The 72,089-nt window shown below is 40.0% G+C and overlaps 1 long non-coding RNA gene across 1 annotated transcript; it reads left to right on the top strand.

Moving 5' to 3' along the window:
* Positions 1 to 33,012: 33,012 nt before the first annotated feature.
* LOC121063472 lies at positions 33,013 to 50,200 on the top strand. Its single transcript, XR_005816019.1, has 3 exons — positions 33,013 to 33,023; positions 43,495 to 43,504; positions 50,021 to 50,200. It is a non-coding gene; the product is annotated as an uncharacterized LOC121063472 (long non-coding RNA).
* The last annotated feature ends 21,889 nt before the right edge of the window (positions 50,201 to 72,089 follow it).

Raw genomic sequence — 72,089 nt, 5'->3', positions numbered from 1 at the left:
GTTTGATTATTCATTAAAAAATAAAACACTGTGTTTTTTTTTATTTTTTTGTTTGTTTGTTTGTTTTTGTTTTTTTCAGGAATTTAAGAGCTCAATTAAAGCAAATGTATTTTGGGTGCAACTGAATCATATTTTAAACAGTGAGAGATTGTTAGCTTCCCAGACTACAACCTAATCTCCCTGCATCAAAACTGCGTAGAACTTTTTAGCTGCACAGCAATCTCTGTGCTACTGACTTGAAAAAAAAAAAAAAAAAACTTCCTGATTTTTTCCCCCTTGTTTATACATACTTGATTTCATAACTAAAAGATGAAATGCTTGATTGATAGGTGAAATCATCATGAAATTGACAGCTGGCAGAACATGAGCCAGTGGTATGCACAGGTACACAAGAAGACCAATAGTGTCCTGGCTTGTATCAGAAACAGTGTGGCCAGCAGGACTAGGGAAATGATTATGCCTCTGTACTCGACACTGGTGAGAAAGCACTTTGAGTATTGTGCTCGGTTTTGAGCCCATCACTACAAGAAATGCTGAGTCATTGGAATGCATTCAGAAAACAGCAAGAAAACTGGTGCAAGGACTAGAAAACATGATATATGAGAAGGGTCTGAGGGAACTGGGGTTGTTTAGTCTGAAGGAGGCTGGGGGGAGACCTCATCACTCTCTACAAATACCTGAAACAAAGCTGTAGCAGGAAAGGTGTTGGTCTCAGGTGACAAATGATAGAACATGAGGAAACAGTCTCAAGTTGTTCCAGAGGAGATTTAGATTCAATATTAGGAAAAATTTCTTCTCAGAAAGGGAGAATAAGCATTACAACAGCCTATAACAGGTAATGGTGGAGTCACCATCCTTGAAGGTACTTAAGAAACACATTGATGTGTTGATTAGGGACATGGTTTACTGGTGGACTTGGTACTGTTATGTGATGGTTGGACTTGATGGTTTTATTGGTCTTTTCCAACCTAAATGATTCTATGATTCTAAATAAAGAATTTCATTTTAAGATTTAGAATGAATCATAGAAGTATCCAGTGGGTTGGAAGGGATCTTAAAGATCATCTAATTCAACCTCCCCCATCATGGGCCCAGACATCTTCCACTAGACCAAAGTTCTCAAAGCCTCATCCAACCTGGCCTTAAACACTTCCAGGGATGGGGCATCTACAGCTTCTCTGGGCAATCTGTTCCAGTGCTTCACCACCCTCTGAGTAAAGAATTTCTCCTGAATATCTAACATAAATATCTAATATAATATCTAATGTAAAACTAAAAGTTTAAAACCATTACTCCTTGTCCTATCACTACACTCCCTGACAAAGAATCCCTCTCCTGCTTTCTTGTAGGCCCCCTTTAAGTACTGAAAGGCAACTATGTGAGAAACAATCTGCAGCCAATAACACAGGCTCAGGTGAGGATCTTACTGAAGTAGTATTTTTATTCGCAATTGCAATGGCAGGCGTCCTGCAAGCAGGAGCGCACAGTAAAAGTATATCATAACCTTATATTCCCTATTATCTAACGCTTGATTCCTCCCCTGTTTCCTCATTGGCTGAGCACTACAGGTTCACGAACTACTCGACACTTATTACTATACTATATACGTACAATTTTATTTGACCAACCATTAATTTCTCCTTTTCCTTTTTTTCTCCTTCTACTCTCATGACTTGAGGGCCCATGTTTGTTTTTTTTTTTTTTGTTTTGTTTTGTTTTGTTTTTACCGATTACATGCTGCTCATCTTGTTTTTCTTAGCTATCCTCCGCTATCCTCCTTATTTTGGGACAGTGGGACCTTCCCCTTATGTGCTTAACATACTCCCCACTGTTACGCCACTGTTATGCCTGCAGAATCACTTTTGAATATGCAAGGTTAGTGCAATTTTCCACTGCAAAAACACAACTTTATTTCTAACAACTATAGGGTCTTCCTAGAGCTTTCTCTTCTCCAGGCTGAACAACCCCATCTCCCTAGCCCTGTCTTCATATGAGAGGTGTTCCAGCCCTCTGATCATCCTCTTGGCCCTACTGTGGACTCTTTCTAATAGGTCCACGTCTTCCTTATTCTGGGTGTCCCAGAAATGAACACAGTACTCCAGGTGGGGTCTCGCAAGAGAGCAGAGGGAGAGAAACACCTCCCTCGACCTGCTGGCCACACTTCTTTTGTGCAGCCCAGGATACGGTTGGCTTTCTGGGCTGCAAGCACACATTAACGGCTCATGTCAAGCTTCTCGTCAACCAACACCTTCATGTTTTTCTTGTCAGGGCACCTTTCAAATTGTTCTCCACCCAGCCTGCATTTGTACCTGGGATTGCCCTGATCCAGATGCAGGACCTTGCACTTGGCCTTGTTGAACTTCATGGTGTTCACACAGGCCCACCTCTCAAGACTGTCAAGGTTCTTCCTCTAGCATGTCAATCACACCACACAGCTTTGTGTCATCAGCAAACTTGCTGAGAGTGCACTGTCCACGTCACTGACAAAGATGTGAAACAGCACCAGTCCCAATACCGAGTCCTGAGGAACACCACTTGACACTGGTCTCCACTTGGACATTGATCCACTGACAGCAACTTCCTGAATGCAACCAATTCCTTACACACCGAGGGTGCCATCCATCAAATCCGTGTCTCTCCAATTTAGAGACATGGATATCATGGGGGACAGCATTAAATATTTTACACAAGTCCTGGTAGATTATGTCAGTTGCTCTTCCCCTATCCACCAATGTTGTAACCCCATTGTAGAAGGTCACCAGATTCATCAGGCACAATTTGCCCTTAGTGAAGCCATGGTGCCTGTCATCAATCACCACCTTATTTTCCATACCGTATGATGTCAGAGTCAACAACAGAACTGGGAGAGGTTGGGGGGGGGGGGAGGGGGCAGTGGATACGTACTCCCCCTGACCCACTTAACCTGACCTTTCTCCCTAAACTCTGCTGGGGCAATAGCCATCAGTGCCACCCACGTTGGCTGCGTCTGGTTATGACAGCTGAACCTGGCTAAAGATGGTTGTGATAGCTGAACCTGTCTCATGTTGGATTAGGAGGAGGTAGATTCAAGGACTTGGATCAAGGATCATGCACCACACAAGAATGTCTATTATGCAAATATGACTAGTAGTCAATCATCTTACCCCATAAATAGGGGAAAGCCCAGAGCCTTTTGAGCTCTCCTGTACTGCACCAGGCTTACTCCTCAAGGCTGAGATATTCCTTACTTGTGATGCTTGGTAAGTGACTAATAGCTAGCTTGTTGAAACTTTGCAAGTAATTTGCTAAGCATGCTGAAACTTTGCTATCTTACATAAGTGATATAAAGGATTGATTGTGCATATAATCCTTTAGGCATTGTCATGGATGGAAAAAAAAAAAAAAAAGAATGATAATAATATGAAATTCACTTAGAAGACAGAAGCAGCAATATGATTTATTGATAATAAAGTTATTGCTACTTAACAAAGTTTTGATGATGCCAAGGTACACCTGTTTACAATTGGAAGATATTGATTGCACACTGTATAAAAAGACACTTTATACTACTCTAAGACATGAAACGAAAGACGTTATATATATTACATAAACACTACATAAGGAATTGGGTAAGGCAGCATTACATTGAGGAAACCCTTTCATTGACTCACAAGATTCCGAGTGGACCCCTTTGCTTTCTAAACTCCTTGCACTGAAGAGGTAAGGAGCCTAGGTGCAGCTGAATACAGTCCTAGTCACAGACTTGGTCAGCAGTTTATGTCTAAAGGATCATATGCATTATGTGAATCCTGTATGCTGCTTAGCTTAGATTATGAAGTGTGATCACAAAGCATCATTATAGCGTGTTAGCAGGCTGTTACTTTCCCAATCTGCTTACTGACTCTCCGTAGCAATAAGGGTCCTCTCAATCTGCAGAAGTAACTTTGGGAGGTGTCCCTGCCCAAGGGAAGGTCTCAATGTGCAGCCGGCTGTCATGCCAGGAGAGCTCAAAGGGCTCTTGAGCTGCTCAGAATTTATGGGGTAAGATGATTGACTTATGGTCACACTTGCACACAGATGATAATTTTCATCCACATTTGACTTGAGTTGGACTTTCTTTCAAACTTGTCCAGCACTGGGATAGGAGGTGTACATTGGTCAGACTATCCCTTGGCTATTTGTCTTCTGTCTCCCCCAAATATAGAGGATACAGCCATTGTTACTGGACACATCCATCATGACTGCCATTGATGGTTATCTGGTTAGGCTGGATGCTCTGCTTAAGCAGGAAGGTTGGGGTGGGGAGTACTCCATGACAGGCATAAACTGTTAAGTCTGGGATTAGGATAAAATCCAGTCCTATCAAGACTCCTTGGAGTTTGGATGGCAAAGAGGACTCAATTTTGAAATTTGTGACTCAATATGAGGGTCTCCCTGATGCCTTTAGTCTGACCCTGTCCTCTTTGCAGTTAATAATCAAGTGACCTTTCTATCACGAATCTTGTTAATGTCATATTTACCATTAAAAGTGTGTTAAATCACTGTCTTAGTCATGATTCAGCTTTGCTAAATCACTGGTTTCATCAATACATATATTATTGATTCTCTCTTACAAGTGAAATGGATAATTCCTTTTGTGACAGGAACTGTCTGGACGTTGGTCATCAGTCAGCTGGAGGTGACCAATTGTGTTGTACATCACTCTTTTTATTATTGTTATTATTATTTTAATCCCTTTTAGTTTGTTTTTCATCTCTTATTAAGCTGTCTGTATCTCAACTCACAAGTTCTTGTACTTTTACTTTTTTGATTCTCTCCCCCCCCCCCCCCCCCCCCACCGGGGCAGAGTGAGCAAATGGCTGTGTGATGCTTAGCTGCCTGCCAGGTTAAACCACAAGATTTTTTTCAGTAAGACCTAAGAATGCTTCCTACTTTATGTATAATTGTCTTAAATGATGGCTAGCTACACTCCACCACACCACTCTCTCACTCCCTCTCCTCAAAAAAACAGAGGGAGACAATATGGTGAAAAAAAAACATGGGTTGATCAGGGAGATCACTCACTAATTACTATCATGGGCAAAACAGACTCAGCATAAGGGAGGTTAATATAATTTATTGCCTATTGCAAATAACAGACTGCAGATGTGAGAAATTAAAAGGAAACTAAAAACAACTTCCCCCCAACTTCCTTCTTCTACTTCCTACCCTTGAGCTGTGCAGAGGAATGGTGGGTTGCAGTCAATCCATAACACTTCATCTCTGGTGATCCTTCATCTTCACTCTTTTCCCCTGCTACAGCCTGGAGTTCCTCCTATAGGATGCTGTCCTTCCTGAACTGATCCAACATGAAGTTTCTACAGACTGCAGTTCTTCAACAACTGTTCTGATATGGTGACCAAACTGATGTGTGATTCTCAGACACCTACTTTACAAACATCCTGTGCATTTAAAATATTTCTTTGCCATTTCTTTATTAGCCAATCTTGTAATCTCATCAATGAGAAAAAAACAGATGTTTTCTTTCTTTTCCCCTCTAAAGCTCAGTTGATTGTTAGCAGTTACATTCCTATTATTTAACTCTATCAGATGAATCAACGGGTTTCAGCTGAGAAACTGAAATAGTTTGCACGCTTTCACAGTCCTCCCTCATTAAGCAAAACACAATCATTTGGGTGCTGTGCTTACCATAACTGTTGTAATTCTATTCATATGATCCTTTGTAAAACTATCTGGAAAATTCCACTTCCTATTCCTTGTTTTCTTTTCTTTTCTATTTTCTTTCTTTCCTTTTTTTTTTTTTTTCTTCTTTCTAAGCTACTTCAGCTGCCTCATGCCTTTCAGAAAACTACTTTTTGTTATGTGTCACAAGAGGTTAAAGTGAAAAAAAAAAACACAGGCAGGTTGCTGTAGGGGTTGGCAGCTCCTTGCAGGCCACTAACAGTGGGGGGTGCCCATGGGGCAGCAGGACAGGGACTGTCAGCCATCCAGAAACAGGGCAGCTAGGGTGCAGCTCCAGCCCCGGACAACAGATACCTCCCAGGGGATGGGGATCAGCTGAGGCTGTGCTAGGATGTGATTTTGTGGGTGGCAGTCATTATCAGGCCTGGCGAGGGGAATCAGACACAGATGCAGACTCAGAATTTCTTAGCAGGGCTGTGGATATTGGAGCAGGGCCAGGTCAAGGCGCTAGAATGCAGGGGATGCTTTAGGTCCAGATGAATGAGACCACGACCAGGCACAGAAGGGCACTGGGGGCGAGAGCCCTGGCCAAAAGGAAGCTCCAGAGTCAAAAGGGAGAGCTCCTTGAAAGGCTTTTTCCAGCCCTCTGTCCATCAGCTCTTCACAGCAGTTTCAAGGCCAGATGGCTGCTTATCAGCCTGCTTACCAAGGAACTACTGTGTTTAAAGAACATGAATTCAAAACTGTACTGTAACTTGCTGAAAGAATTTACAAAACTTTTGGATAGGTTACCCTAAATATGATTTATTTCTATATTTAAATAGTTTTCTTGGACTTACTTGTCAGTAGTGTTATTTGATCAAGGTAATCATTTACTTTAAGGGTAGTTATCATGAATCTAGCTTTCCATCAACTGCTTTTGCTTTAGGCAACACAAAAACCTCTTTATTTATTATTGTTACTAATTTTACTGCTCTTGAAACACTGCTGAAATAAAGAGTACCTTCTAGCATTATTTTCTTAGCTCTGTGTCAAAATGCTGAATGGTACTTGCAAACCAATTTGTATTTCAATTATGCAACCTGAAAGTGACCTTGGAAGGTTGGGTTCTTGCCAGTATTTTAAAAGATTCAGGTAAATGTATTCCCTACATGATGCTAGATAAAATTAGATTGTCAATAACAAGGCTTCCTGTATATATAGAAAGTCAAATTAACCTTTGAAGTGTCTCAGTCAAACAGAATAGCACTTTCAGAGAATTATTTAATTTATTGTGTATCTATCTATATATAAAGTGCCATGGAACAGATAACACCTCTTGTTTTTGCCTTATAAATCTGAAAATTAAAAAAAAAAAAAAAAAAAAAAAAAAGAAAAGAAAAGAGAGAATCTGTTCTATCTCATGAAAGTTTCACTTGAGCCTATTTGAAAGATTGTGAATGTTTTACATGTGTTCTCTGCAGTATTCTATCTCCTTTAAGACTAACTGTTTAATGTGAACTTTCTGAAGGAGAGGAGACTGCTTTTTCCCTGGTGACTTACTGAACCTGCTGAGTAAAAGTAAGCTCCATTGCAGGATATGGTAGTAGCAATGAAGAGTCCCAGAAATGAGCTGTAAAACTGTAGCTCAAAAGTTTTTTTTTATAAGACCAGGAAAGAGAAAGTATCAGAAGAAACAGAAAGAATCCTCCTAGAAATAAGAATTGTATAGTTTGTTCCAAATTAGTCAATAAATTGACAAAAAACACCTCTGAAGTTAGAGACCTGGATACTAAAATATACTAAGAAGGGCAATAGATCTTTTTGATTTTTTTTTCCTGTTTTCTTCCTTAGTTACCTCAAGTTTTATCATTTAAAATACAACTGTCCTGTGACATATTTTGTAATTTCCTTTAGGTTTATGAGTTCTGAAGAGATCACTAGGAGGAAATATCTAGGCTGGTCCACCTTAAAGCTCTGGCTGTTACATCATCTATGATTAAAGTGCCTCTCCTCATTGTTCATCTAATTCCTTCAAAATACTGCTTTGAAGGCCCTGAATCATGTCCTTTCAATCACTACAGGTAGCAGATTGTTATTCATATTCTCAAAATTGTACTGACTACTTGGATTCGTTTTGAATCTTTCTACCCTATATCCCTGTTGTCCCTCAGAAATTGTTTTTATTGATCTTCTTCTCATCATGCTCTGGCCTGAAACTGAATAGACAATTTAGATCTGTTAGAGGTGCTGTACAGAAATCTGAAACTTTACAAGGAGATTTCATTAGAATAAGAACATCCATTAAGACATTATATTACCTTGGAAGAACCTCATAAAATTCAGATTTTGCATTCTCAAAATGTATTTGTGGCTACAAAATTATAAATCCTAGATATTAACTATGGGTGTGAATGGATTCAGCAATGATATGTTATTGTTTTTGGGAAATAAGCTGACAAACAAGCCCCAGATGTGAAAACAGTGGGATATAGTTGACCTTCCTGCAGTCATCTGAGGATTGTCTGAATTAGGTATGTTTGCTCCCTCTGTAGGTATGTGAGAAACAGGTGCTCCTTGTACCATTTACACAGGTGATTAATCTTGTGTGGTTTATTAAAGATAAATGTATGCTAGTTACAGATACAATTAATAAATATACTAGTACCATTTTTAATAGATGAGGGATAGGTTGCTTTAATTTTTAATAGCATTACCTGTCCAGATTTTCATATTTTATGTGGTAAAACTTCCAGTGAATTAAGACATTATGTGAATATTGTTGTATCAGATGTCAAACCTTTTTTTTTTTTTTTTTTTTAAGAGGAAAATAATATATTTTTAATGATTTATGTTGAAAATTCTAAATGTATATTTATTTATATAGTAATATAACGTAAGTATAGTTGAAATATAGTCTTTTATTGCATTACAAGATGTTCAAATTACCATCTAAATAATATTTTACTGGAAGTAAGCGTGCATAATAGGTGCTTGAAAAGTAAGGATGAAACGTTGTTTCCAAATTACCATATTGATGAATAACTGTTGTAAAAAAAAGTCTCTCAAACCAAATAAAATGAAAAGGAGGGAGGAAATATCTTTGTGGCACTTAAAGGGAGATAGTCAAAGGGCTATAAGAGAAATGCCCACTCTGTTCTCCTTCTGAGCAGCTACCAGATATGAGAAAGTACAAATGTGTACAATTATGAAAGAAATAGCATTTCCTCACTTTAGGTCCTCCTGATACCCAGGTCAAGAAGCTCATGCTTGCAGAGATCAGGAATGATAAAATATTGATATCTTACCCTAGAAGCCAAAACATCTTGGTGGACCTCCTACTTCCAGGAAATCACACAGATCATAAAATACAAAAATGTTAACATATGAGATCAAACTGTACAGACTATTTTAGTCTGAGATAGGTTTTTACCTATGTCTAAAATGCCATGGCATCTACATTAGTTCTTAACACCTTGAAAATGTGTATCAGATGTCACATCAATAAAGATTGTGATCTACTTCAGATGGTCCTGCTTAGGTACAAGATACTCTGTCAGTTTATGTAGTGATTTTCCGCTGAACTTTGGAAGCATACTATTGGTCAGACTAGATAAAACATATTAAAACAAATCCTTAGGCTGAATAACAATGTGATGGAAAACCATCAAAGATGCAAGTAGCAAACATTTCTTGTTTCAGTGTTCTAAAACCATTATTTATGGTAAACAACAAGACTGTATCTTTATGAGAACATTTGTAACAAAACCTAGCATTATCTGCTACACCATACACAAGTGTATAACTACCCTTATTTAAAATGATGGTTTCCTCAAAAGTGCTTGGTGTAACATTATATTTAACACATACATTTGCAACCAGGACACACTTTTCAATACCGAATAAAATTAGATTTATTCTGCCTATTTTGTAAGTTCTCAAGGCAATTTAGAGGAAAATGTTCCTTTTCTTGTTTCTGAATAAAACTATGTTTTATCTTCATTACAAAATTTTGGCACAACCAGCTTAGGAATTTCCCGCACATAATAATATTTCAGGTGAATTCTTATTTAGCTTCATTTTCATGTGTTTTACAAAAACAAAGCCCAAATCTTTACATTTAAATTATACTATAGTCGCATCTAGAGATAACTACCCAGTTAAACCTGTTATTTCATCAGTGTTATCTTCACAAGTTTTTTTCCCATTATATGGGACAAAAGCCACAAGACTTTCACATTTAGAGAAAATTGGGTTGGGGCAGTCCTAGATATGAGCACAAACTGGGTGAAGAACTCAATGAAAGTAGCCCTGCAGAGAAGGACTTGGGGGTTCTGGCAGTTGAAAAGCTTTACATGAGTCAGCAGTGCATGCTTACTGCCCAGAAAGGCCAACTTTATCAACAGAGGAGCAGCCAGCAGGTCGAGGGAGGTGATTGTCTCCCTTTATTCTGCCCTTATGAGGCCCCACTTACAGTACTGAATCCAAGTCTGGGGCTCCCAGCACAAGAAGGATGTGGAAATGTTAGAGCACATCCAGAGGAGGGCTACGAAGCTGATCAGAAGGCTACAGTACCTTTCCTATGAAGACAAGCTGAGAGAGCTGGGGATAGTCAGCCTGAAGAAGAGAAGGTTCTGGGGGGACCTCATTGCAGGTTTTCAGTACTTAAAGGGATCTTATAAAAAAAGGTGGAGAGCAGGCTGATAATGATAGGACAAGGGGGAATGGTCTTAAAGTAAAAGAGGGGAGATTTAGATGAGATGTTAGGGGAAAATTCTTCACTGTGAGGTGTGGTGAGGCACTGACACAGGCTGCCCAGAGAAGCTGTGGATGCCCCATCCCTGGAGGTGTTCAAGACCAGGTTGGACAAGGCCGTGGGCAGCCTTATCTTGTGGGTGTCATACCTGTCCATGGCAGGGCGGTTGGAACTAGATGACCTTTAAGATCCCTTCCAACCCAAGTCATTCTATGATTCTATGAAATTAACCTCTCTAGATAAGAGTGCTCTAGCACAGACATCAATCACATAAATATTTTCCTTTTGTTTAAGAAAAAATAAAAAAAAAAAAAAGTTTTCTTCTCCATTCTCTTATTCTCATTTTTAAAAGTCTTAATTTCTATGTGGAAGCAATTTCCTATGACTTATTAGAGGCATTATCGAATCCACCAAAGTATCTCTCCTTTTTCTTTCTTTGAATAGTTTTTACAGTCTTATCCATCACACCTTCTTGCCTTTTGCACTTTTCCAGATACTGTTCTCTATTCTGTGTTAATACTGAATATATATATGTATAATATGTATATAATAAAAAAATGCCCATGAGTCACACTTTTTTTTTTTTCAACAAAATTAGTTTTTCTTCCTAGTTGCTGGTTTTGCAGACCTCTTTCTGGGCTGCTTTGGGGAATATAGAACTGGTTATTTGGAGGTTTTTGTATGATCTATGCTTTAACTAAAATCTGTTTCATTTTGATGGACCATGGCACTTTTACTATAAAAGGTAAGTTTTATCAAGAGATACGTATAGGGCTCCTAACTTCTATTACTACATTGCAACCCTAACACTAATACTCAACTTCTGTTGAAGTCTTCCTGCACACTTGTTAAACCAGCAGTTTTAAGTGTTGAGGCAGGGCAGTAAGAACCCAAACTATTTAGTTCATATGGCATACATTAATTTTAAGTTTACATAAGTTACAGTTTAACTAAAGCAGTAACAGAGCAATACACACAAGATGATTTTGTAACCTTGCTGTTGAATCTTTCTCTTTCAAACCAGTGTTCAACAGCTCAACATCCAGGTTGAGAGCAGGGATGAATGGAGTCCCTCAGGGATCCATACTAGGACTGGTACTGCTGAATATCTTCATTGATGACATGATTCAGTGAACCCTCAACCAGTTTGCAGATGACACCAAACTGAGTGGAGCTCACTTCAGAGGGAAGGGATGCCATCCAGAGGAACCCAGACAGGCTGGAGAAGTGAACCTTTTAAACCCCATGAAGTTCAACAAAGCCAAGTGCAAGGTCATGCAACTGGGTCAGGACATCAGTACAGGCTGGATGATGAATGAATTGAGAGAAGCCCTGCAGAGAAGGACTTGGGGGTATTGGTGAATGAAAAACTGAACATGAGCTGTCAGAGTGCATTTGCAGCCCAGAAAGCAAACTGTATCCTGCACTGCATCAAAAGCAGTGTGTCTAGCAGGCCATGGGAGGTGATTCTCCACTTCTACTCTGCTCTTGTGAGAATCACACCTGGAGTACAGCATTCTGCTCTGGGGCCCCCAGCACAAGGGAGACATGGACATATTACAACAAGTCCAGAGGAGGACCATGAAGAAGGCTTGAGTATTTCTCCTTATAAAGGAAAGAAGAGAGAGCTGTAGTTCATTCTAGAGAATGGAAGACACTGGTGGGACCTTATGGTGGCCACAGCTTGTCTCTTGCTCTGTTTTTCTGCCATGTACGTCATAGAAAAGATGCAAAAGAGTTATTTGTTGGGTGTGTAGGTATTGGAAATGCAGGTATAATTTAAAAATGGGAAGTGTCACTTAAATTTCTTCCTTTCCATTGCTCTCAGGCAATGGTTGTTACCTTCTGCCCTTCACTACTTAGAAGCTGCTGCAGTTTTGTGATGCTCTTTGTACATAATTTGTGAAGTGCTTTGGCACAGAAGTGCCATATAAATGTAGGGTATTATTACAGTGTACTTTTCTTCACTGGAGAAGCTGCATCAGAAGGACTGTTTTACTGGGTTATCTCCTAGGTAACTGTGATTCACTGTAATGATAGTGACTTGCACTCTTAAAATGGAATAGTATTGGCACAACTACAATCTAATGGAGATAAAATTAGATAGTGCTAAATTAGGTAATGGTGATTAACCATGTACTAAATTGATATAAAATTATAAGCTCTGACTTCTTAATGCACATACACTTTCAATTCAATATTAAAGGTCATATTTTCCAAGATTCTCATGAGGTTTTTGTAACAACAAGAAGTTACTGTGCTATGATATTTAAGCCTCTACATTTCGATTTCATTTTAAAATGTCTAAGTCATTGTGACACGTCTAAGCTAAATGTCATAGGAAAAGCTTTTATATATATATTTTATATGTATAGCTATAGTAATTGCATAGTAATTAAGTCTGATTCAGGAAAGCAAATAACTTCTCGTACTATTTCTGGAGGACAATTTACACATTTCATATTAGTATTTACATATTATGACAAGAGGCCTTGGAATAATCAGATGCTATATTTCTCCTCCCATACTCCCACACATTTGCCATATTCTTCCCTGAACTGCCACACCAGCACAAACCTCTGCTTTCTTTCACTTGTGAACAATACCACTTGCTCATCATGGCAGTCACAAGTCCTTTTAAATGGCTTTAGCTGTGCAGTACTTCCCTCTGCTGAGAGAGCAGCTACATTTAATAATTAGGAAAGAGGTCACTGAACACAAGCAACAACAGATTGTGCCTTGCATTCTCTGCGATACTGGACCACAGCAAAAGAACTTTTGCCTGACTACTGTCATCCTCCTTTATCAGCACTGGGAAACACAGGTCTCTTACTACCTTCCAAACTACAGCAACAGGGCCATGTTTTGGTAACTGGTTGATTTTTTGCTATTGTTGGAAAAACATATCTAGACAACAAATGTAATTATATAACTGACACAATAAAGAAAGATTCCTGAATGATAGTTAGGAAACTGTGAAATGTGTCAGTAAAATGTAGGCTTTTACCAAAAATGCAGTCATACTGCAGGATATGTTTGCTGATGAAAGAAATAATAATATATTCAAAGAGATTTCAAAGAGATTTTCTAGGATGTGAGAGCATCCTGGAAAGTTTCTTATCCAGTGCAAGACTGTCATGATCCTCCTTAGCGTCGCAAGTGTTCTACAGAACTTGAAAAATGCATTCCATGTGCTCTCCTGGATTGTCCCTTCATTTTCATTATTTCTGATCCTAAATAAATAAATAAATAAATAAATAAATAAGGTTTAATTAAAAAAAAATATACCCTATATTTGGAACAAACGTTAAATCCTGAATTGGTGCTAGAGTAGTTTATATAATTGAAGCAATTAGGAGCATTTATTTATCTCCCAGTATTTAACCTGGATTACCAGAATTTGATATATTAATACATATGAAGTGGAAGACAAGGTGGCTTGCAAAAACAAAGTTACAGTAGGATTCAACAGTTTAAATTTAAAATTTTAAACGTGTACATCTAAGCCTTAGCTAGTGAATGTCCATACAGTAAATGGAGAGAAATAGGCATTTCCAAGGACAAGAATTTCATCCTAAAATAGTCAAAGGGGAATTAAATATCTATATTAAGTAAGAGAAATACACCATTAACTTCCTAGTATTATTCTAACTGTTCAGAGGAGCCAAATCCAACATTTAATAAATAGGTGAGAATACAAACAGTAATGGAAAATCTGACTGTATTACTCAAACATGAATGTTTTGCGTATACATCCTTACAGAGAACATCTTACAATATGTAGTAAATATATAGTAGTTGTTCTGGGAAAATAACATGATTATATGAAGAATTACATAAATATATGTATCCGTCTATGATTAGTAATGATACAGAATGCATATATTTACAGGTTTTACGAAAACAAACTCTCAGATCTGGGGATTTGTGTATATGATAAGTTGTAATAAGCAGACTGTGAATGTCTCCAGCACCTGTCACAACTGATGAAACATATATTTGAACTTTTTTTGGTAGTATAATTAGTTTGACTGGAGTGGCATTAATTTTCTTCATAATAGCTCACATGGTGATGTGTTTAGGATTTGTGATTAAAACATTGTTGATAACAACAATGCTTTTTCTATGGTTGAACAGTGTTTGCACAACATCAAAGCCTTTTCTGTTTCTGATACTGCTCTGCCAGTGAGTAGACTGAGGTTGGGTAAGAAGCTGGTATGGTACAGAATAAGGGGTGGTTATTGTCTTCAATATTCAGATGGAATAGAGTTAATTTTCTTCCTAATAGCTGGAATGGTGCTGTGTTTTCGATTTAGGGTGAGAATAATGTTGATAACACACATAATAATGGGTTTAGTATTTGCCAAGCAGTGCCTACACTTTGTCAAGGACTTTTCATCTTATCCTACTGCCTTGCAAGCAAAGAAACTGGGGATGCACTAGAAGCCAGGAGGGCATACAACTAGAACAGGTGACCTAAAATGACCAAAGGGATATTCCATACCATATGACATCATGCTGAACAATAAAAGTTCAGGGAAAGGGAGATAAAGGGGTAAGATTTGTGGCTACAGCATTTGTCTTCCTCAGTAAATGTTACATATGCTGAGGCACTGCTTTCCTGGAAATGGCTGAACATTTGTCTGCTGATGGGAAGTAGTGGATTAATTCCTTCTTTGCTCTAATGGTGTCCTTAGCATTTGTCTTCCCTATTAAACTATCTTTCTCTCATTCTATGAGTCCTCTCAGTCCTCTCACTTTCCTGTTGTTTTCTCCTCATCCTGCAAGAGAGGGGAGTGAGTGAACATCTTTGTGGGTGTTTGGATGTTGACTGGGGTCAATCCACCCTGGTTTAATATCTGTAATAAAGGAAAGATGACTCCTTCACAATACATTTTTTTTCCCTTGACAAGCTTTATGTGAAGATAAAGGTATAAATCATTGAAGTGTAATATTAAGTAAATCTACTGACTAAAGTCTCTCACAGTATTGTTTGACAGCACTCAACAGCAAGTAAAATTTTGCCAGTTTGTAATAGCTGAAAATCTGTCCCTTTCTTCCTTTCCTTTAAGGAAGCTGTGTTGTGATTACTTCAGCCTCTATCTGAGAAACAGAGCAAGTATTTTGTGGTTTGCAAAATGAGTTGATAAATTGAAGACTCAGCCACTGACAGATGTATCTTGAGATCAGAATGATTTATAGAGTTACTATTGCTCTGCTATCGCTAACTCTATCAAGAAACAGACAGTGACCTATTGTAAACCTTATGTATTTTCATGGTAAAATGGAAGCTAAGTTCAGGGCCCTATTTTTTGCCAGAGAATACTGTAACAAAAATATTTCTGAAGCTATACTGTGTTTTTTCAGTGTAAAATAAAATATATATTAAAAAAGCAGTTTTGAACCTGAGTCAGTGTTTAAATATGCTTGATCTAATTTTATGTATTTTATGGGAATGAACAAGGAAATATTTATCTGCAGTGGGACAGTTCTTAGTGAAATAATTACACTAATATTTTGATCAGATATTTATCAGATTTTGGGAGGTAGATTTTTTTTTTCTATTAATTTATTGCAGCTATCACAATAGAAATATTAAAATTATTAATTTGGTATCTCTACAAATAATGTTCAAAATGGTGTATTTACTGAACTGACAAAATAGTTATAGTTGAAGTCAAAAATATACAGAAATGAACAGAGTCTCTCTTGGGATAGTACATTTTTAGTTGTATCTTTACATATATATATATATTTAATATAGAGTAACTCCAAAGTTTTAAAATATTTGAAATTTCCTTGTGTCACTTTAATTGAATAAAAGTGCCATACATCCTGTAGCAACAACAGGTAACAGCTGTAGTAAAATTACCTCACAGTAACAGGAAAAAAACAGTAGAGTTATGTAAGCAAAATCAAGAGTGAATGTGTGAAGTGAATGAGTAGTATGTTTATGTTGATATTACTATTATTTTATTTTATTTTTTAGTCTATATAGAATAATAATGTTGAACAAGAGACTGATCTTTTTGCTTAAACAGTAGATCAAAAGCCACATAAGTCACAAAGGAATGCCACAGAAATTCTTACTGCTTTATGGCATCAAAAGCACAGAAGACAGGCAAGGACATTATAGATCATTGCTAATGAGCATATACTGTACAGAAATATTGCACAACACAATAATCTGTAAGTACATTGATATCTGATGATTACCCACTGATAGTTAATATGCCCACCGAGGCACCTGGAATAAATAATTCACCAGCTAGATGCTGTCCTCTGTGGTGTGAGAGGAAATCATGATGGATGGCTCTTCTTTCTTTTTAAGGGAAGCTACTGCCTTATAGAGTGTATGTATGTACACTACATGAATTGATCCCCACTAGATTCTACATACATACAGACAATGAGTTATAGACTTTACCAAAATATGAATGTTTGGCAATATAAGGAATCATCCTAGCTTCAGGTCACCTTGTCCTCTTTTTGTATCAAAACTTTTCATATCAGTATCAGTTTCACTTCAACAAGCTGACAGTACCCCCTAAAAATCCCATGTATATTCACAGAGAAAGTTATCTGTGTCTAAAGTTATTAGCAAAATAAGACTTTAACAATTTATGCTGAACTTGTCTTAGTGAACTTATCTGAAACGTTAGCCGAAGCTGTTCCATGGCAAGACTTTGGCAGAGCTTCAGTTCATTTTGACAGTTTTTGTAGCTGGGTTATCAGGAGTGAGAAGTCAGAGATGAAAAGGTGTAGACCTTTTTAATAATACATCTGTGAAACTAAGGTTGCATAAATAAATGATGTGAACAAGATATTGGCTGATTCCACAAATAAAGGAAAAGAGAAAAAGGAAACAGATTTTAAATGACTCATAATACTGTTCTTAAGCTTTCCTAAAACCCAATTGATACAAGCCTATAATCTAAAGTGAAAGCTGACTGTTATGTGTAGGAATGAAAACTTTCCTTCAAGAGCTTTTTCTTCATATTTTTTTTTCTTAAGGTGAATTATTTCCAACAGTATATTTTTCTTTTATTTGAGTTCATAACACATCTTTGTCTTGAACCCAAATGCTATCAATTATTCATTATTATTGAAGGTCTTCTGAGGAATCAAAATATACATATATATATATATTTTAAACATAGTAAAATTGGACTGTCTGCTTAGGTCAAGATGAACACAGGTGCAAAATGATATGTTTGTTTCTTATTTGAATAATGAAAGTATTCTGTTTCTTATGTTGCCTTTTTTTTTCTTTTTTTCTTTTTTTTTTTTTTTGTTTTCATAGGTTTTCTTCTGTTTCTGTTTCTTATTTTCTGGTATTCTGTTTGTCACAAGATAAAACTGAAGGAGAATTTGAAGGAGTTATTTAAACTGGTCTACATTCTTAAGTAGGTGAAGGCAACACAAAAAATTAAAAGCAAGATTTGTTAAAAATGAGTGGAATAACAGACACTGCAAAGAGCTGTCTTGTAATATCAGGACTCCTGTTATTCTGTTTTGTTATTGTTGTTTTTCTTGTACGTGTGTGAGTTGAGTGCAGGGTCTTTTCCTGGAACTAGTGGATTTCCTTTTATTTTCATTTGTTTCTGTGAGGATCTGGTGTTTGCTGCATTTTTATGGATTAGAAGTTCTTCCTGCTCTCATCAGTTCCTTGTCAATTTTGAACAACCTTCTTCCCAGAAACTGTAAAAAAAAACAAAACAAACAAAAAAAAAAAACAGGGTTTCTTCCAGGTGTATGAATAATTCTACTTCATACATAAGGGTCATGTTCTATGGAAGCCTTTTCATACTAAGACATTTCATCTTATCTTCATCTTAGGTGACTGACTTGGTCATTTTATAAAAGCCTTTGTCAATGTCTCCCATGACATCATCATGGAAAAGATGACAAAGTATGGGTTAGATAAGCATATATTAAGGTGAAATGAAAATTGGCTAAATAACCAGGCCCAGCAAGTTGTGATCAGTAGGAAAAAAAGCCCAATTGAAGGAAAGTCAGTGGTGGTGTACTCCAAGGGTCAATACTGAGTCTAATACTGTTTAACCTCTTTATTAATGATATGGACAATGGGACAGAGTGAAACCACAACAAGTTTGTAGATGAAACAAGACTTGGGGGAGTGGCAGATACATCAGATATTTGTGCTGCCACTCAGTAGAACATCAACAGGCTGGAGAAATGGGCAGGGAGGAAACTTATGAAGTTCAACAAGGGAAAATGAAAAGCTCTGCATCTGGAGAGGAATAACCCCACAAACCACTAAATGTTAGAGGCCAGCAGGCTAGAAGATCTTCTGAGAAAGACCCTGGGATCCTGGTGGACAGCAAGCTGACCACGAGCCAAAATTTCACAGTATATGACAAAAATGTCCAGCAGGATGCTGGGCTATACTATGAACAGTATTGCCAATAGTTCAAGGAAAGTGATCCTTTCTCTCTGCTCAGCACAAGTGAGGCTGCATCAGGAGCACTGGGTCCAGTTCCAGGGTTCCCAGTACAAGATTGGCCTTAGCAGACTCAGTCTAGCAAAGACCCACAAAGATGATTAAGGAACAGGAACATATTTTGTATGAGGATAAGCTGAGAGAGCTGGGACTGTTCAGCCTAGAAAAGATTTAGGGCTAATCTTACCAAAGTGTGCAAACCCCTCATGAGATATAATGAAGACATGAAAGCCAGACTCCTCTTAGGTGTTAACTGACAGTACAGGAGGTATGACATTCCATTTGAACCCAAGCAAACACCCATTTACTGTGAGGGGCAGTCCTGGGAAAACGCTGCCCCAGGTTACCGAGAAAAATTGTGTAGTCTCCATCCACGGAGGTATTCAAAACCCAACTGGCCATGGTCTTGGGCACATTTCTGTAAGTAGACCTGCTTCAGCAGTGAGGTTGACTCGATATCTCAAAAGGTCCACCATAAAAGCTCAAAAAAAGCTCTCAAAAAGCTTCTACCCTAAACAATATCTCTGTGAGGCAAGTGTTAGTAGACCTTGTAGGTTCTGAGCACCTAATATTAGCTCACTTCTTGGGCTGTCCTCAAAATCAACATTGGGAAAAAATATCCAAAATCATTCATATTTCACCATTTAAATACAAACCTTCATTTGTTCCACATTTTTCCATGCAGTTGGAAAACTAGATAAAAAAGACAGGACTTTAGAGAGTGGCCTAATAATGAAAACGGATGGAAATAGGCAGAGGTGGTTGTTTTTGTAGACTTTAAGCTTTTTTAGTTATTATACATAGTCTACCAAAAACATTTATGAAGTACATTGATGACAATAAAATTGCTTTTAAAAACAGCAAAATTTGAGAAATAAAATGTAAGTGCATTTTCATGTGCTTTCTTGAATTGGAGCTTTGGTAGGGTTAACAATTCAGGGTAAAAAGTATTGGATGTTAGAAAGGTAAGTGGACAATTTCTCAGTTCACTCTCCCCACAGTGATGTAGAAATACATAAATAATTTTTCTTAGCTTGTTCTTAGCTTTATTCTTGAGAAAGTAAAATGGTTTTGTTGTTGGTGGTAGTGGTGGTGGTTGAGGTTTTGTTTCAGTTTTTAGAGAGGTTTCCTTTACTGCAAGAGATGTTGAATGATATTTCCCTGGCAATTAATCTGAAAATGAATATATTAATTACATTCTAGAGTAAAATGGTTAGATAATATTGAACTAAGTGAGTATACATGGCTAAAATGTGTCCTTTGTTAATCAACAGTTTTGTTTGTTTGTTTGTGTTGTGGTTTAACCTGGCCGGCAGCTAAACACCACACAGCCGTTTGCTCACCCTCCCCCCCCCATCCCGGGATGGGGGAGAGAAATGGGAAAGTGAAGCCTGTGAGTTGAGATAAAGACAGTTTATTAAGACAGGAAAATAATAACAATAACAATAACAATAATGATAATAGTATTATTAATAATAATGTGTACGAAAAAGTGATGCACAATGCAATTGCTCACCACCCGTTGACCGATGCCCAGCCTATCCCCGAGCAGCCGGCCCCCCCTCCACCCCGGCTAGCCACCCCTATATGTTGTTCAGCATGACGTCAGATGGTATGGAATACCCCTTTGGCCAGTTTGGGTCAGCTGTCCTGGGTCTGTCCCCTCCCAGCTCTTGCTGCACCCCTGGCCTGCCCGCTGGCAGGGCAGAGCAAGAAGCTGAAAAGTCCTTGGCTTGGTGTAAGCACTGCTCTGCAACAATTAAAACGTCAGTGTGTTATCAGTGCTCTTCTCGTCCTAATCCAAAACATAGCACCCTACCAGCTACTAGGAGGAAAATTAACTCTGTCCTAACTGAAACCAGGACAGTTTGTTTGTTTGATTGTTTGTTTCAAAGAACAATTCTATGTTTTAATGAACAATTCTAATTCAAATATAAGATCGGGCACTACCTAGAACACATTCTCAAATGAAAACTTTTTTAGTTAAAACAAACAATGAATTTGGCAATGAATGATATATAATGTTTCAGTATTTTGCATCTTTCTTCTCGTCTTTCTTAACTCTGAGTGAAGTGCCACAAGCGAAGCAAGCGGGACAGAAGACTGGTCTGGGTGAAAAAGCAACTGAACCTGGAACTAGGGCAGAAAAAGGAACTATATGGCCTCTGGAAACAAGGTCTGGATTCACAGGGAGACTATAGAGCTGCAGGTCACATCTTCTGGGAGAAAACAAGAAAAATAAAGATGAACTTGAGTTGACCCTGGCCACTGCGGTGTCAGAAAACAGAAAAGGCTTTTTTCAAGTATGTCAGGAAGAGGAGGTCAAAGAAAAACCTTGGACCAATGCTTGTAGTGACGGTCACCTAAAAAATAAAGACAAGGAAAAGGCCTTTCTTTCTCTTCAATGACTGAAAGGAGGATTATATTTGTATATATATATATATATATATATATATATATGTATATATATATACTGTTAAATACTGAGGATATATATATACCTTCTCCTCTCCTCTCCTCTCCTCTCCTCTCCTCTCCTCTCCTCTCCTCTCCTCTCCTCTCCTCTCCTCTCCTCTCCTCTCCTCTCCTCTCCTCTCCTCTCCTCCTCTTCCTTCTACTATGACCAAGGACTAAGATTCTTGATTACCCAAAAACATGCAGGACTACACAATTTACAGTTTCCACACAGTTCCTTTTTTTTCAACTAATATTTAAACATAAAACTCCATTTCCCACTGCAATAGATTTTGTGCAATTTAGCAGAAGGAGATCAAGCAAAAGTTTATTTTATTGATGAAAAGAAAACTGTGCTACAGATTTAGTAACCCTTTCAGATATGAATTATTCAGCAACAAATGATTAAAGGCGAACAATATCAGTGGTGTTAGACATTTGAAAAGAAAGGTTAACTTTGTAACTTGTTTGAATCAGTTTCCATCATGTACTTTATTCTGTAATAATATGCTGCTTAAAATGGAAAATATTCAGAATAATTTGTAGTAAATTTGCAGTTCCACTTCTTGATATTTTTGAAACATTATAATCATGTAGTTGACAATAGTTTAAAAAACATAAGCATTCAGCACCTGACCGATGTCACTTTATTTTACATAAAAATTCCAAAAGATGTTGCTTTACTACAATGGGAGAAGGTACAAGAAGAATAAACGCTGTGGTTTTTTTTGTGTGTGTGTGTGTTTGTGATATTTTTTGTTGTTGTTGGTGGTGGTGTTTTGTTGTTGTTTTTGTTGTTTTTACATTTTACATTTTCGGTCAGTGTTTCAGAAGACCATGTCACTCCAAGATTCCACCTACATATATTGACAATATGTCCAGATTTAGCAGGAACCTATTTTTTATTTTATTTTTATTTCAATTAATTTAAAGCATTTGCCTTGTTTCTGTTTTATCCAATGCACAAACCACCAAATGATATGTATTGTCAAAATAAGCTATGAAAAGAGTAAAAAGAAGAATCTGCAGTATATACAACTCTTCAAATATTTAAAGTATATCTGATCAGGAGAGAGAGAGAGAGAGAGAGAGAGAGGGAGAGAGAGAGACATACATGATCTGTACCTTTAGAGTTCAAAACTTGTTTTACAGTCAATTTTGATGTGAAATTGGTCTAGTCCCGCTCATTATGCTACCAGCTGGGAGACTCCATTTTGTCATTGAAGCATAGAAAATTGAGTCTGGTGTGGAGAAGAATTGAACTTAATATCCAGAAAATGTTTCACTTCTGCTTTCTGCTGTACTGCCTGGTGCAGAATTCATGTTGAATATGTAAGTAATTGTTAACCTGTCATCTTAGCAGTACATGAGTGCAAATGGGACAAATTATCATAGACACAGTTAAGCCTCCGGTTCATGTTACAAAAAAAAAAAAAAAAAAAAAAAAAAAAAAAAAAAAAGAGTGTGAAATTACTCAGCACATAATATTCCTTACTTGTCTTATTTTTATTTAGGGTAGTAGAATGGCTATTCCAGATGTCATGTGCAGGGTGCCACATGTGCATCTCTAGGAAATATCCAAAGGCAAAATTCTTCAACTGTGGTTCACTTGCTCCACAGATTCATCAGTTATTGTGGGTCCATAACAATGACAGCTTATAACTGACATATTCCCTGATATTGGACAATCTATATGTAGGCAGAATCCAGTACATAGTGAGGCACTTGTAATGCTCTTGATTAGCTATTTGCTTAAAACTATCTCCACACAGTGTAAAAGGTGTACATATAAAGGGTGAAGGTGATCTTTGGTTTCCTGTGGGCTTTCTTATGCTTATTACTCAAATATATTTGCATAATGCAAGACAGCTAGCTTGGATATCAAATATACTTTAACATAGGCAATTTACTTTCTCTCCCCTCTCTCTTCTGTCTCTTCTCTCCTCTCCCCTGCCCCCCCCCCCCAAAAAAAAAAAAAAGGTAATTAAATCCTTAATATTTCAGTCTCTGTAAAGTGTGCAAAGAAATTAAAAATAAAATGTAGAAGTTCTCCCTTCACTATTCCAAAATGCAAGGCAAACTCTCCTCTAGAGCACACCAGTTTTCAATTGTTATAGTAAATTTTCTGTTCATGTAGCTACCTCATATGAGACTGGAAATACCATCAGTGTGCCTCTGGGAAAAATTAAACATATAACAGTTAGTGGGAAAATTATATCTTCAGTACTTGGAATTAATTTATATAATTACTATGAACGGTACAGTGGTACTTAAATGGTAATAAAATGGCGATAAATTTTAACTATCATTGAGTGTTAAAATGAGTCAAAATCTCCACGACTTTAACACTTAATTGTGATGTCCCTGGAAAAAAGAGGTAGCTAAGTTTCAAATACTTAGTTCTTCAGATGTGTGTGGGGAAAAAAAAAAAAAAAAAGTGTTACTGTATTTTTTTTTTCCAGACATGTTACTGACTGGCATATGTGAGAAATGCATTTCAGATTCCATGCCTGCTGTCCTAGAACTCTGTGATAATCATTACCAGTTGCAAATACCCATTCAAATTATCAGCTATTTATGTTCTGTGAAGTACTTTTTTTTTTTTTTTTTTTTTTTTTTTGGTATTCCTGGGTTGTAATCCCAGATTATGAGAAGTATGTTTCATAGAACTATTAGTTCAGGACAATTAATTAGGATAATCTCTGTGAAGCTGACATGATTTCTATTCATTCCTTGTTCACTGACATAAAAAAATGCATTCTAAACATAACGTTTTTGTTTGGTTGGTTGGTTGGTTGGTTGTTTATTGTTTGTTTGTTTGTTTTTTCATAACTGGAGCTAGACTGTGGATGCAGACTTGTATTCAGAAGCAGAGACTGTGGTTTCACAAAGTAAAATCCTACACTTGCTAAGAGATTAATCACCTTGTGACTAAAACGTATATTAAATTTTAAACATAAAAATAGCCTAATTGATTTCACTACTTGCTGAAACAGACTTGACAGTGATGTTTGGAATGGCGTTTTCAGTGTTTTAATAATTTCTTAAACTACAGAGTGGAAGAGGCAACACGCTTATCCACAATAACAAAGGAAAGCTTTAGTCAATGTTTGAAAAAAAATTGAAATTTTAAGAATGGTTGTGGAATATTCTTTTGACTTGAAATCTTTATTAACACTTATAATTTATTTACTTACTTAAATACTACATATGTTTATAAAAACAATATTTAGTATTTTATGCAATGCTCCAGCATAACAAGTTACCTTAGGGAAGGAAGTAAATCCATGGCTTGTAATCACATTGAACTCTAAACCAGGTTGAAGTCTGTAATAACTAATTAGAGAAAAGTAACTACAGTAAAGTAGATTAAATCTTATTTTACACAGTGTATAGTCTTTTGCTACATTTAGGAAAAGTGACCCTTGCCTCTTCCAGACTATAATACTTACAGTCAAGTGCCTTACCTCTTACTCACTTTTTTTTTTTTTTTTTAATGCTATGTATACCTAGAATTTCATGAAATTTTGCCCATAAAAGAGAGTTTTAGAAATTGCACCTACAGTCAAATTTATAATGTTTAATTTCATCATATTTAGTTTCATATTAGGAATGTGAATTTAAATAGCATTTCCCTGAAATTTAAGGGACAAAACTCTAAAACATGGATTTTAAACAGAAGATGAACCACTTTATATATCAGTGAGATTTCCTCTACTATTTTTAATTGTTATGTCAACATTATTCTGCCAATTTTCCATACTTGATAAATAATGGAATAAAGCTTAAAGGTTTAAAAAGGTTGAGGCAGGTAGTAATCACGACTTTGACAGAGCTGTGCGGACTCAGCATGCAGTATCTGTGATAATCTAGAAGGATCACCGGGATCTGATCTTACTTAATTTGGTTTGTCCACTTAGGTTTCAACTACAGTAGGTTGTCACTGTTGTTGCAAACAACATTTTAGGGTATAAATCTAGATATTCTGTTTATTCTGATTTTGCAGGGACATATTATGTTCTGTGTGTTATTAGGAACAATAACTGACAACTACCAGGATTTCTAATGTTAAAAAATAAAATACTAATAATTAAAAAGTCTTTTGAAATGCATCAAACATTTACTATTTTAAAAACAAACACAGTAACAAACAAATAATTCCTGTTTGGATTATTTTGATTTTTTTTTTTTTCGATTACATACGGCTGTATGTATTTTATCAGTATAGGCAGATTAAATAAATAAAGGGATCTGAAATATCAGCTAGAGGCCAGGAAGCATATTTTAGAGAATATAATATAGCACTATACATGTCTTTTTACATAATTGAATTGCATCCTTAACTCACATATAGATTCTTACGTATTGCCATCTAAATTTAGATATATATCCAAATCCTACCACCAATGAAAATGTTAGATATTCTATATCTGTAACTACATATTCCTTAAAAATTAATTGGTTATAACTGGCATTATCTGAGACCAATTCAGCCTACATAAAATTATAGTTTTCTTCCAGAAATGTCATTCTCCTTTGGCTATGTAATTACAGGTGTCTAAAGTTAGGTGGGATGAAACAGATCTGCTACAAGTGTTTGTCATGGATACCAGTGAGAAAGACTTTCAGACTGTGTAAGGTATTGATTAAAATACCACTTACAAAATAGAGAAAAAAAAATAGAAGAAAAATCACAGAATCACAGAATGGTTGAGGTTTGAAGGGACTTCTGAAGATCATCTAGATCAACCCCCCTGTTGGATCTAGAGCACATTGCACAGGATGGCATCTGGGCAAGTTTTGAATATCTGTAGAGAAGGAGACTCCACAGCCTCTCTGGACTACCTGTTTCAGTGCTCTGTCATTCTCACAGTAAAGAAATGCCCTCTCATAGTCAGCTGGAACTTCCTGTGCTTCAGTTTGTGTCCATTGCCTCTTGTCCTGTCACTGGGCACAACTGAAAAAGGCCTGGTTCCATCCTCTTGACACTCTTCCTTCAGATATTCACATCCATTGATGAGATTTCCCCTCAGCCTTCTCTTCCAGGCTAAACAGGCCCAGTTCTTTCAGTCTGTCCTTCTACAACAGGTGCTCCAGTACCCTATTCATCTTCATAGCCTTCCTCTGGACTCGCTCCAGTAGTTCTATGTCCGTCTTTGTACTGGGGAGCCCAAACCTGGAAACAATACTCCAGGTGTGGCCTCACCAGGGCAGAGTAGAGAGGAAGGATCTCCTCCCTTGATCTGCTGGCAACACTCTTCCAAATGCACCCTAGAATACCATTGGCCTTCTTGCCCACAAGGCACATTACTGACTCATGGTCAGCCTGCTGTCCACCAGGACTCCCAGGTCTCTCTCTACAGAGCTGCTCTCCAGCAGGACACCCCCCAGTCTGTACTGGTGCCCGGGGTTATTCCTCCCTAGGTGCAGGACCCTGAACTTGACCTTGATGAACCTCATGAGGTTCCTCTCAGCCCACCTCTTCAGCCTGTCAAGGTCCCTTTGAATGGCAGCACAGCCCTCTGGGGTATCAGCCACTCCTTCCAGCTTTGTATCATCAGCAAATTTGGTGAGGGTGCACTCTGTTCCATTGTCCAGGTCATGGATGAATAAATTGAACAACACTGGACCCAACACTGCACCCCTGGGGGCCACTGCTAGCTACTGGCCTCCAACTAGACTGCACCACTGAGTATAACCCTTCAAGCTCTGCCATCTAGCCATTTATCTGCCATTATCAGCCAATTATCCAGCCAAGAAAATAAATAAATAACGGGGATAACATAGATAGTCTTACATCCCTTCACATGCTGGAAATCCCAAGTTTTGCAGCATTGGACAAGCTCCAGTCAGGACATGACATGAAGTACAGATTGCATCTACAGAAAGGTTCACCAGAACTTTAATCTTCAGTGCTTTTATAGGATACTGTGAAGTGTGAAACCCTGTTCAGTACATACTTTCAAGCAAAAGGATACTATGCTTGGTTTATTTTGAGATAAGATGAGATGAAACACACAGTTGGTGTATGGTGTAATAACCAGATGCCAAGTGGGAGTCACATATGGGCTCCTCTGCTATGGTCAGCTAACTTCATCCAGTGTCCATGAGATAAGAACAGTGCAGCACAGGCCTGTGCCTACTGAGTTTAATTGTATGTGGGTCAGTAACTCTTTGGGGGTAAAAGTTAAGGACCGAACCAATAAAGCACACCTTGTGTTTGGGGTCTATTACAGGCCACCTAATCAAAGGGAGCCTGTGGATGAGGCATTCTTGCTTCAGATGCAAGAAGCATCATGGTCGCATGTCTGCTGGAAACGCTACATAGCAGGCTGCAAGCAATCCAGAAGACACCTAGGGCACATTGAGGATAACTTCCTGGTCCAGGTATCAGGCAAAACCAACCAGAGGAGAAGAGTTACTGGACCTGGTGCGTACCAATGCAGATGAACTCATGTGAGAAGTTAAGATTGGAGGCAGTCTGGGCTGTAGTGACCATGCCTTGTTCGAGTATTTGATCTCGAGGAATATGGGCCAGGCAAGGAGCAAAGTCAGGATCCTGAACTTCTGAAGAGCAAACTTCAAGATATTTAAAGACCTAGTAGATAAGATCCCCTGGAACACCATCCTTAGGGACAAAGGAGCTGAGCAGAGCTGGCAACTCTTTAAGGATGTTTTTCTTAGAGCACAAGAACTCTCCATCCCCCTGTGTAAGAAAACAAGCAGGGAGGACAGAAAACTGGGATGGCTATGCAAGGACCTTCTGGTCAAACTGAGGTGCAAGAAGGAAATGCACAGGCAGTGGAAGCAAGGACATTTGGCCTGGAAAGAGTACAGGGATGCCATCCAGAAGTGCAGGGATGGGATCAGAAAAGACAAGGCACGGATGGAACTGAGCTTGGCAAGGGATGCAAAGAATATTAGGAAGAGATTCTATAGGTACATTGCTCAAAAAAGAAAGGCCAAAGGGACTGTACCACCTCTGATGGGTGAGAATGGTGAACTGGTAATTACAGACACGGAGGAGGATGAGGTACTCAACAACTTCTTTGCCTCAGTCTTCACTGAGAGTCAGGCTTCCCAAGTCCTTTGCCAAGCCACTCTCCATTATATTAGAAAAGTCCTGGCAGTCAGAAGTCCCTGGTGACTGGAGAAATGGAAACATCACTCCCATTTTCAAAAAGGGTAGAGAGGAGGACTGGGAACTACAGACTGGTGAGCCTCACGTCTGTGCCTGGAAAGATCATCAAATAAATCCTCTTGGAAGTAATGTCAAGGCACATGCAAGACAAGGAGGTGATCCAAGACAGCCAACACAACTTCACCAAGGGCAAATGATGCCTGACCAGTCTGGTGGCCTTCTATGGTGGATTGACTGCATCAGTTGACAAGGGAAGACCGACTGATGTCATCTATCTGGATTTTAGCAAGGCCTTGACATCCTGGTCTCAAAACTGGAGAGACATGGATTTGATGGATGAACCATCCAGTGGATAAGGAATTGGCTTGAAAGCTGCACCCAGAGAGTTGTGGTCAATGGTTCTATGTCCAAATAGAGGCCAGTGATGAACGGTGTCCCTCAGCGGTCCATCTAGGTCATTAGTCCTTGTGACTAGCGCTGTTTAATATCTTCATCAATGACATAGACAGGGGGATCGAGTGCACCCTCAGCAAGTTTGCAAATGACACCAGGCTGAGTGGTGCAGTTGATACAACAGGAGGAAGGTCTCATCCAAAGGGACCTGGACAAGCTTGAGAAGTGGGCCCATGTGAACCTAATGTGAACCTAATGAAGTTCAACAAGTCCAAGTGCAAGGTGCTGCACCTGGGTTGGGGCAATCCCAGACATGATTACAGACTGGGAGAAAAACTAATCGAGAGCCTAATCGGTGGTCAGGTCCACCCCTCGATCACGAGCCCATCTGTATGTTGCATCTCTACCTTGATGGCCTGAGGTGTCATGGGCCCATTGGGCTATAAATAATTCACCTTTATGTTGCCAGTCCAGGTCCACCTGAGCCACTTCAATCTTAGCAGCCTGATCCACCTGCTGGTTGTTTTGATGTTCTTCAGTAGCCCGATTCTTGGGCACATGAGCATCTACATGGCGTACCTTTACAACCAGGTTCTCTACCCGGGCAGCAATATCTTGCCACAATGCAGCAGCCCAGATGGGTTTGCCCCTGAGCTCCGAGTTGTTCTGCTTCCATTGCTGTAACCGCCCCCACAGGGCATTTGCTACCATCCATGAATCAGTATAGAGATAGAGAACTGGCCACTTTTCTCGTTCAGCAATATCTAAGGCCAGCTGAATGGCTTTCACTTCTGCAAACTGACTCGATTCACCTTCTCCCTCAGCAGCTTCTGCAACTCGTCGTGTAGGACTCCATACAGCAGCTTTCCATCTCCGATGCTTTCCCACAATACGACAGGACCCATCAGTGAACAGGGCATATTTCTTTTCATTTTCTGGTAGCTTGTTGTACAGTGGGGCTTCTTCAGCACGGACCACCTCCTCCTCTGATGATATCCCAAAGTACTTGCCTTCTGGCCAGTCCATAATCACTTCCAAGATTCCTGGGTGACTGGGGTTTCCTATTCGAGCCCGCTGAGTAATCAGTACAACCCACTTGCTCCATGTAGCATCAGTTGCATGATGTGTAGAGGGGACCCTTCCTTTGAACATCCAACCTAGTACCGGCAGTCGGGGTGCCAGGAGGAGCTGCGCTTCAGTACCGACCACTTCCGAAGCAGATCGAACTCCTTCATATGCTGCCAATATCTCCTTTTCGGTTGGAGTATAGCGGGCCTCAGATCCTCTGTATCCCCGACTCCAAAACCCCAGGGGTCGACCTCGAGTTTCCCCAGGTTCTTTCTGCCAGAGGCTCCAGGTGGGACCATTCTCCTCGGCTGCAGTGTAGAGCACATTCTTTACATCTGGTCCTGTTCGGACTGGCCCAAGGGCTACTGCATGAACTATTTCCTGCTTAATTTGTTCAAAGGCTTGTCGTTGCTCAGGGCCCCATTCAAAAGCATTCTTCTTACGGGTTACTCGGTAGAGCGGGTTTACAATCAGACTGTAATTTGGAATATGCATTCTCCAAAACCCCACGACACCTAGGAAAGTTTGTGTTTCCTTTTTGCCAGTTGGTGGAGACATAGCTGTTATTTTGTTGATCACATCCATTGGGACTTTTTTTTATTCCTAAAATTTTTTATTTTATTCCTAAAAACCGGATCTCTCATGCAGGTCCTTTAACTTTATTTTGTTTTATGGCAAAACCGGCCTTCAGAAGGATTTGGACTATTTTCTTCCCTTTCTCGAAAACTTCCTCTGCAGTGTCACCCCACACAATGATGTCATCGATGTACTGCAGGTGTTCAGGAGCTTCCCCCTGCTCCAGCGCAGACTGGATCAGTCCATGGCAAATGGTAGGGCTATGTTTCCACCCCTGGGGCAGCCGATTCCAAGTATATTGGACTCCCCTCCAAGTGAAAGCAAACTGTGGCCTGCACTCTGCTGCTAGAGGGATGGAGAAAAATGCATTAGCAATATCAACTGTGGCATACCACTTGGCTGCCTTTGATTCCAGTTCATACTGGAGTTCTAGCATGTCCGGCACTGCAGCACTCAGTGGTGGCATGACTTCGTTCAGGCCACGATAGTCCACTGTTAGTCTCCACTCACCATTAGACTTTCGCACTGGCCATATGGGACTATTAAAAGGTGAATGAGTCTTGCTGATCACTCCTTGGCTCTCCAGTTGACGAATTAGCTTATGGATGGGAATCAGGGAGTCTCGGTTGGTGCGATATTGCCGCCGGTGCACAGTTGTGGTAGCGATTGGCACTTGCTGTTCTTCAACCCTCAGCAACCCCACAACAGAAGGGTCCTCTGAGAGACCGGGCAAGGTAGACAACTGTTTAATGTCTTCTGTCTCTAAAGCAGCTATGCCAAAAGCCCAGCGGAACCCTTTTGGGTCCTTGAAATATCCTCTTCTAAGATAGTCTATGCCAGGGATGCATGGAGCATCCGGGCCAGTCACAATACGGTGCTTTTGCCACTCATTTCCGGTTAGACTCACTTCAGCCTCCAATACAGTTAACTGCTGGGATCCCCCTGTCACGCCATAAATACAGATGGGCTCTGGCCCTTTACAGCTGGATGGCATTAGAGTACATTGTGCACCGGTGTCTACTAAAGCCTTATACTTCTGTGCGTCAGACGTGCCAGGCCATCGAATCCACACAGTCCAATAAACTCGATTGTCCCTTTCCTCCCCCTGGCTGGAGGCAGGGCCCCTCTAGTCCTGGTCAGAATCTTTGTTTCTGTGTTTAAAGGACTGCCTGCTGGAAGTTGGAGCAGCAAACTTTTCAGAGAACCCCTTTCTCCTGATTGTTTTCTTTTGCAACTCACATACCCGTGCCTCTAGGGTCTCAGTAGATTTTCCATCCCATTTTCTCATGTCCTCTCCATAGTCACGTAGGTAAAACTGCAGGGTGGCGCGGGGTGTGTACCCACCATATTGTCTTCTTTGCACGGATGCACGTTTACCCCTAATAGCTGAGACGCTGGTTTGTACAGGTGGGGAAGAAAATACAATCTCTTTAAGTTGCTGGACCTCTTCAAAAAGTTTCTCCAAAGTATTCTCTTTTAGTTGGTGGCCACTGGTTCGTTCAGGTGGGGGGGAAGATAAATTCTCTTTAAGTTGGTGGAACTCTTCAGAGAGTTTCTCCACAGCCAAGACGCAGGCCTGTAGGGAAGAGGAGAGATTTCCTTTGTACTCCCGGAGTTGTTTAGCCACTTCATCCACTGTGGGTTCCTCATCCTCTTTCCAGGTCACTATCGCCAATGAGCTGACATATGATGATGGTGCACTCCGTACAAACTTCCGCCACATGGGTCGTGTACACTGGACTTCATCTGGATCTGTGGATATTTGTGCGTCGTCTAGGTCCTTATAAATTACTTCCCGTACTGCTAATTCCCTCAGGTACTGAATTCCCTTCTCCATGGTGGTCCACTTGACTGGTAGACATACAAGTTCTTCCTTGAAGGGATACCTTTCCTTCACAGCTAACAGGAGACGCCTCCAGAGGCTGTGAGATCGTGCTCCATCTCCAATTGCTTTGTCAATGCCTGCGTCTCTAGCAAGGGATCCCAGCCGCCTGGCTTCCCTGCCCTCTAATTCCACACCATTGGCTCCAGTGTCCCAGCACCGGAGCAGCCAGGTGACAAGCTGCTCACCTATACAGCGACCAAAATCTTTTCGCACATCTCGTAGCTCACGCTGGTATAGGGTTCGGGTAGTTACTGTTGATTTTTCGACATCCTCATCCTCATCTTCATGCTCCTGCACATTTGATGGCCCAGCCCCGTCTTCTCCATACCTAGACCTAGCAGAAGACTATCTGCATTCTAAACGACCTGAGTTTCTATACCATTTTTTCACCTTGTCTACAGGGGCAACTTGCACTGCTACAGCTTGCTTCTCTGACCCAGCTACAGGCTCTGCCACAGGGGTTGGAACACCCTCTGCAGGGACAACTTGCACTGCTACGGCTCGTTTCTCTGACCCAGCCACAGGGTCTGCCACAGGGGTTGGAATACCCTCTGCAGGGACAACTTGCACTGCTACAGTTCGTTTCTCCGACCCAGCCACAGGAGTGGGAGCGGCTGCAGGAGCTGGAGCAGCTGCAGTGGCTGGAGTGGCTGTGGGAGCTGGAACTGGAACGGCTGCAGGAGCTGGAGCTGGAACGGCTGCAGGAGCTGGAGCTGGAACAGTTGCAGGAGCTGGAACTGGAACGGCTGCGGGAGCTGGAACTGGAACGGCTGCGGGAGCTGGAACTGGAACGGCTGCGGGAGCTGGAGCTGGAACGGCTGCAGGAGCTGGAGCTGGAATGGCTGCAGGGTCTGTCACTAGGTTGATAGTAGCATCAATTGCAGCTCGATAGGCACAAGCCAGACACCAGCACGCCACAGTGATTTGTGTCACTCTGGAACTGCCAGAGTCATGACACCTTTTTTTTAAGCATTCTACCAGTTTTTTAGGATTTTGCAGTTGTTCAGGGGTGAATGTCCAAAACACTGGAGGTGCCCACTGCCCTAGAAACCTGCCCATATCCTCCCACACTCCCTGCCACTCGCAACTATCCCGCCTCAAGACAGATCTCCGGATGAGATTCCTAAGTAGTTGTTTAACCTTAAACAAAACCTGAAGCGCATTCAGGAGACATAACAACAGGAACATGCTGGTCTGAGTATCCCAAGGATATTCAACATCTTGGAGAGCTACCGTAACTAGCTCGGGGGATAAGAGGGTGGTGAAGGAGGAAGGGAGAGTGAACAGGTAGGAAAAAATATCTTCCCCTGTCCCCTCCACAGATTGACTCCCTGATGAAAAAAGGCAATAGGTGTAATTGCTAATAGTTTCTGAGATATGGTTTCCGAAGTATAGAGTCGACGACAGTGCTGAGTACAAATACCAGGTTAGAGTCATGACCAGATATCTCATCATTTCATAAGCCATCGTTACACCACACAGTACCATAACAATCTTAAACCAGGGCCCGGAAAGGATAAACAGCGCGACAGGGAGCGCATACAGAAAGTAACGTGCTATAAAACTCAATTTGGGAAACAGGCACAGCAGACTTGAGATTAAGGCAATCAACATTGTGACTAGCAACTATTAAGCAGGTCGAATACTTATACCAATTTTAGTTTAACACACTCTGGTCAAATCTGTCGATATCTCAACCCTTCGAGCCCCACGTTGGGCGCCAAATGGACTGTTGTGGTTTAGCCCGGCTGGCAGCCAAACACCACACAGCTGTTCGCTCACCCGCCCCCCTCCCTCTCCGGGATGGGGGAGACAAACGGGAAAGTGAAGCCTGTGAGTTGAGATAAAGACAGTTTATTAAGACAGGAAAATAATAATAACAATAATAACAATAATAACAATAACAATAACAATAATAATAATAATAGTATTAATAATAATAATGCGTACGAAATAAGTGATGCACAATGCAATTGCTCACCACCCGTTGACCGATGCCCAGCCTATCCCCGAGCAGCCGGCCCCCCCCTCCACCCCGGCTAGCCACCCCTATATATTGTTCAGCATGACGTCAGATGGTATGGAATACCCCTTTGGCCAGTTTGGGTCAGCTGTCCTGGGTCTGTCCCCTCCCAGCTCCTGCTGCATCCCTAGCCTGCTCGCTAGCAGGACAGAGCGAGAAGCTGAAAAGTCCTTGGCTTGGTGTAAGCACTGCTCTACAACAATTAAAACATCAGCATGTTATCAGCGCTCTTCTCATCCTAATCCAAAACATAGCACCCTACCAGCTACTAGGAGGAAAATTAACTCCATCCTAGCTGAAACCAGGACACTTTCATTCTGAGAAAGCGACAGATTTCCAATTATAATGATATTCTGAGTACTTCATAAATAGTATTTTCCTTTAAGAAGAATTCTTAGTCAATGAATGTTTAGTTAGTAATACCAAAGAGTAATTTACTTCTGAACAATACTCCTCATCACGTCAAAAGCTCTTTTTATGTTATCATGTATAAATAAACATGGTTTTAGTATACTGAGCCCCTACCTCATTCCCCACCCCTCCATAGGAACAATACTTAAATGACAAGGATTTTTATTTTTTTATTTTTTTTTAGTGAAAATTAATAGATGAATTCTGATCACTTATTCGGTCTTTCTGAAAATATTTGAAACACCAGGTTAGATGAAAAGAAGAGGAAAGAAGTAGATAGCTCTTCACTGGAGACATTTGTCTCTTTTGCTAAAGAAAGGTGAAAAATCAGTATTTCGTTTTGTAACCATAATAACCTGATAAGATCTTGTAGAAATGCCTTTCCCTATTACTATCTGTTATGAAAATATCACTGTGTTCATCCTAAGGGAAGATGCAGGGAGAATATTCCTCCAACTCCTAACAGTTTTATTCTTTCTTGCTATGTCTGGAAAATAATTTTTTTGACTGCTGTGAATGGAACCACCAGGAGTACACCATCATTGTGCCCAGTTCATTCACCCTCTTCCAGCTCACTTCACCAGATCCCAACAGGGAACACAAGAATACCAGAGGCAGTAAGCTCACTTCAGCATGGCCCCTCTGTTTTGGGGAATTTCTGGAGGGAGTATGACAAGCTTTATTTTATTTTATTTTATTTTATTTTATTTTATTTTATTTTATTTTATTTTATTTATTTATTTTATATTAGAGGCTGCTATATCCAGTAGCCCAATGAATATGAAACTGATGCAGCTCCATGTCTCCAGGTCCAGCCAGTGGCAAGGGAGAGCTCAGATTCTTGATAGCCAGATATGCATGAATACACACACTGTCAAAACACACACACATGACTGGCTACACAGATAATTCAGACAGAAAACAGAGAACTTGAATAAGTAAGAGTGGAATGAATGGGGTGATACCATTCTTCTCTTCAGCTGATCAACACTGAAGTCCACTCATATTATACCTATACCCATGTACAAAATCACAGAATCACAGAATGTTTGAGGTTGGAAGGGACCTCCAGAGGTCATCTGGTCCAACTACCCTGCTCAAGCAGGGTCACCTAAAGTATGTTACACAGGATTGCATCCAGGTTGGTTTTGAATATCTCCAAAGAAGGAGACTCCACAAACTCTCTGGGAAGCCTGTTTCAGTGCTCTGTCATCCAAACCATAAATAAGTTTTTTTCTCATATGGCAATGAAACTTCCTGTGGTTCAATTTATACCTATTACCCATTTTTCTATCACTGGCCACCACTGAGAAGAGTTTGGTCTCATGCACTTTACCATGTCCCCTCAGGTACTTGTAGAGGTTGGTAAGATCAACCTCTCAGCCTCGTCTACTCCAGGCTAAACAGGCCCAGCTCGTCTTTCCTCATAAGACAAATGCTCCAATCCCTTAATCATCTTCATGTCTCTACACTGGACCCTCTCTAGAAGTTCTACTTCCCTCTTGTACCGAGAAGCCCAGAATTGTACACAATATTCCAGGTGTGGCCTCACCAGAGCTGAGTAAAGGGGAAGGATCACCTCTCTTGACCTGCTGTCCACACTCCTCTTGATGCAGGCTAGGATACCATTGGCCTTCTTGGCCAGAAGGGCACACTGCTAGCTCCTGGCTAACTTGTTGTCCACCACGAACCCCAGGTCTGTCTCTGCAGAGCTGCCCTCCAGTAGGTCAGCCCCCAACCTGTACTGGTGTTTGGGGTTGTTCCTCCCTAGGTGCAGGACCCTGCACTTGCCCTTGTTGAACCTCATGAGGTTCCTCTCCACCCAACTCTCCAGCCTGTCCAGGTTCCTCTGAATGGCAGCACAGGCCTCTGGTGTATCATTCACTCCGCCAAGGTCTGTATCATCAGCAAACTTGCTGAGGGTGCACTCTGTCCATTCATCGAGGTCATTGATGAATAAATTGAACAGCACTGGACCCAATACTGACCCCTGGGGGACACCACTAGCCACACGCCTCCAACTAGACTCAGCACCTCTTGAGCACAACCCTCTGAGCTCTGCCATCCAGCCAGTTCTCGATCCACCCCACTGTCCACTCATGGATTCCACACTTCCGGAACTTGCCCAGGAGGATGTTATAGGAGACAGTGTCGAAAGCCTTGTTGAGGCCAAGGTAGACAACATCCACTGCTCTCCCCTCATCCGTCCGTCCATCCGTCCATCCATCCAATCAATCCACCCATCCACCCATCCAGTCATCTCACTGTAGAAAACTATCAGGTTGGTTAAACATTGCTTCTCCTTGATGAATCCATGTTGTCTGTTCCTGATCACCTTCTTTTCCTCCACGTGCTTAGAGATGGCTTCAAGGATGAGTTGCTCCATCACCTTTTCAGATATGGAGGTGAGGCTGACTGGCCTATAGTTTCCTGGGTCTTCCTTCTTGCCCTTCTTGAAGGCTGGAGTAATGATGTTTTTTTTTTTTTTTTTTTCCAGCCCTCAGGCACCTCTCCTGTTCTCCAAGACCTTTTGAAGATGATAGAGAGTGTTTTAGTGATAAAGCCCACAAGTTCCCTCAGCACTCTTGGGTGCATCCCATTGGGGCCCATAGATTTGGTGTTGGACTCGATGATCCTTATTGGTTGGACTTGATGATCCTTATAGGTCCTTTCCAACTCTGGATGTTCTATGATTCTATGATTTGTGGGTGTCCAGCTTGCCTAAATAGCCCAATCCTCTTCAACCACGGGAAAGTCTTCCTCTCTTCAGGTTTTCTCTCTTGTTTCCATGCTCAGTAGTGCATGGGGACTAGCCTTAGCAGTGAAGACTGCAGCAAAGGCATTCAGTAACTCTGCCTTCTTTGTATTCACCATCACCAAGGCAGCCACATCATTTAGCAGCACACCAACATTTTCCTTAGTCTTCCTTTTGCTGCTGATGTGTTTGAAAAAGCCCTTCTTGTTATCCTTTATGTCCCTTGCTAAATTTAGTTCTATCGGGCCTTGGCCTTCCTCATTGCATCCCTGCATTCTCTGATAATGTTCCTATATTCCACCTAAGTGGTCTGTCCCTTCTTCCACACCATGTATGCTTTCATCTTCTGTTTAAGTTTTCCCAAGAGCTCCTTGCCCATCCACGCAGATCTCCTGCCCCCCTTGCTCGACTTCTTTCTCGTAAGGATGCACAGATCCTGAGCTTGAAGGAAATGGTGCTTGAATATTAGCCAGCTCTCCTGAACCCCCTTTCCTTCTAGGGCTCTGACCCAGGGGATTTCTCCAGTTAGGTCCCTGAAGAGGTCAAAGTTAGCTCTCTTGAAATCCACAGTTGTGGTCCTACTTTTTGCCCTGTTTCTTCCTCGCAGGATCTTGAACTCCAATGTCTTGTGATCACTGCAGATGGGACTGCCTTCAACCTTCACATTTCCTACTAGACCATCCCTGTTAGTACCAGCTCCAGGAGCGCCTCTGTCCTTGTTGGCTCATCTACTACCTGTGTCAAGAAGTTATCTGCAGTGTTCTGCAGTAACCTCCTGGACTGTTTGTTCTGAGCTGTGTTGTCTTCCCAGCAAATATTGGGGTGGTTAAAGTTCCCCATAAGAACCAGGGCCTGTGAACATGAGGCAACTTGCAGCTGCCTGTAGAAGGCATCATCCACTTCCTCTTCCTGATCCAGTGGCCTGTAGTAAACACCCACTACAATGTCACCCCTGTTGGCCTGCCCTTTAATCTTCACCCATAGGCTCTCGACTCTCATCATTCCATCCTCCCTTAGGCAGAGCTCCATACATTTTAGTTGCTCATTCACATAAAGAGCAACTCCACCACCTCACCTTCCTGGCCTGTCCTTTTTAAAAAACACAAGGCTATCCATGGCCACATTCCAGCCATGAGAGCTGTCCCTCCATGTCTCAGTAACTGCGATGAGTTCATAGCCCTGCAACTGCATGCACACCTTCAGTTCCCCTTGTTTATTCTCCATGCTGCATGTGTTTACATAGAGCCATTTGAGTGATGTGTATGCCCCAATGTGTATGCCTTTCTAGATGGGGCAAATGTAACTCGTACATGTGGGTCTACGGTAGCTCTCCTGTTAAGCTCTGTTCCCTCTCTAGGCTCCTTTGCCAGATGTGGTGTTCAGCTGGTGTGAGTGGGATGGCATGTCATCCCGTACCTTATCGCCAGCATCCCTGAAGATATCCCTCTCCCCCACTGAATCTAGTTTAAAGACTGATCAATGAGCCCCACCAGCTCATGACCAAGGACTCTCTTCCCCTTTTAAGAAAGATGAATCTCATCCAATGCCAGCAAGCCTGGTAGCATGGAAGGCTTTCTGTCATCAAAGAACTCAAAGCCTTGGCAATCACACCAGACACATAGCCACGTGTTAATGGATGCTATTCTTATGTTCCTGTCACCATCAGTACTGGGGAGAATGTAGGAGAAGATGACTTGCACCCCCCTATTCCTGATCATCAGTCCCAATTCCTTGAAATCCCTTTTGATTTCTCTCGGGCTATGCATTGCCACTTCTTCTCCTCCCAGATGTAGGACCAGCAATGGGTAATAGTCTGAGGGTCGAACCAAGCTGAGAAGTCTCCTGGTGACGTCCTTAACCCAAGCCCCAGGAAGGCAGCAGATTTCCTTTAGAGGGCCCGTTCTACATATTGGACCCTCTGTTCCCCCTGTTGTGGAATCACCCACAACGAAAACATGCCTTTTCTTCCTCCTGCCAGTGGTCGTGATAGGGGGGGTTGCCCTTTCTGATCCTGGCAATATCTCTGGTGGAAAGGGATTGTCACCTTCTCCATCAATGATTGACTTTCAGCCTCCAGGCCCTCATACCTGTTGCTCAGGGCTACCTGATAGGGTGAGATAGGTGAAGGCAGATTTTGCCTGCCACCTTGAGCCTGGACTTTTTTCCATTCATTCACATCCTTGCAGCTTCTGCCTTGTGTCTGCTGGGGGATGGATACTATATTCCCTTCTAGTTGAAGGCAACTTGTTCCTGTGCCTTACCACCCCCCACAATGAGGAATTTCCTCCTAACATCTCATCTAAATCTCCCCTATTTAAGTTTAAACCATTCCCACTCATCCTGTCATTATCCGATTGAGCAAAGAGTCACTCTCCATCTTTTCTATAAGTACCCTTTAAGTATTGAAAGGTCACAGTGAGGTCACCCCAGAACCTTCTCTTCTTTAGGCTGAACAGACCCAGCTCTCTCAGCCTGTCTTCATAGGAGAGGTGCTGTAGTCCTCTGATCATCTCTGTGGCCCTCCTCTGGACCTGTTCTAACAGATCAACATCCTTCTCGTGCTGGGGACTCCAGACCTGGATGCAGTACTCCACGTGGGGCCTCACAGGGGCAGAGTAGAGGGGGACAATCACCTCCCTCGACCTGCTGGCCACTCCTCTTTTGATGCAGCCCAGGATGCATCCGGCTTTCTGGGCTGCAAGTGCACACTACTGGCTCATGTCAAGCTTTTCATCCACCAGAACCCCCAAGTCCTTCTCTGCAGGGCTGCTCTCGATTAGTTTTTCTCCCAGTCTGTAATCATGTCTGGGATTGCCCCAACCCAGGTGCAGCACCTTGCACTTGGACTTGTTGAGCTTCATTAGGTTCACATGGGCCCACTTCTCAAGCTTGTCCAGGTCCCTTTGGATGGGACCTTCCTCCTGTTGTATCAACTGCACCACTCAGCTTGGTGTCATTTGCAAACTTGCTGAGGGTGCACTCGATCCCCCTGTCTATGTCATTGATGAAGATATTAAACATTACCAGTCCCAGGACAGACCGCTGAGGGACACCATGTGTCACTGGCCTCCACGTGGACATAGAGCCGTTAACAATCACTCTCTGGTTGCGACCTTCAAGCCAACTCCTCATCCACTGAATGGTCCACCCATCAAATCCATATCTCTCCAATTTGGAGACCAGGATGTCATGTGGGACTGTGTCAAAGGCCTTACAGAAGTCTAGGTAGATGACATCAGTCAGTCTTCCTTTGTCAACTGATGCAGTCACTCCATCATAGAAAGCTACCAGACTGGTCAGGCACGATTAACCCTTGGTGAAGCCATGCTGTTTGTCTTGGATCACCTTCTTCTCTTGGATGTGCCTTGACATTGCTTCCAGTAGGATATTTCCATGATCTTTCCAGGCACAGATGTGAGGCTCACCAGTCTGTAGTTCCCCGGGTCCTCCTTTCTTCCCTTTTTAAAAATGGGAGTGATGTTTCCATTTTTCCACTCACCAGGGACTTCTGACTGCCAGGACTTTTCTAATATTATGGAGAGTGGCTTGGCAACTACACCTGCCAGTTTCCTCAGAATGCTGGGATGCATGTCATCAGGCACCATAGACTTGTACTTGTTTAGTTTTATCAGGTGGTCTCCAACCTGCTCTTCACTTACAGTGGAAGGGACTTTGCTCCCCGAGCCTCCATCTACTGGTTCAGGAAAACAAAAGACTTGGGAAGCCTGACTGTCAGTGAAGACTGAAGCAAAGAAATTGCTGAGTACAGAGAAAAAATATAATATTTTACAATTACATAGGCCTTTTCTGGACACAGGTTAGATTGTGCTTTTTATGTGTGTTTTAAAGAAGAAGACAAGCAGTCCCCTCTATCTTTTGGGTAATATTTAAATCAAAGTACTTCAGGTACTTCCCTTTTCTGGACATCAAGCCTTTAATTGAGGTTTTGATCTAATATATTTTGATCTAATAAACTATATTTTATATATTGATCAAAAACTATATTTTGATCTAATAATTTAGCTCTAGATATCCAAGTAGGAAAACTTTTGCTTGAGTAAGTCAGCAATGTAGACAAGGATACATTTTCTCTCCCAGTCACAACCTGGCAGCATATATGTCTTTTAAACAGCATATATGAAAAAGACAGATATACAGATCTCTGAAATAAAATGGCATATCATATATACGATCTTACATTTTCTTATGGGACTGCTTTTCCTTTTCATGGAGGCTGAATCATTTCCTAAACACTCCACTGCACATAGAAATAAGATGGCTGCATCATCTCTGGGCTATTGCCCAGAGGAATAGAAAATAACCCCAACTCTTTTCTATAATTTTAACCTTTAGGGAAAAAAAAATGATGTGAGTAGCATTAATTCTTTTTATTCTGAGAACCAACTGTTCCCTGTTCCTGAACTTCATTTGGGCAAAGATGCTTCCTTACAGGAAGTACACAAAGAAATGAAGAGTAATCACAGGAAAAAAGAAAAAAAAAAGTACAATGGGAAAAACCTCCACCACCAACATCAACAACAAAACAACATCCAAAGACAAAAGTGTACATTTTATCATGAGAAATACATGAAAATGTATCTTAAATCTGTGGTGGCTTTACCCTGTTGTGCAGCTGAACTCCACCACAACCGCTCTCTTACTTCCTCTCCTTAAAAGGAAAGGGGTGGAAAAAATGATGGAAAGGGCTCAAGGGCTGAGATAAGGACAGGGAGATCACTCAACAATTATTGTGATGGGTGAAAAATACTCAGCATAGGAAGATTAATATAATTTAATGCTTATTACTAACAAGCTAGAGCAGTGAGAAACTAAAAACAAACTAAAAATACCTTCCCCCCGTCCACCCTCTTCTACATCCTCCCCCTGAGCTGCACAGGGGAATGGGGAGTGGGGGCTGTGGTCAGTCTGTAACACTTTGTCTCCGCTGCTCTTTCACATTCACTCTCTTACCCTGCTCTACTGTGGGTTCCCTCCCATAAAATGCCATCCTTCATGAACTGATCCTGCGTGGGCTTCCCACAGGCTGCAGCTCTTCAAGAACTACCCTAAATATGGGTCCTTACCATGGGATCCCTCCTTCAGGAGCAAACTGTTCCAACACAGGTTCCCAATGGACAGCAGCTCCCCCCAGACCCCTGTGCCTGCGTGGGCTCCTCTCCATGGGCTGCAGCTCCGGCCCAGGGCCTGCTCCTGCAGGGGCTCTCCATGGGCCGCAGGCTCCTCTAGGCCACATCCATCTGCTCCACTGGGGGCTCCTCCACGGGCTGCAGCATGGAGATCTGCTCCATGTGGGACCCATGGGCTGCAGGGGGACAGCCTGCTCCACCAGGGGCCTCTCCACAGGCCGCAGGGGAACTTGTGCTGTGTGCCTGGAGCACCTACTGCCCTCCTTCTGCACTGACCTTGGGGTCTGCAGGGCTGGTTCTCACTCATCACTCTCCCAGCTACTGTCATGCAGTGTTTTTTTCCTCTTTTTAAAAGATGCTCTCACAGAGGCATAAACAATGTTGCTCATTGGCTCTGCCCTGGCCAGTGTAGACAGCTGGAACTGGCTACCAAACCCTTGCTACATAAACCCAGTAAACCTACTCTAAAAGGTTCATATTTTTCTTGTGCTTGGGGCCTCAGGGCTGAATGCAGTACTCGTGGGAGTCTCACTAGAGCAGAGTTGAAGAATCACCTCCTGCAGCCTGCTAGCTACACTTCTTTTGATGCAGTCCAGGATATAGTGGCTTGTCTGGGCTACAATCACACTCTGACAGCTTATGCTCAGTTTTCCTTCCACTACTACCCCCAAGTCCATCTCTGCAGGCCTGCTCTCAATCCATCATTCAGCTTGTACTGATTCTTGGAATTGCTCCAGCCCAATTGCAAGTCCTTGCATTTGACCTTGCTGAACTTCACGAGGTTCACACGGGTCCACCTCTCCAGCCTGTCAAGATCCTTCTGAATGGCATCCCTTGACTCTGGTGTCAACTGCACCACTCAGTTTGGTGTCATCTGCAGACTTGCTTAAGGTTTACTCAGTCCTACTGTCTGTGTCACCAATGTAGGTATTTAGCTGTACCAGACCTAATATGGACCCTGAAGGACACCTCTTGTCATTGCTCTCCACCTGGACATTGAGCTTTTAACTGCAGCTCCTTAGATGTCACCACCCAATCAGTTCCTTATCCACTGTACATTCCATCCATGAAATCTATGTCTCTCTGATTCAGAGACAAGGATGTTGTGTGGGACTATATTAAGGCTTTTCACATGTCAAGGTAGATGACATCAGTTGTTCTACCCTTGTCCACCAATGCTGTCACTCTGTCATAGAATAGTCTGTCATAAGATAGTCAGGCATGTTTCCTCTATGAAGCCATGTTGGCTCTCCCCAATCTCCTCCCTGTCTTCCACATGCCATTAACATGGTTTCCAGGAGGATCTATACCATGATCTTGCCAGGCACAGAAGTGAGGCTGACTGATATTGTAGTTCCCCAAGTACTTCTTTTTACCTTTTTAAGACATGGGTGTTATGTTTCCCCTCCTCCATTCACTGGACACTTCACCAAACTGCAATGACTTTTCAAAAATGATGAATAGTGGCTTAGCAACTTCACCTGCCAGTTCCCTCAGGACCCTGGGATGCATTTTATTAGGTCCCATGAACTTGTGCACATTCAGGTTCTTTAGAATGTCTTGAACCTTTGCTGTCTTATGTATCTGTATAAATCCTACTTATTCTTCACACCCCTAGCCAAGTTTAGCTCTAGCTGTGTCTTGTGTTTCCTGATTCTGATTACTGAGATATTAAATCTAAGGATTCTGAGACTTATACTTGTCTGAATCACTTTGACAAAATCAGAAAAAATGAATATACTGCTGCCTTCTGATGGTCCCAAATCTTCATGATTAGCAAATTATTTAATCAGTAGATGCATTAATTACTGTAAAGTAGAAATAAATATTATTGTTTCAGCTTTAACCAAGATCACATCAATAAATTAACGTGGGACTTGTGACTTCATTTAATGAATCTTTATCTGTTAATGTACTTAGCAAGTCACCTTCACAGTGCATTTAGACAGCAGCTTTTTTGAAGGGACCCATACAAAGTCAGGTGCACAAATTTTCCAGTGGTAGAGGAAATCATAGTCCATGCTTGCAAAATCATTACTAAAAATGCACTTTCACTGTAAAGCCAAAGTGTTGATAGGCAGAAAACTGGAAAACATGAAGTCCATTTTTTAAAAAGAAGGATGAGTGAAAGAGTTCCTTTATCAGAGAGCTGAATAAAAGTACACAGTTGCTTAACTGTTTGCACTGTTAGATCTCATAAACCATTAATGGACTATTTGATGGGAATACCAGTAAGCTCAAGTGAGTACAGATACAGGCGTATGAAAGGTGACATCTTTCACTTTCAGTTAATAATGTTTCTGGCTATAGATAATGGTTTTTTTTTTTTTTTTTTTTTTTTTTTTTTTTTTTTTTTATTCACCACTGATAAGAACATGATTAGAGAACTGTGTTCTGCCTTGGGTGACACACTTCTAGCACAATGTGACTCTGCTGGATGGAGTCTAAAGGAGCATATCGAAAATGATAAGCAGTCTCTAGAATTTAGCTGAGCAGAAAAGATAACTGTCACATTAATTCTTGTGCTGTCCTTTTTCTTTACACATATTCTGTGTGTGTGTGACAGAGAATAATGACATACAGCACTATGGAAGATTTCACTTAGATGCTAACTACAACTTTCTAACGATAAGAACAGCCAAGGACTACTACGAATTGCTGAGGTAGTCTGCAAAATCTCCTTTGCTGATTTTATTTATTTTTTTTAAACTGGCAAGCATGTTATCAGTAGTGATTACAGTATGTTTGGTCCTACAACTGATATATCAGGATGAAGGACAGGTTTTGTTGCCCTATTTTCTGTCATTGTTTATTAATACACTGGCAATGAAGCTATTGTTTTTGGTCATTAAAAGTGTTAGGTGTTATGTGTATGTATGTTTACATTACAGGACATAAAACACTGTTAAATGACTTCTACATGAATTAATGCTCTGAAATTCTTTGTGTCCTGATACTATATCAGAGTGAGTATGGATATGACTTTGTATTTTTCACTTAATTGAGATTCTGGAAAGCGTAGAATTCAGTAATAAGATTTTTCTGTGCATGTGATATGGCCCTTGGCCTATTAAATACTATACTTCCATTGCTAGTAAACAACCACATGATCTACTTTCAGTTAAATGCACAGGAATTAGGATTGATAGGCTCTGTCTATTCTTGCTAAGTGTTGGATATTTTAGGGTTTGTTTGTTTTTCATAACATAACAACAGTTGTCTAATGAGCAGGTGGTTATTACCTAATTTGATTTATTTTTTTCTAACCTTGTCACAGATTCATAGAATTATTAAGCTTGCAAAAGACCTCCAATATCATCTGGTCCAACTGTCCCCCTACCACTATCTTGTGTTGTGTAATGGTTATTGTTAATATTTTTCTAAAGATAGGAATAAAAATAGTATAGTGCAATACTGAACTAATTTTGCAGCATAGCAATAATTTAGCATTTGGGAATAGTAGCCTGGTTTACAGAAAAGGCTCTAAAAGTGAGAGTGTAGTTCCAGATAATGAAAATATGAAAAAAAACTAATATTTACAGCTGGGCAGAAATAGTTATAAGGATATTTAAAAAGACACAGTCTAACAAAGTTTGCTAGATAACATATAAATTGGCTCCAAACAGATCCTAGGAAGAAGAGGAGGATGAAGCTATCAATATCACATCATTAATGTTACCATCCCACCTCTTCTAGTGAAGACCTCAGGATGCTAACAGTGTATTTCAACCCAGTCTCCAGACTGAAACTCTTGCCCTAGGACTTGAAAAAGCATGGACAAGCTGAAAATAACAACAGATAAAAATGGCTAAATGACTGGTTATTAAGAGTTTGTTTGTTTGTTTGTTTTGTTTTGCCTTTTTTTTTTTTTTCTGTATAACAATTTTTAATTGTAGCATTGTTAAGATTTCTTTTGTATGTGGACAAGTATATGGAAAGTATTAGCACTATTAAGGGATGTCAGGAGCAGCTGCCTCCAGTCACTCCAGTTCATAACTTGTCCTGCCCATCTGCTGGAATGCAGCTTGGTGTCCCACGGACCTGTGGTTTCTGTCCACAATGAGTATGCATCTGCAACCCTAACAACCTTAGTCCCCCCTCCTACTCCTCCCTTTCCACAGGACACTGACATACCAGGTCACACGGACTGCCGCAGACTAGGTGTTACCTTCAACAGTACCTACACACAGGGCTCATATAAAACACAACTGCAGACAGCAAGGTCCCCTCCTCCTCTTGAACTGGCAGAGACAGCAGGTCCATGGTGCAGAAACACACGGTATCTCCAGGCTTACCAGCACACACATGTTCACAGATTCCCCGAGCACTGACACAGCCCTTCTGCCTGCCCAGCACCCTTGCCCTGATCCCATCTACTCTCATCTACTCCCATCTACTCTCACTCACCCCATGGGTCCCCTACTCACCATCTGCTCCAGTGTGGTACTTGCTGCAAGCATATAGCACTCACACTCTCATCCCACTGGCACCTCGCACACGGGTCAAGCAGAATACTATCGCAAACTTTCTGCCCATTTGATACTCCTGGCCCAGAACTGAGGCCTCCTACTCTCTGGTGAGTCCAGCTTGGTGTTTTCCAGTAATTACACATGCACACCCTATGCATACCAGGTTTGGGGAAGATACAGACTCAGCCCCTCCAGCAGCTGGCACCAAGCACATGACCTGTGACCCAGTGTCCTGCCCCAGCTAACACTGTGGAGCCCCCGCACTTGCCTCGCTTCTCTTCCCCTGGAAGCTGGTTTTGGGAACACACGCTAGTTCCATTCCAGGGTCTGGAGGCTGAAGACCTTCGTCCATTCCATTAGCTGATACCACAAGGCCAGGGCACCTATGCCCCTGGTGTGTCTCCCACTGCTAGCCCCAAACCCACTCATGCTATCCTCGTATCAATTAGCATGATTGATGCTTCTTGTTGTTTTCTCCTTTATGTTTATTAGATTTGTATCCCTACATATTCTGTTTATGGCTTCCCCCTTGTAGTGGGTTTAAATGGCAAGGTTTCGATGGGGGGCTGCAGGGGTGGCTTCTGTGAGAAGAATCCAGTTTCAGCCTGCTGCAGAAGGACCTGCCACTGTCCAGAGCCGAGCCAATAAGCGATGTTGTTTGCACCTCTGTGAAAGCAGATTTAAGAAAAGAGAAACAAACAAACAAACAAAATAAAAACCTGCTGCGCAACAGCAGCTGGGAGAGTGATGAGTGAGAACCAGCCCTGCAGACCCCAAGGTCAGTGCAGAAGGAGGGCAATAGGTGCTCCAGGCACACAGCACAAGTTCCCCTGCGGCCTGTGGAGAGGCCCCTGGTGGAGCAGGCTGTCCCCCTGCAGCCCATGGGTCCACATGGAGCAGATCTCCATGCTGCAGCCCGTGGAGGAGCCCCCGGTGGAGCAGATGGATGTGGCCTAGAGGAGCCTGCGGCCCATGGAGAGCCCCTGCAGGAGCAGGCCCTGGGCTGGAGCTGCAGCCCATGGAGAGGAGCCCACGCAGGCGCAGGGGTCTGGGGGGAGCTGCCGCCCGTGGGGGACCCTTGCTGGAGCAGTTTGCTCTTGATGGATGAACCCCATCTACGGACCCATGCTGGAGCAGTTCTTGAAGAGCTGCAGCCTGTGGGAAGCCCAGGTAGGATCAGTTCATGAAGGACAGCATCCTGTGGGAGGGACCCCATTCTGGAGCAGGGGCAGAGAGTGACTGAGAAGGAGTGGGGGAGGAGAAGTTCTATAGACTGACTGCAACCCCCATTCCTCCATTCCCCTGTGTTGCTCAGGGGGAGGAGATGGAAGAGGGTGGATGTTGGGAAGGTATTTTTAGTTTTTTTTCTTTGTTTCTAACTTCTCTAGCTTGTTAGTAATAGGCAATAAATTTCTCTAATCTCCCTACGCTGGTATGCTTTGCCCACCACAATAACTGTTGTGTGACCTTCCTGTCCTTATCTCAACCCTTGAGCCTTTTTCATTGTATTTTTTTCCCCTTTCCATTCAAAGAGGGGCAGTGAGAGAGTGGTTGTGGTGGAGCTTGGCTGACCACCAGAGTAAAGCCACTACATCCCTTTTCCATAGTATTCCATTTGGCAAGAGAAGATAATCAGATAATCTTACTGAAATAAAGGTTCCCACACTGCACATTCCCTTATCAATTACTGTGGCTGACCAGGTTTGGCTCTTCTTAGTGCCTGTTACTGGTGCTCTTATTGTTGGCTCATCAGGTTTGTGCTCCTGTCCTTGTTTATGGATTCCTCCTTTTCTCATTAACCCATGTCTGTATTGAAAAGGAATATATGTTCTCTCTTTCTGCATACCTTTACAAGTATCACAGTAACTGGACTGCTGTTGCTAACTTTATTATACCTAATATCTAATCTAAACCTACCCCTTTTTTAGCTTGAAGCCATTACTCCTTTTTCTATCTCTACAATCCCTGACAAGGTCCCTCCCTAACTTTCCTGTAAGCCCCTGTTACGGATGTTCACAGTATGTATGTTAAGTATTGAAAGATTGCTACGAGGCCTTCTGGGAGCCTTATCTTCTCCAGGCTGAACAACGCTAACTCTCTCAGCCTGTCTTTGTAGGATAGGTGCTCCAGCCCTCTGATCATCTTTGTGGTCTTCCTTTGGACTCGTTCTAATACTTATATGTCCTTTTTGTGCTGGGGGACCTAGAACTGAACACAGTACTCCAGGTGGGGTCTCACGAGGGCAGAATAGAGAGGGAGAGGTTCCTTCAACCATGCTTTTTTTGATGCAACCTAGGATACAGTTGGCTTTTTGGGCTGCAAGCATGCATTGCTGGCTCATGTTGAGCCAGGTCCTTCTCAACAAAGCTGCTTTCAATCTATTCTCCGCCCAGCCTGTATTTGTACCTGGGATTGCCCTGATCCAGATGCAGGACCTTTCACTTGGCCTTGTTGAACTTCATGAGGTTCACACACACCCACCTCTCAAGCTTGTCAAGGTCCCTCTGGATGTCATTCCTCCCCTCCATCATGTCTACTGCACCGCAGAGCTTTGTGTCCTCAGTAAACTTTCTGAGAATGTACTCAATCCCATTATGTCAATGACAAAGATATTAAATAGCACTGGTCCCAATACTGACACCTGAGGAACACTACTCGTTACTGATCTCCACCTGGACACTGAGACATTGACCACAAATCTTTGAGTATGACCATCCAGCCAATTCCTTACCTGCCAAATGGTCCATCCATCAAGTCCACATCTCTCCAATTTATAGACAAGGATATCATGGGGGACAGTGTCACATGCTTTGCACAAATCCCAGTAGATGATGTTAGTTACTCTTCCCCCATCCACCAATTATGTAACCCCATTGCAGAAGGCAACCAGATTTGTCAGGCGTGATCTGCCCTTAGTGAAGCCACGTTGGCTGTCACCGATCACCTCCTTATTTTCCATGTGTCTTAGCATAGTTTCCAGGAGGATCTGCTCCATGATCTTGTCAGGCACAGAGGTGAGACTGATGGGCCTGTAGTTCACTGGGTCTTCCTTTTTTTTTCCCCCTTTTTAAACATGAGGGTTATGTTTCTCCTCTTCCAGTCAGTGGGAACTTCACCCCACTGGCTTCTCAAATATGATGGGCAGTGGCTTAGCAACTACATCCACCAACGACATCCCCTCAGGACCTGTGGACGTATCTCCTCAGGTCCCATGGACTTTTGCACCTTCAGGTTCCTTAGATGGTCCCAAACCTGATCTTCTCCTATACTGGGCAGCTCATCATTCTTCCAGTCCTTGCCTTTGCCTGTTGAGGCCTGGTTATGTTCCTGGAGCTCTTGTCAGTGAAGACTGAGGCAAAATAGTCCTAAAGTACCTCAGCCTTTTCCATATCTGTGATTCTATGATATCCCAGGTGACCAGGTCTCCCACTTCCTTCCAGAGAGGGCACACAATTTCCCTAGTCTTTCTTTTATCACTGATTCTTCTTTTATCACCAATATCACCATTTGGTTGGTAGCCTTGCTGACATCTGACTATAAACCCGCTCCATCATAAAGACCACAGGAATATTGTCATGTCACTCTTCAACACACACAAGAGCAGAGGACTCAAGGCACCAATGTTAAACCCTGACCAAAGCCCAACATGGAGACTGATAGGAGCAAGTGTCAAGCCTGTCCAACACACTGGTGTGGTGACTAGGGTAGGTCCCAGCTACCTGTAACAGAATTTACAGTGTTTGAGTACACAGGTCTGTGGAGTGCAAAGCTTTTCCTGACCCAGCCCATCCTTTGTTTGGTCCACTTCATAAACTGAGCATGGCAGTGTTCTTTTCCCACCTTGAAAGACATACATGTAAAATAATAATTTGGCTTTCCAGGAAACCATCTTGACACCTCTGAGGTAATTAAATGAATTTTAGCTAATCTTAATTATAATGATATCTTAACTGAAGCAAAAACAAACAAACAAACTAACAAAAAAGGTTGTTTGCCTTGAGTTCAGATTTTAAAACAGAGCAACACAAAATAAAATTAGATTGGTATAAAAAGTCTTTCATAAGTAAAAATTGATTGTCCACATATTAATTCTTGTGTGGAGAAATTCACATTTATTTTTAATACAAAAATGAAACCATAGGAGAAATTAGAAAACTGTGATTTAAAAAGTAAATGAATAGCATTAAAATCAATTGATATTTCTAGATGAAGGATATCCTGTCCCTGTAGGATACTCTGGTTATTTCTGGCTTTCTATGTAATAGGCAATTAAACACATCTAAAACCCTTTTCTGGTACTGACACTAATAGGTACAAATCAGCACGCAATATTTTTTAGTCCTCTTGCCTTCCCAAATAAGGCAATCAATACAAACTGGGCATTGGAAATGGTTTGTTCTTTTTCCTGAAATAAGTCGAGGAGTTATTGGGAAAAGTGCAAGTTAGTTTAGGATGAAAGCATGCCAACAACTATTCCAGCAAATAATGAGGATAGATAATGTAGTCCAAGTGTCAGAGGACTGGCACTGTTTATTTAATTAGTAGCTACAACAAGATCAAAGAATGCCTGCTGGAGCATGCCAAGACTTCCAGACTACATGCTAGGGTGTCCTTTCCAGGCCTCTTCCTCATCTCCAGCAGAATTAGAATGACCAGACCTATATTTTAAATACTCACAGGAGATTGTTACCTTTCTTTATATTTAATTTTTATAAATAGTATTAAAATTGCATTATTTTTTTTTTCACATCTGTATTTTCAAAAATAAAATTTATAGTGTTTTCAGAACTTTTAAACTATATACCCAGCAAACCTGTTCTGTTCTTTTTCAAAATAATGGCTGCCACTCTATGGTTTTGAGTATACATTTTTTTAAATGCCTCACTCAGTGCTGATAATAAATATGATATGATGATTAAGGATTGCTGCAGTATTTTATATGTAATAAGATCTTAAAGTCCTGTATCTTTTTCACTGCTAACAAAATTCAGGCAGACTAGAATCTGTCTGGATATAATTCTGGAATATCTACTCATAATTATTTCAAGGATTATAGACAGAATTTAGAATTACTTACTGTATTAAATGGAACACACAAATCCTAGAGATTCTATTATTTTTAAAATAAACAAGTGTTACCTAAACTTCCTCAACAAAGATTTTTCTTCCAGAAAATTTAATTCAAGTTCACATACTACATTTAGAATAGCTATACCTCAGAATCCCCAAACGCTACAATGTATGAATGCAAAGCATCTTATTTTAAGCAGAGCTTTTTATTTTCAATTTAATTTATTTGATGAAGCATTATTGAGAAGATGACAGGATGATTTAATTGAACATTTTTTAGACAGAGCAGTTGAATAAAAAATGTTAATTTGTTTAAATTTTAGTGTGGAATAGATATTTACTTTTTTTTTTTGGGGGTGGGGGTGGGGGGAGGAGATGGGGAGGGAAGCAGTGTGTTTGTTTTTTTTCCTAGAATATTTTGACCAAAAAGCACTACTGCTTTAACTTTGTAGAAGGAAAAGTGTTGATGCTTACCAAACAGGCTTTACTGGATAAATGCATAAAATGCTTCATATCTTAAATCAGTAAGTATACTAATTGTGTTTTTTAAATTTATACACATGATTTACTGTATTGGAAGTGCAATTTATGTTCAAGTGTTTTTGTTTGTTTGCTTGTTTTAAAGCAAGCAAACAAACAAACAAAAAAAACTTTTGGTTTCAAACAAAGGAAGCAAGAATCATCCCAACAATGGTGTTTGTGTGATTGTTCAGTTGTTATTTGCATCATATTTCAAAAGGCAGTTATCTTTTTTCGTTCTTTCTTTTTCTTTTTCTTTCTTTCTTTCTTTCTTTCTTTCTTTCTTTCTTTCTTTCTTTCTTTCTTTCTTTCTTTCTTTCTTTTTTCTTTCCTTCCTCCCTTCCTTCCTTCCTTCCTTCCTTCCTTCCTTCCTTCCTTCTTTCTTTCTTTCCTTCCTTCTTTCCTTCTTTCTTTTTCTTTCTTTTTCTTTTTTTTCTTTTTCTTTCTTTCTATCTTTCTTTATTTCTTTCTTTCTTTCTTTCTTTCTTTCTTTTTTCTTTCTTTTTTCTTTACTTCCTTCCTTCTTTCTTTCTTTCTTTCTTTCTTTCTTTCTTTCTTTCTTATTCTTTCTTTCTTTCTTCCTTTCTTTCTTTCTTTCTTTCTTTCTTTCTTTCTTTCTTTCTTTCTTTCTTTCTTTTTCTCTTTCTTTCTTTCTTTCTTTCTTTCTTTCTTTCTTTCTTTCTTTCTTTCTTTCTCTTTCTTTCTTATTCTTTCTTTCTTTCTTTCTTTCTCTTTCTTTCTCTTTCTTTCTTATTCTTTCTTTCTTTCTTCCTTTCTTTCTTTCTTTCTTTCTTTCTTTCTTTCTTTCTTTCTTTCTTTCTTTCTTTCTTTCTTTCTTTCTCTCTTTCTCTCTTTTTCTTTCTCTTTCTTTCTTATTCTTTCTTTCTTTCTTTCTCTTTCTTTCTCTTTCTTTCTTTCTTTCTTTCTTTCTTTCTTTCTTTCTTTTCTCTCTTTCTTTCTCTCTTTCTCTCTTTTTCTTTCTCTTTCTTTCTTTCTTTCTTTCTTTCTTTCTTTCTTTCTTTCTTTCTTTCTTTCTTTCTTTCTTTCTCTCTCTCTCTCTCTCTTCCTTCCTTCCTTCCTTCCTTCCTTCCTCCCTTCCTCCCTTCCTCCCTTATCTCCTTCCTCCCTCCCTCCCTCCCTCCCTCCCTCCCTTCCTTCCTTCCTTCCTTCCTTCCTTCTGTAAAATATATGAGATTATTTGGAAGATTCCTTTAACCTCCAAACTATTCAGGTTGCATTATTTTATTTGCTTTCATTGAAAAGGGGAGGGGAAATTCAATAATACGAAATCTTCAGATGTTTGTGTGAATGAGACAATAAGCATATTGGCTTTTCTCTCAGACTTTCGGCCACCTTGATTGCTACAGCTTTTGACACATTCTGTTTGGAAATCTACCATTTTAAAATGATTTGTTGCCTCCCACTAAAAACACGGTTGAAAAAAGACAACACTATATGCATGCAGAGCATATTCTTTAATTTAGAATGTCATTGTAGCATATCAAAGTATATTATGGAAACATAGATGCAATAGAATATAAAATATTTCTTTTTCTTTGCACTTTTGGAAACATAAGTTCCTAAGAACATTACACTTAGATAAATGGAATTTGTCTGCTTGCAATTTCAGTAATATGTAGTTCAGCTACTTTCTAGTGTCTGGTCAGGAACATCCAAAAATATGATCGTCATTTCTGTATCAAAAATTGCTTCATTCATTTTAAATTGACCTTATTCTGTTGTTTAGAAATTTATGTTATGGGAATAGATTGTTAAATTAGAGAAACTCCAAAAATCAAAAGCTCATTTATTTTTTTATTTTTTTTCCTTTTTTTCCTTACTTCTCAAAGTTGTTTTGCAATGGAAGGCAATCAGGAAACAAGAAATATAGAATCCATGCAAAACAAACTGAAGACTTTGTGGTCCATGAAATGGATAATAGCTTTTCAATCCCCTCTGTTATTCTTAAGTGTGAATAGCTTATCCAAAGTACTGTGCGGTCATATGAAAACTGCTTCTTATTAATATAATCAGACACCTCTGTGATGATGACATGGTGTACAACCAGAATTTGCAGAACATAGCTATCTAAGCTTCTTTTCAAAAGAACTGGTGTTTAAAATTTGAATCTGAGTTTCTGTTTCTTGGAGGAATGAAATTGCAGTGAACCTATATTGCAAAGAAATGCTGATTAGGAAAGCAGTCTGCAGAACTGCTCAGTATAGATCAGGGGAAACAAATCCCATAAAATCTTTACCTCTGCAAGATCAAAGCTCAGAACTATTCAGTTTTCTACATCTTTCCTTCATTCTGAATCCATCTCTTTGATGTATATTCTGTTTTGCCTTGATTTAAGATTTTAAGAATAAATAAATAAATAAATAAATAAATAAATCCATCTTCTTCTATTGTTCATTCTTACATCTTACATTTCCAAGAAGGTTTGAATTTGAGGTCTGATTATTTTCTATTTAAATAGATTCAGAGAAAAGTATCTTTTCAGTGGAAAACTGGAACGTTTAGGATGACTATTTGCTTTGAATTATTGTGAGGGAGCAGAAGTGACTATGAGCTGTTTCAGTATCTGTCCTTAACATGCTTGTTTGTCAGGCCTATACTTATTTGGGTTTTTGTTTACCCATACAAATAGGAAAACAGATAGTGTCTTACTGGCCTTTTAAGTTAAAGTAAGCTCTAAATAAATGAAGGTTCATTTCTCTATAATATATTGAGAAAAAAATATTTTGTTGTTGGTGGTGATGGTTTAACTTTGGACTTTTAAAGTTATTATTGTTGCTCTGATATCAGAACAGCTGAAACTCTGAAACATTAATTTCACTGAAAGAAAATATACTTGATTTACCAGATTGGATAAGACAATTTCTGAGAAGGACTCCAAAGTAGTCACTTTCTTATTCGGGATGGAGAGTTCCTTGCTCTTTAATTAAACCTCTAATCGTAGTACAGTTTTGATAACTATCTTCAGAGAGAAAAAAAAAGTAAATAAAAAATAAATCACAAAGTATTCTTAATTAAGGTACTTAAAATAACAATTTAGGTTGCCAGTGAAAAGAAGCTTGTATTGCCCAAAGATGCTCTTGGCCACCAGAACTGCACCCATAATGTCATGCTTCACTAGGGTCTCATAAGAGGTGCATATAGAAGAGAACACTACTGCATATTATTGGTCTGTATATTTGCTTTTAGCAGACTGTGAACAAATACACACAAAGTTGTTGTCTTTGTGGGTAATTATCCAAAAGCATCTGTCATTTCTAGTCTTCACACAACAATGTGTTTTCTATATGACATTTTCTGATATTTTGTTTTCAAGGATCCATAGATAGTAAAACAAATAAAAAAATGTTACAAAAATTATTCATATCTTTAAAATCCATTTTATGCCTCAAGCTTGGTTGGCCTTCCCCAGAAGCTGCAATGGAGAGCCTGAGTGAAGTGGCATTGTTCCATTTTCCTTTCAGAGTTCTCCATGAGCATGTGGAGTTACATCATTAGGCTTTCATCCTGCTGCATACTGATCACTGGCTTGTATGGTTTTCTTTTTTTTTCTTTTTCCTTTTTTTTTCCCTGAACTGGTATTACAAAATGCAGCAGGATAATTGAAAATCATCTTTCCAGGACTACAGTTTTGTGAGAAGAATCTTTTGGGCTTTAAGTAGTAAAGCTGTTAGTAAACTAAATTCGTTATTTTTTTATGCTCTCTGAGCAGCGAGCTAACCTTCTCATATTCAGTGATTAGGACAAGTCGTTCTTGGAATTCTGCTCAACTCTAGATGCTGGAGATATGTGCTTATTTTTTGTTGGGTTCCACTCCAAGGCAGACAGAGAGAATCGTTATATTAAAGTCAGGACTTTCTATTAATAAGCCTTTCTATTAATTCTTCAGTTATAACTAAAGGTGAAATAATCCTTACATTTTTCCCTGCTCCCAGGAATGTTTTGGAGTCTCATCCAAGAACTGTCTAATATAAATAAATAAATAAATAAATAAATTATTAAAATAAAATAAAGTAAAATAAAATAAAAGTAATTAATGGGAGCAACCACCGTCACTCTGTGTTCTCTTCTCAGGTAATCATCCTAATTTCCAGATTTATGAATATAATTTCTACTTCCCATTCTATCCAGCCCAATTAATCTCATATTCTTTTGCCCAATAAAGGTTAAACAGAAAAAGTGGAGGTTGTTTCCTCTAAATGCTGAATATTCAGCAACCACGCTGAAGTGAATGCTTACACTCCAGTCCACGTTTGAGCCCTATTGCTGCCCCCTAGAAGCACTGAGTGGGATTTTCTATATCTCTGGTTATTGCTTAGACAATATTCTTTTATATCAAAGCATTACAACTTTCAGCCATATTTTTGAATAAATCAGGAGATATGAGCGTAGCTTTTAACCCATATATACTTCTGTGCTATGTAATCCTACATCCTGGACTGAACCCCTGTTGGGTTTTAATGCTCTGACCTACAGAGATAAAAGCTAGATCTATGTGCACAACTAAAGTTAGTCAGCTTAATGTTTAATGGAACAGAGATTTCAGTATGCAATCTGATTTAGAATCAAGTGAAGAAATCAGACATCTGTAACACTTCGTTTGCATCCTCCCTGTTACACCTTTGCAACTTCACTAGGAGACTTTCCTATGAAAGAATATTCTTGGCTTGTTTAAAAGGTTCTAAGATCCAGAAAAGAACTGGCACAATTTAAAATATTTCAAAGAAGTCTCAAGACTGTGCAACAGCAAGGCTACTCTGAGACTACAGAATGAATACCAGCCTTCAGGTTTCTTTTACCATACTGTCTTTGGAATGAATCACATAACCCAATACAGACATAATCATACGTAAGTATATAGTCACACCTATATGTATACATGGAAACTTTTTTATAAGACAGAATAAAGCAATGCAGAAGAAGAAATAAGTAGAGATGAGATATTAAAAAAAAAAAAAAAAAAAAAAAAAAAAAAAAAAACAGGAGAAAAGAGATGCTGTAAGATGAGATTTTATCCAAACCTTCTCTAGGGAACCTGCTTTGGCAAGGGGATTGGACCCTATGACCTCCTGAGGTCCCTTCCAGCCCCTACAATTCTGTGAAAATACTGCCTTAGCACTAACTGTTCAGCATACACTCATAGTAGAAACTGAAAGATGATATAACATTTGCCTTGAAAGAAACTGTTGTTTTTGAGGTAACATAATTAATGTTTGTTGTTTAGAGCACAAATATTATTTTAGCATTGTTTTGAAATCTGTTTTGTTTCACCATATAAGTTTTGCCGTAATTACTATTGCTTAGAATTAAAGCTGGCACTAGCACCAAACTCAGCCAAGTTTAATTAGCCTTTCTCCTAATGTTGTATTTTAAAAATCTCTAGTTGCTCAGAAAGAAATGTATTTGAAAATTGTGGTACCAATATAAAGAAAGTAAAACATAATCAGAAGTAGCCATGGAAATTCATAGAATCATAGAAACACAAGGTTGGAAAGGACCTACAAGATTATCTAGTCCAACTGTCCTCCTACCATTAGTTATCTGCGAGAAGAGGCTGACCCCCTCCTCATCACAACCTCCCTTCAGGAAGTTGTGGAGTGCAATGAGGTCTCCCCTGAGCCTCCTCTTCTCCAGACTAAACAATCCCAGCTCTCTCAGCCGCTCCTCATAAGACTTGTGTTCCAGACCCCTCACCAGTTTTGATGTAATAATAATTACAATAATAACAATAATAAACAATTATTATTCCAGTTATAAGCACTAACAATCATCTATCTTCTTTGTGGTATATATAATACAAGTGGAAGAAATTTGAAGACAAATTTATATTAGAAATTAGGAGGAAATTCTTCACTCAGAGGGTGATGTTGCACTGGAACAGGTTGCCCAGAGAGGTTGTGGATGTCCCTTCCCTGGAGGTGTTCAAGACCAGGTTGGATGAGGCACTGGGCAGCCTGATCTGGCAGTTCCTGAAAACCTAAACGTCTTTTAAATGAGGCACACATACACTGAACTATAAGGTACAATGGACGGAATTGCAAGGTAGATCAGAGACATTCTATAAATTTGCACACCAGTTTGTAAAAACCTGTAAGGCTTTCAGTTGCAGGCTCAAGAAAACTCCTTCTAAACTGGGTGAGGTGTTGTGATGTACAACCTCAATGTATAATAAAAGTAAAATATGAAAGGTCAAATATTTAATATCATAATACTATCATTTATTTATGTTTAGTCACCAAACTCTCATAGGTTTCACTCAAATACAAAACAAATATTGTTTTTCAATACATCAGAATATCAAACACTCATAGAATCTGCTGTAACATCTATCAGAAGTTGTTTTAAATCTAATAAAATAAAGAAATACTTATAATGCAATTTACTATTCCACCTCTGTAGGTGGAATTCTAACATATACCAAAATATAAGGATCTCACATTAGTTTCCCTTTGCAGTTAATGGAAACACTCCAACAGAGAGACTGCATTTGTCATGTGAAGTATGTAGACATAAATATACACTAATAAACCAAACAGAAAATATTTTGAGGTATGGAAGCTTAGTCAACTGTGCTGTTAAATGATTAGGATGGCTCCTGACATATTTGTCTTAGGCTAGTTAGGATTTCTCCAAACAGTTCCTGGGAAGCTTTAAAGGTAGCATCATCCAGTAACTATTCCTGGCAAGGAGTCACAAACACAGTGTTTCACAGAATAAGAGAGTTAAATTACATGGACCTGGATAGCTAGTGCCAAAGAGCAGTTGCGGGCCCATTTATTTTAGTAATAATAATGCAGCTTAAGATAAGCAGGGTGATTTTTTTTTTTTTTTTTTAATTTGATCATAATGGCTTAAAAACATGTATGATTCGGTAAATGTCCTGCATTTTCAATTACTACTCTTACAGCAACTGACCAGCAATTTACAATAGTGACAGGTCTAAACCAAAAGAAGGATAAAGATATAGCCAACCTGAATTTTAGTTGTCATCTGTTTTTAGACAAAGGATGAACTAAGGGTAAATGGAAAGTCCGTGTAAAAGGTTAGAACCAAGTAGCACTTGAATATCTCTGCCTATAGCATATTTTAAATGCAACAAAACGAATGGTTAATTAAGGGAAAAAAAAGAAAAAAAAAAAAAGAAACACACAGACAGTTAAGACTGAACTTAGGTTTGAAAACTCTGATCCTCAATTGCAATCTGTTCTCTTTTCAGTGTGACCTACCCTTTGAGCTATTAACAAGTTTTTGCATCAAAGTTAGAGAGTAGGTTCCTTGAATTCCAACCAGTTTGTTACACTCTAACAGTGCAACCTGTAGTGGGTTTACGTGGCAAGGCTTTGGTAGCAGGGGGCCATAGGGGTGGCTTCTGTGAGAAGAATCTAGAAGCTGCCCCATGTTAGGTAAGGGCCACACTGCTGACCAGAGCCGAGCTGTCCAGAGCCGAGCCAATAAGCGATGTTGTTTTGCGCCTCTGTGAGAGCATATTTAAGACAGGGAAAAAAAAAAAAAAACGCTGCGCCACACAGCAGCTGGGAGAGTGAGAAGAGTGAGGAACAGCCTTGCAGGCACCAAGGTCAGTGAAGAAGGAGGGGGAGAGGTGCTCCAGGTGCCAGAGCAGAAGTCCCCTGCGGCCTGTGGTGAGGACCATGGTGAAGCAGGCTGTCCCCCTGCAGCCCATGGAGTACCACAGTGGAGCAGGGTTCCACGCTGCAGCCCGTGGAGGAGACCACAGTGGAGCAGGTGGACCTGCACTGACGGAGGCTGCGGCCTGTGGAAGACCCCTGCCGGATCAGATTCCGGGCCGGACCTGTAGCCCGTGGAGAGGAACCCACGCAGGAGCAGGTGACCTGGCAGGAGCTGCTGCCCGTGGGAGACCCAGATTGGAGCAGTTTGCTCCTGAGGGATGGACCCCGTGGTACGGACCCACATCTGGAGCAGTTCTTGGAGAGTTGCTGCCTGTGGGCAGCCCACGCCGGATCAGTTCAGCAAGGACTGCATCCCATAGGAGGGACCCCACAGCACAGGGGACGAGAGTGACCGAGAAGGAGCGGCGGCGAAGAAGCGCTATAGACTGACCATAACCCCCGTTCCCCTGTTCCCTGCAGGGAATTTCTCATCCTCCCAGGGGGAGGAGGTGGAAGAGGGTGGATGGGGGGGAGGTGCTTTTGCTTTCTTTCCTTTGTTTCTCACTTCTCTAGCTTGTTAGTAATTAGCAATAAATCTCACTATCTCCCTATGCTGAGTCTGTTTTGCCCATCACAATAATTACTGCGCGATCTCTCTGTCCTTATCTCAACCCTTGAGCCCTTTTCATCGTATTTTCTCCCTGTTCCTCTTTGAGGAGGGGGAGTGAGAGAGCAGTTGTGGTGGAGCTCGGCCGCCCACCTGAGTAAAACCACCACAAACCTCTACCTCCTTTCCTTCCTAGGAATATATGAGGAAACTACCTTTCACAGAAAATAAGGCAGATGATAAATTTGCTTACTCAAAAATCTTCATACAAAAGAAAATAAATCTTTTCATTCATTTCTACATATTACCTTTTTTGTCTTTCTCTCTCTCTCTCTCTCTCTTTTTTTTTTTTTTTTCTTTTCCTTTTTCTCCACAGAAATAAGGAAATACAATCTAAGCTTTTCAGGACAATTGCAAAAATTGCATGAGACACAGTACCCATTTATTTAATTTCTACTGAATGTGTAAAGTCTCAGAACAACAACATTTCTTTAAATTTTTTTTTTTACTTGTAATTTTAACACAAAACTGTTCTCAAAATAGATCATACACATCTCTGTACACAGCAAGTATAGATATTTCAATTATCATAAAAGGCATGAAAATGAACATTCCATGTTTGACTTAATCACCTTCTTACATGGGAATGACCAAGAAGAAAAAAAAAGAGTATTAAAAGCAGGTATGAGAAACAGTAGTCCTTTATTTTAATGTACCTATTCAGATTGATCTAATTAAACATCAAAATCTTTCTATCCTCTAATGTAGTATTTAATTATCTGTTGTCGTGGCCTTATAATTGTGTAAATGCTGTACTGGTGTCTGTGTGCATGCCTGCATGCACTTGCAAATCAGGTCCAAGGGGTCTGTAGTTGTATAAAGCCTGTCAAGATAATTAGAGCTGATTGTTACTAGATCCATTATTTAATCGTAATTCATGTTAAAGCTGTGCTTTCGGTGTGCACTTGGAGTCCATAAATCATCAAACACAAATCTTTATATTTCACAGTTTTGCTCAGGATACATTTTTCCCTATCCAAATTTCATTTGATCTTGCTTATTCACCAGCTGCACCAAATGGTAACAGAAGCAGCTAACCAACTAACTTTGTTGTTGCCAGTGAAACTATTCAGAGCTTATCAAAAGGAGCTTATTCGAATCTTATTCAAGTTATAGTGAAAACATAAGATCCTGGTCTGTACACAAATAGTAAGATAGTAGCTAATGAGATAAGAAGAGGTGTGAGGAGTGACTCTACGGTTAACATCAGAAGGAATATTTACTAAGAAGTGTATCAGAATTAAACCTTTCAGACTAAGAATGTCCTGGGACCTACATCCTCTGTGACAATTTGAACTATTTGCATAGTACAAAAGGAGAATTCGTCTTTTTTTTTTTTTTTTTTTTTTTTTTTTTTTCATTTCAGATGTTTAACTGCTGCAACTCTACATTTTAATGCTAGGGAAACAGAACTGACCGCTATGAAATTCAGATGGGTTTTGTTGACCAGTGCTATTAGGTTCTTGTTATGGGTTAACCCCACTAAGCCAGCTAAAACCCACACAGCAGCTCACTGACTCCCCCAAGTGGGATGGGGGAGAGATTCATTAAAGTAAAAGAGAAAATTCATGGGTTGATATAAAGCCAGTTCAAGAGGTAAAACAAAATCTACACAAGCAGAGCAAAATGAGGAATTCATTCACTGCTTCCCATCAGCAGGTAGATGTTCAGACATTTGCAGGAAAGCACGACTCAACACACATAACAGTTACCTGGAAAAAAAAAAAAAAAAGGCATAACTCTGAACATTCCCCTTTCCTCCTTCTTTCCCCAGCCTTTATTGCTGAGCATGATCACAGAATCATAGAATCATTAAGGTTGGAAAAGACCTCCAAGATCATCTGGTCCAACCATCCCCCTACTACCAATATCACCCACTAAACCATGTCCCATGTCCCTAAGTACCACGTTCAACCTTTCCTTTTCCTGGCGACTCCATCACCTCCCTGGGCAACCTAGGGCTTCCTGGGCTTCAGTAAGTTATGTCATCTGATTTTCAGCAGCAAGGTTGAAAGGACACAAGTATCCCACAGGCTTTAAGTTGCACTTATCATCTCTTAAACCAGACCAGATAGTACTTGACACTATTGTATTAACACTCGATTCTGACTCTTGAATCCTTGTTTTTCCATTCACATAATATTCTTATGAATATTATGAGCACCCCCTCAACAGCAGGAGATATTCTATCTTGCCTTCTTTTTGAGGAAACCATATAATCCTGCTTTCTCAGGTAGGGCTGTTGATAAGGACTTCTTGTTAAGCTGCCATCTCAGATTCTGATCTTTAATTCTCATTTTGTAACTGCTTGAATTACAGTTAGTTTGACTTCATTTATTTATTTATTTTCACTAGTAGCAGATCAACAGTACAGTATTCCACCTTTGAAGTGACTGTTCAGAGACTGATTTAAAGAAGTTACTTTTACTGCAGTCTTAGTAACACTTGCTGTACTGGTACCTTTCTCTGATCTCACATATTTCCCATAGTGCTTTGCAGAATTTATCTCAAGCTGTGCCCTCTGAGTTCAGTGCTTCAGAAGAAGATGAAAAAAAGAAAGAAGAAAAAAACTGTGTGTGTGTGTGTTTTAATATCAGCTTTCAAGCAAAGTGTTCAAAGTCATCCAAACAGTCCAAGGGGTTACAAACACCACTGAGCTGGAAATAACAGATATATATTGTGGAATTTTATTCCTACTGTAGAGTACTTAGTAACTTAAATAAACCAATTAGCTTCAGTGAGACTATTTGTTCAGTTGAGAGTTCAGTAAGGCAATGTAACTGTTTCACAGTCTAACGTGCCATGTTTAGAATTGCAATGCTGGGGTAGTAAAATGATTTGTTTTAGTAGGGAACTATAGTCCTTTTTTACTATTTTTTTTCTTGTTTGTTTGCTTGTCTGTTTTAATATGATCCAGGCCACTTAACGTTATCTGGGCAACACTGCAAATTGTATTTTCTGTATATGTGTAAGGCATATTCCAGGTATATTTTTGTATGAAAAGGGAAAAGCAAATTAATTCTCAAGTGCATACAAATCCTGTGTATAACAACATATTTTACAAGATGAGCTGAAGAAAATCTGTGTTTTTTCAAACTTGTGTAGCATCATCATTTTAACATACATCAGTTTAGTAGAAACACATTCTGATGAATCTTTAGGGATTTCTTTAATTCCTGTAGTGCTGGCTAAAGTACCAACTCTAGGTGCCAAACTAGATTTGTTTCCAATTACTTTTCCAAATATTACTGGCACTTCAGACAGTAATCGTGTAATCTTTTATATTCCCAAAACATGTTGTGAAGTTCAAAAATATCAGGGCCATTCCAACATTTATTTAATCAAATTCAGTACATATTAATTGCGATCCAGTATATTCCATGGCTGCATTTAAATTATATTTTGCAGAGCTTGACAAAGTGTGCTTCCTCACCCTCAGAAATTCATAGAACTCTTCATACTCTTCATGTTGGTGTTCATCTTCCTGATTACAGTGCAATTTTGCAGAAGTGCTCCTTCTAAGAACTGTCTGTTTGAAGCAGACAGATAGGAAACCAGATTTTATTCTATAAAGAATTTCTTGCCTAAGAAGTGTAAATCCATCTGCCTCTTTTAAACAGCTGATGGTGTCTGAGTATAGACAAGTTACCCCCTGTAATGTTTTTCCTGTCTCCATTTTGCAGACTTGGCAGTTCCAACTCAATTTGTCAAACTGTAGCAAGCAGAAAGTACAAGTAGCATATCTTGCAATCAACTGCAATAAGTAATGACTTCTTTGGAACTGTATTTTATGACTCTGATGGCTCGTTGATCAAAATGGTACTGGCTGAAATTAATGTAGATAAAAAGCCTCTAAAGCTCGGGGCGGGGGGGGGGGGGGGGGGGGGGGGGCGGGCGGGGGGGGAGGAAGACAACCCTATAATAATTAAATGTAGGCTTTAGATAAATTATCCTTCTAGTTTAGCCAGAATCAATACAGTCTTGGTAGGACAGATGTGCATTTCTTGTTGCCTGAAGCATGTTCTGCTATGCTGGATATTGCTAATGAAGTGAAAACAGTGGTCAGGTAACCTGCTCTCCCTCCCCAACCTGAATCTGTGTTTAAGTTTAGTTGGGCTGAATAACAAACAATCCTATGTATAAAGAGTTGAAGAACTGCAAAATGCTCATGCCATTGGCAGGAGATGTAAAAAATGTTTAAACAGAGCTTTTAACATGCTTTTTGTAACTTAATTGATTTTTTTTTTTTTCAAAGTATCACATTCCTATATCAGGAGAGAGGCAGGGAAGGAAGTTGAATTGTTTTTCAGTGTAGTTCTCTTTCTAGAAAGACAGCCAAAAAGCTAACGATTTTTATTCATACATATGGTAACTACAGTACGTTCACTAACAGTTTGATGTTTGATAAGATTAAAATGTGTTTGCTGAGTACAATGAGTAAAGTCTGAACCTCAGAGTGCTATCTCAAGGAACTTGGCACAGCATAAAAGACTGTTTTACAAGAAGATTATACTTACAGCTTTTTTTAAGAGCACTTTGGATGATAGAATGACATAAACCTTTTCCATAACTGTTAAGACATCTTCAGGCATCATGAAGTTAGTGTGATCCATTTCAATAACAAATTTTTTTGTAAAATCCCAGCTTAAACAAATTCATGCAAGGTAAAACTGCTTGTTCGTGGGGATGGTGTGGAGGAAACAGCATAAGTGAGTATTGACAATAAAGTATCCCTAAAAAGATTATTATCTTCCTTAATTTAGCTGGAGTAGTAGCTTTTTTTTTTTTTTTTTTTTTTTTTTTTTTTTTTTTTTTTTTAATTAGAATTGTGTTGCATATCACCAGAATAAGAAACAGAAGCGCTGATGCCATTTGAAGCATTCCATACATGGTTATGTTTCATTCATTTTATTAATTTGTTGAGGTTCAGATTACAAAATACATGGCACATTGTCTGCGATAGTACTAATAAAACCATTTAACTCTGTTCACTGAATTAGATACACTGCTGGTGCTATGAGATAAGTAGACTGCCTCTGATGTCATAAGACTACATAATTTTTTTAGTTGTTGCAACATAAATAATGACATATAAATAGCTTTTAACTTTCACTGACATATGCCTAAAGAGGTCATATAACCATTATGTATAAGGAAACACAGTGCTCTTAAAATATAAAAAATGCCTGCATTTTGCTATCTATGGTGCAGGTGTATTTCTCAGTAAAAGGAGATAGAGAAGAGAGCCTTCAAAAGAAAAGAGACCAGATTTATTTATTTATTTATTTTTCTATAAGTAGGCTTAGCTGTGAATCTCTGGGGGAGAGTGCACTCAGTTATGAAATACTCCAAAAGAACATATAGGCCTGTGGCAGAATTGTCCTACTATTTTTTTTTTTTTTTTTTTTTTTTTTTCCTGCTGGCAAAACAGAAATCTCTGAGTTATTTTCTCATAGGTTATAAATGTTTTCCTAAAATACTTCCTGGGTTCATACCATACTGTGTTGGTTTTACCTTGCTGGGTAACTGAACTCCACCACAATCACTCTCTCACTCCCCCTCCTCAGAAGAGGGGGAGAAGAAAGTATTCTGGAAAGGGAAAAAAAAAGTCTCACAGATTAAGAAAAGGATGATTTAATTAAAAGGAAAAGGAAGAGGCAAAAAAACAAGCAAAGCTGTGTGGAAGCAGAGAGAGAAAGAGAGATAAATTATTCTCTACTTCCCATCAACGAGCAATATTTGGCCACATCCTGGGAAGCTGGGACTCAATATGTGTAGCTGTTGTCCTACCATGTCATTTATTTACTTGAGGTAATATGAATATTGAAAATGGAAAGTGTTGATGCTAATATATGGTATATTTTCACAGACTAGAAACTAGGAAGTCATCTTTTTACTTATGGTGAAATTTCAACAATACCCAAGTAAGAGAAATTTTTTCAATGTTTATCTGAATCTCTTCTATACAATTTGGACATGTCAGAATACAACACACAAGGTGAATCTCAAAAATTAGAAATCTAACTCATTCTACATTATTTAGGCATGACAGTTTCCTGGACAACAGTGTTGGTTGTTTCTGAAAGACTCAGTATAGTTTTCTAAAAAGAGTTATTCTAATTTCAAAGCACAAAAAATGTGACAAATGTGTTTAGGTTTCAATTTTAACTGACAGAATTTCTAAATTTCTTATATAAATGATTTATTACATTTTAAGTCTACATTACTATTGGTCTGTAGCCTTTCCTCACCACAAAAGCATAGGAAAAAAAATAAAGGGAAAAAACAACCAACAAACAAACCATCAAACAGTGGGATTACTGAGCTGTGCTTTTGTTTGAGTATATCTGCATTTTATGTATATATATAAAAAAAAATAAATCACAAAATATTGAAGGCCAAATCCTTGGCTTGTGTAAATCAGTATGTTTTCAACAGCCATATGCATTTACATCAGCTGGAGATGGGTTCAGTGCCTTTCCTGAGCAGCACAATTATTTGCTGCTACTTTACTGCTCTGTGAAACAGACAAAACATATGCAGTGATTAAAGCATCAAGCCCTGACAAATGCTGTTTTGAACTTCTGTTCATTTTCAGTGTTGACTGCTAGAAAATACACTGCAAAAGACTTTGTGTGGTGAAAAAGAACGTATATAACTGAAAACACTGACTGCTCTGCAGAAGTATTTTTCTCCATGTACTATCAGGTTGCAACGTAGCTGTTCATTTTTCTCCATCATATGAGGAAGGACTTTGTCTTTTCCTCATTTTTATTTGTAGGTAGATCTAGTGGGTTTACGTGGCAAGGTTTTGGTAGCAGGGGGCCATAGGGGTGGCTTCTGTGAGAAGAATCTAGAAGCTGCCCCATGTTAGGTAAGGGCCACACTGCTGACCAGAGCCGAGCCAATAAGTGATGTTGTTTGCGCCTCTGTGAGAGAATACTTAAAAAAGGGGGAAAAAACAAAAAACAAAACAAAACAAAAAAACACTGCTACACAGCAGCTGGGAGAGTGAGAAGAGTGAGGAACAGCCTTGCAGGCGCCAAGGTCAGTGAAGAAGGAGGGGGAGAGGTGCTCCAGGTGCCAGAGCAGAAGTCCCCTGCGGCCTGTGGTGAGGACCATGGTGAAGCAGGCTGTCCCCCTGCAGCCCATGGAGTACCACAGTGGAGCAGGGTTCCACGCTGCAGCCCGTGGAGGAGACCGCAGTGGAGCAGGTGGACCTGCACTGACGGAGGCTGCGGCCTGTGGAAGACCCCTGCCGGATCAGATTCCGGGCTGGACCTGTAGCCCGTGGAGAGGAACCCACGCAGGAGCAGGTGACCTGGCAGGAGCTGCTGCCCGTGGGGGACCCAGATTGGAGCAGTTTGCTCCTGAGGGATGGACCCTGTGGTACGGACCCATATCTGGAGCAGTTCTTGAAGAGCTGCTGCCTGTGGGAAGCCCACGTCGGATCAGTTCAGCAAGGACTGCATCCCATGGGAGGGACCCCACAGCACAGGGGACGAGAGTGACCGAGAAGGAGCGGCGGCAAAGAAGCACTATAGACTGACTGTAACCCCCGTTCCCCGGTTCCCCTGCACCGCTCGAGGGGAGGAGGTGCTTTTGGTTTCTTTCCTTTGTTTCTCACTTCTCTAGCTTGTTAGTAGTAGGTAATAAATCTTACTATCTCCCTATGCTGAGTCTGTTTTGCCTGTCACGATAATGACTGCGATCTCCTCGTTCTTATCTCAACCCTTGAGCCCTTTTCATCGTATTTTCTCCCCGTTCCTCTTTGAGGAGGAGGAGTGAGAGGGCAGTTGTGGTGGAGCTCAGCTGCCCACCCGAGTAAAACTACCACAGTAGATTATACTGTACTTATATTTATTTGTTGAAACATCTGCATCTCTTATGATTTCTGTTGTTTTGTTGTTTGGTTTGGTTTGTTTCTCCAATGGAGACACTTTTAGTATAGAAGGTGACAAATTACATCTAGTTTTGTCAAATTATCTACTATGAGAAAACTGAAAAGGAGTGTTTTAACAGTTGTGGAGATTAATTGTTAGGTAGGGTGAGGATTTTTTATTTTTAATTTATTTTTATGAATAAGTTTGTCATGGTTGCTTAAAGTAGCACTCTACAGAAGAAGGACCAAATGGTATTAACTGACATAGATGTAAAAAATTCAGTTGAACTGCACTGTGCCTATTTTCACTAATCCATGATATGTCTCATAGTTTTCTGAGTTGGTTTTCTAACTGCTGTTTTATTATTTTATTTCCTGAGGGAATCATTATCATTATCCCTAACTTTTAGGGAAGTACAGCTTTTAAACCTGCAGAGAAGCAAGAATAAACTAGAGCTTCACATACAGAAACTAGAAAAACTCTAGTATAGAGAAAAACTCTGAAACTCAGAGTTAAAGACAAGAGAAAAGAGATGCCTGGGATACCATCTCCATCCAAATAAATCTGTATGTATTTTACATTAAGAAGATATGGGACAAAGTATATAAATTGCGTTGAGGATTTCAAAGAATATTTCTACTGTTTCTCAGCACCAGCTAAGAGTTGTTTCCTACTGCTTACTAGCTTACTTCTTGCTAGTTTTCTGGAATTAAGAATTTTGTATGTTTCTTGTGTAATATCAAGATGTCATCTGTACTTCCTTTCCTTACTATTGTGTCCCATGTATGCCCATTTCATATTTTCCCTGTTGGATAAAAGTGCAAAGCAAGTGTTTAAAATTCCTTTGGTAGAGAGGGATAGAAGACTGTCACCTCCTATTGTGGCTATTGTTCATTAAGTACTAAATCATTTTATAGAAGATAACTGCAAGCATTCTTTTTAATAAGTTTGTTTTAAGCATTGAGAGCTTTGCTGAACTCAGTAACAGCAATATCTTTTGTGTACTTTGAGAATAGTTAGTAGATCAAGATATTCCAAGCCTTCTATGAGAGAGTATTTGGCCCATGAATCCTGAGGAAGCTTAGGTAACACACAGATTCAGCATGTTTAGACCTGCAGAGCAGCAGATCTCTAGGAATCCAAATGCTACTTGCAAAACAGATGGTATCTCAATTTGTGAATATCTAAACTCTGGGAAAGAGGAGAAGCTTAACTACCTGTGTGAGAAACTGTTGTGTTTTTGCAGTAGAGAACTAATTTTCTGTATTCAAAGGTAGTTGTGTAGTCATAACAATGAGAAATGCTAAGTAGATAAGTGGACAGTAGAAGGCCTCACTGTTCCAAAATAAGGAGAAATTAAAGGGTTGGAAAAAAAATAAAAAGTACATGTATGGTATAGAAGAGCGTCGAGTAGCTTGTGAACCTGTAGTACTCAACCAATGAGGAAATAGGGGAGGTGATCAGGTGTCGGGTAATAGGGAATAAAAGGTTATGATTTGTTTACTATAATGCACTCCTAATTGGCAGGACGCCCACTATTGCAATCATGAATAAAATAGCTTCACAGAAGATCCTGTCTGAAGAAAATTATTGAGATTTTTCTCACACCTGTGTACCCTTTGCAATCCAAACCACATTCTACTAATTTCCAATACCCACAAAAAGTTCTCAGAGGTTATTAGAGTTGAAGGGAAAATTTAATACAGATCCTACCCACTAGCAGGAAATATTAAAGGAACTGAGAACTCATGATTCTGGATTTCACTTTCTATGTGTGTCTGTGTGTGTACTTGCATATATGTATGTATGTACAAAATAACAATTGCATGAATTTGCATTTACATTCAAAGCTATATATAGTGAGAATGTACGTGTATGTGTACACATAAATATATCTGGATATACAACAGATATAAAATATCTGTTAGAAGGAAATCAGACTTTTTGAGGAAAAAGTACTTTTTAGAATGTGATGACAGTGTTTCTCCTGACAGCTTCATTCAAATGACCCAATTCAGTAGTCAGATTAACCTGAAATGTTAACTCTGAAGATTCCTTGCTGTATAAATATTACATTGTTCTTTAGAAGTAATGAGTGACCCTCTTTGCTCTGCAGTCAAGTGGGATTCACAGAAGACCCTTGATCCAGTTCATTTTTTCTTTTTCTGTTCACGACAGGATTTGGAGAGTATTTGAATGAGATCTTCTAAACACAAACATAGTGTAACTAACAACTGTAATTTATCATTATAAGCATGTTGATAAAACATTCACATTCAAAGAAAGAAGATCCAGATGTCTCACAGCTGACGAGGTTTAAATCCGCAATGTTAGTACAGTTTACTTAACCCTACTGAGCAGTACCTTGAGCTTACGTAACTTGCCAATCACTGTGAAAGCCTCAAGCTCCCAAGAACCTCTCATAGAGGAAGTTTGAGAGTGATGACAACAGCTGACTTTTCTTCTGGGCTCCACCATCTCCCCTGTGGGGAAGGATGGCTATGTTCTTAAGGAATCCTTCAGTCTTTTCATAGTTTCATCTGGGATAAAATTAATTTTCTTCCTAGTAGCTGATATGGTTCCGTGTTTTGGATTTAGGATGAAAATAATGTTGACAACACACTAATGTTTTAGTTGTTGCAGAGCAGTGCTTAAACCAAGTCAGGGACTTTTCAACTTCTAATGCTATCCTGCCATTTAGGAGGCTGGTGGTACACAAGAAGCTGGGAGGGGATACAACCAGGACAGATGATCCAAACTGACCAAAGGGGTATTCCATACAATATGACATCATGCTCAACCATAAAACTTTATCAGTTTTATGGCAGTTTTCTGTATATAGACATCTGAATATTTGCCAACTTAAACCTAGCTGATAATGTATAACAGAAAGAGTAACTAACTTTAAAGTATTCCAAGAATGTTACCAAATGCCTGCTTATGTAAGACAATGAAAGTAAATGCAGGGAGGTACAAAATACATAGATATTACAAGGAGAAAAAAAAAGTGTAGAGGAGTGAAAAGAAAAAAAAGTCAAAAGAACAATGAAGTCTCACATACCTGAATTGTCTAAATCTTCTCAAGAGAAGGATAATGGTTGCGGGACTCATCTAAGTGTATA

This window comes from Cygnus olor, chromosome 1 (assembly GCF_009769625.2).
Source record: "Cygnus olor isolate bCygOlo1 chromosome 1, bCygOlo1.pri.v2, whole genome shotgun sequence".
Classification (NCBI taxonomy): Eukaryota; Metazoa; Chordata; class Aves; order Anseriformes; family Anatidae; genus Cygnus; species Cygnus olor.
Note: the sequence above shows the minus strand (reverse complement) of the source record. Positions and strands in the feature narration are given on the sequence as shown.